Source organism: Rhipicephalus microplus, chromosome 9 (genome assembly GCF_043290135.1).
Source record: "Rhipicephalus microplus isolate Deutch F79 chromosome 9, USDA_Rmic, whole genome shotgun sequence".
Lineage (NCBI taxonomy): Eukaryota > Metazoa > Arthropoda > Arachnida > Ixodida > Ixodidae > Rhipicephalus > Rhipicephalus microplus.
In genome coordinates, this window is record NC_134708.1 from 132,633,303 (window position 1) to 132,705,391 (window position 72,089).

Genomic DNA, 72,089 nt, shown 5'->3' on the forward strand with positions numbered 1-72,089 from the left:
TTTTTTGTTCAAAACGCCGTAGATTTATGAAATAAACCAACGAAAGACGCCAGATGTTTCTAAAGCAAAACAAAAAAAATGGCAGAATATCTGCGGAGTGAACGATGGAGAGTGGGACGAAGCATTCGTCCGTTTATTCGTTCTTGCTTCCGTCCGTCCATGCGTCTGTCTGTGTGACCGTCCATGTGTCCATCCGCCCATCCGTGCGTGCGTCTGTTCGTGCTTCCGTCCCTGCGTTCGTCCATGCCCCTGCCCCTGCGTCCGTTCATGCGTCCATCCATGCGTCTGTCTGTGTGTCCGTTCGTTCATTTATTCAACACTCCAAGTACCACCATCTCGCATCTTTTCAGCATATATTCCTCATATAGAAGCACCGCCATCCAGCAGACATTCCAAGGACTAAACGATAGGTGGCACAGCACACTTTCTTACGGCTTGCGCTTCGGGTCTACTTCCCACCTTTAACCACCTCGAGTTCATAGTATATACTAGATCACTGTATTCATGGCACTGCGGCCCAACGCTCGCTAAACGTTTCTAAAACCAAGAAGGTTACACCCAGCGAGTATAACGTAGCAACCTTTTCCTGTCAGATAGTGCTCAATGTACATGCCAATGGCTGCTAATGAGGATCGCAGCGTGCGCGTTAACTAAAAGCCAAATGCTCCTGTCTCTCATTCTCCATTAGCAGCCATTGGCATGTACATTGAGCACTATTTTATTGTTCAAAACGCACAGAAGTAATCTCTCACCGGCACCACCTTGAAGGTCAAAATATTATACTTGTTACATACTACAACGGCTATGAAGGACGAACGGGTGCCGCTATAGGCAACGTTACTTGGCTATAGGGGCGTACGGCTCAAGTTTCGCCGCGCGCGTGCAGCGCCGTTTCCTCCCCTGGCGGCCTTTGCTCCAATTCATTGCCGCACATGGGGCGCGCTCGTCCGCAGATTCGCTTGCAGTACGCTCCATGCTGCTTCGCCGTGATGAAAACTAGCGCGCCTAAGATGAAAAGACCGGGCTCTAAATATTGTTGTGTAGTTGGGTGCCACGACAGTGTCGCAAACACGAAGGGAAAAGAGCCCATCATCAGGTTCTATTCGTTTCCCTGCAAGTGGTACGAGACAGACCACCGAGAAGCCTGGATTAGGGCTGTGCGGCGGAAAAAGTGAGTGACCGTTTCTCTGTCTTTCTCCTGTCATTCAGTAGCTGAACTGCACTAAATTACCTTGCTTTCTAATAGCTCTGATGGCTCCCCGTGGCTTCCGGAAAAAAACACACGAATATGCAGCAGGCACTTCGTGAACAATGCGAAGAGCGAGAGCCAGGCCAACCCAGCCTACCTGCCGACTCTGTTTCCGGATGTTTACAAAAAGCGGCGGGTAAGTGGTGAGAGACACGAAAGGTAAGATGAAGGGTAGAATCAGCCAGATTTCGCACTGACCTATACTCGCCCTGCTTTTACCGCAGGTGGGCAAAGCGGAGTCGATCAGCTGCTAGAAATTTGACGTCGTCTCATCCGCCCGAGGAATCCTCACCCGTGGACGTGCTGTCGAACGCGTCGGAGGCCGACTGCTCGCCAGACGCGAATGCGCAATCAAAAGCCTTGGAGCAGGGCTCGCTGCTCTTGACGGAGGTGGAAGTCGGCGATCAGCAGTTCACATTGACTTACGTCGCGGTTAGTTGTCTTACAACGTGCAGATCGCAGGCTATGTGACCGGTGGCATGTAGCTCACCATGTATAATTGTTTTTATTCGAACTACGCAGGAAACGCCGACAGATCCTGTGTGCCGCAAGGGTCCTTTGCAGCTCATGCTGTCTGCAACCGATGGAACCCATGGGCCCTCACAAGTCACTCACGTTGCTCAAGCAGACAAGGTAATGTTTTTGCACTTAAAGTAACATACTTTCAACTCCTTCGATGGGGTAACTAAAGAATAAATCTACAATGAAATTGTGCACCCATTAAAATTATAAATTTGTACGCACTTAACTTACCTTTCACCCCTCTAACCTCCGGAACGGAGCTGCATTCATCCCAAGCATTTGAATTTGTATCCGCAGTTGGTTCTGAAGTACTACTGCCCAACGAACCAGATTTGTCGTTGGAATTAGTATAAAATTTGGGCCTGCAAGTTCTACTTTTTAAAATACAGCCATGTTACCGAGGGCTGCACTGAGAGCAGTTGGTTAAATGCTGCAGATAATCCTCGTTGAGTGGGTTATAGTAACTTCTGTCATTGAGTACAGCTGCACAAACTATCCGTTGGCGAAGACGCTGTTGCCACATCTTGCTTGTAAAAGCAGGGTGCTCGAATGAGCTATTCCCGTAACTTTAGATTTGCATACAAGGTCAATATCCGCGCAGTGGGCAAGCTGAAGGATGTCAACTGTTCTTTGACATGTTCATTGACAACTGTGCTATAACCATTTCTGTCTTAAGTCACTACGTAATAACAAACATTACACATTGCCCATCCTTTTAGTGACATTCGACGAATACAAAGGCAAAGCTCATATTCTCACAGTCACTCAGTACCGGCGACCTTCCGAATGACTGGAAAATTGGTAAGGTCGTTCCAGTCTACAAAGCAGGCGACAGCAACTCCCCACTCAATTATCGTCCCATTTCATTAACAAGCATCCCATTCAAAATCATGGAACATGTCATATATTCTCATGTTATCAACTTCCTCGATTCCAATAGTTTCTTTCACACCTGTCAGCATGGCTTCCGCAAGGGACTTTCCTGTGAAACACAATTAGCACTATTTCTTCACGACATACATACAAATCTTGACACCAACTTTCAGACTGACGCCATTTTCCTTGACTACGCAAAAGCATTTGATACAGTTCCACACAACAAACTAATACAGAAGTTATCCGGGCTAAATCTTGACCCTAACGTGTTAAGATGGATTCAATCTTTTTTTAGGTAATCGTTCTCAATTCGTGCACGTAAATAATGAATCCTCTGAACCTCTCGAAGTAACGTCAGGAGTACCGCAAGGGTGCGTCCTTGGCCCCTTGCTATTTCTAATCTACATTAATGACCTACCACTAACTGTGTCTTGCAAAATCCGCATGTTCGCCGACGATTGCGTGATCTACCATACAATAACTAATGCTTCCGATCAACTAACCCTACAACACGATCTGAACAACATTCAAGAATGGTGTGACAATTCGCTTCTCAAACTTAACCCCAACAAGTGTAAGGTTGTCTCATTCACTTGCCGCAAAAATCCTTTCCTATTCCCATACCAAATCACTAACGCCCCTCTAGAAATAGTACAGTGTTTCAAATATCTAGGTGTCACACTGTCCGCCGATCTAACTTGGAATGCGCATATCACAAACATTATCTCATCTGCAAACAAAATATTGGGATTCGTGAAACGTCATCTTCGTTACGCACCTCAACACGTAAAACTTCTCGCATACACATCCCTCATCAGGCCAAAACTGGAATACGCCTCTGCAATATGGAATCTGCCTCAAATTTACCTAATCAATGACCTTGAATCAATTCAAAATCGCTCAGTCCGATTCATACATTCGTCATATTTTTATGACATCAGTGTTTCATCCTTAAAAGCCCAATCTGGATTGCAGCCGCTTGCCCTTCGACGCCGCATAGCCACTCTTTCCCTGTTTCATAAGCTGTTTCATTCGCCCCTCAACCATCCTCCATACGTCATCCCTCCGACGTACATTTCGCACCGCACCACCCACCCCCTCCAAGTCTCCCGTTACCGCACTAGGACTGCTACCTTTTCCGCATCCTTCTTTCCGCGTGCTGTGAAGGACTGGAACGACCTCCCAAACCACGTCGTCACAATCACCTGCCCATCAACTTTCGCTAAAAATGTAACAACTCATCTCTGTCAGTGAAACTTTATGGCAATGTATATACCCACACCTATGTAGCAATATTTTATACTTTGAATGTAGCAAAAGTTTTATATCCTGTATACGTCGTTTATCCTGTTTTTTTACGTCGCCCATTTTGTTATCGCCAAGTGTCTATCGATTCTGCCTTGCGGACCTTCGTTGCAGACCTTCTTTTTACTCCTTCTCTATGCTACTCAAATTTTTCGCGCCTTCAAGAACAAACATTACTTTTTTTTCTGCGTGTACCGTTTTAATGCATTATGCATCCAATTTTTCGGGCCTTCAATTACTAGCCGTTGATTTTCCTATGTGTAACATTTTAGTGCATATGCATCTCAGTGTGAGTGATACCCTGATTGGTGTAACCATTTTTTTTTTTTTGAAGCGCTAATTCCTGTTCTGTTGTGTGCAGTAGCTCATATGTATACTTTTTATTATCAGTCTTTCTTTTACCGGTGCATCTTTTTTTTTTGTAAATTGACACTATTTGCACTTTTGTATGTTTCAGTATTGCCTCGTCGTTTCTCTTTTTCTTGTTTGTAGCGTTCCCATGTTTTTCGAATACAATATCGTTTCTTTGTTTAGTTGTTAGCGTGCATATATTTTTTTTACTTGCATATTGTTGTTATCGCAATAGAATTGCGATACTTTGGTGTGTTGTGTCTATTACTGTAAAATTCTACAGCATGCATATCTACCGCCTGCTGCTGACGTTTGAATTGGGCTGACGGGCCTGTCAAGCTGCTTGTATGCAGCTTTTGTCGTCAGCCTTTCAATGTATTCACGATAAATAAATAAAGAATACCTCACCTAAAAAATAAAATAAATAAAAATACCAACCCCATATGTGGCAAATGTTTTTTATATCCTGTACATCCACCCCTTATGTAATACCCCCTTGTGGGGTCTTTAAGGAAATAAAATATGATGATGATGATGATGATGATGATGATGATGAAAGCTGATGAAGCTAAACACAAAAATGAAGCCTCGTAGCAGACATTTATTGGAAAGTTTTATTTTCTTTCTTGAATATTTATGAATGGTCGATTTTATTCTAGGTCACCCATCCTGAAAATACATGGGCAAGGAGGGGCAGCTTCCTCGGATACGAGTCCGTGAAATCATCTGAGCAAGCACTTCAGGACCTCTGCAGTGTTACAGTGACAGTCTTCAGCATGCTGCTCAACCTTCTGCCCGAGCAACGGTACCGGTCGTCAGATGTGACAAAAGAGGACAGATTGGTTCTCTTTTTGATGAAACTTAGGTGTAAGCTTAACGGCACTGGTTGCCATTTTCGGCATAAGTAAATCCACTGCCTCACGGATGTTCAGGGTTACACTAGATTGCCTGAGCGTAAAGCTGAGGAAGTGGGTGTTTGCTCCCCCGTGGTGTGCTATCAAGGACACTCTCCCAGAATGCTTTGTTCAGCATTACCCTAAGAGCACGTTCATCATTGACTGCACTGAAATCCGGACAGAAACGCCTATGGATCCAGAGACTCAACATTACCTCTACTCACACTACAAGGGATCGTACACTTTGAAGTTCCTTATAGCAATCCTTCCCAATGGCATGGTGTCGTTCATTTCAAAAGCTTATGGCGGGAGACATTCAGACTGTTTCATTACTCGAGATTCAGGATTTCTGTCGCTTATCGAACCGGGTGATTTGGTGCTCTGCGATAAGGGGTTTCCTGCGATAAAAACCACCATGGCAGACGAGGGCGCTGTCTTAGTGATGCCGCCTTTCAATGTCGGGGAGGGCAGCTTTCCAGGGAAGACATGGAGACTACCTTAACCATCGCCCAGGTTAGCATTCATGTGGAGAGAGCCATCCAGAGGTTAAAACTGCACAATGTATTGACAAACCGTGTGCCACTGACTTTAATTTCACAGATGGAGAAAGTCGTACAGGTTTGCAGTGCTCTGGTGAACATGCAGAGCCCAACTATAATGCTGTAAAGAATGCAGAGAATGTGTTTGCGAAACAGTTCAATGTACGCAACGGAACAACAGTATAAAGCATCTCGCAACATCAGCGTTGGCAAATGTGTTATGCCGTCGTTGATCACCAGTCTTTCAAATTTCAAATTCGGAAAAGTTTGGTTAGCAACCAGCCACTCAAGCTAAAAATATCTAAAGCATGACACACAATTTTTCAACATTCGTGAAATGTGTGGACAATATTTAGTTAACACTTTGGTATGAGCAGTGTGGAAAACAATCACAAATAAAAATAAAACTTTTTAGAGCGCACTTTTTCTGAAAATAAATGTCCTGTTCTTTAGTCTGTAAAACATTCCAGCAGTACCGACTGCTCCTTAGTGCAGAGTGACAGCCACCAGGCCCTAAAACATTACTGACATTTATTTGTAAAACATTCCAGCAGTACCGACTGCTCCTTAGTGCAGAGTGACAGCCACCAGGCCCTAAAACATTACTGACATTTATTTGTAGTTTCTCGACCACATACCAGCATCACTTGGTGGTATAAAAGATGTGTTTTTAAAACCCAATCAAATGAGAGACATGTCAATTTTCGCTCACAAGGCAAAAAGAAGACTTTTGTTAAAGTTGTATTAGAGAGTTCCTCAAGTAGATAAGTGAAATAAAAGAATTCTAGTTTTGGAACAACTTCTGAAAGGAAATTCATGTCTCTGTCTACAAAAAGAAACTTGTCATCCTGCACGGGGCTCCAAGCATAAAACACTGCTTGACTAAGGTTCATGATGTAAAGCTGGAGCTGTAGTTGAGTGTAGAAGCTGTGGGATTTCTTGAGGGTCAGCGTCCCAGCCTGACAATCGAAAAACTCCAAGATCATCTTTCCCTCCTTGTCGATGAAGGGTACCTTCTCACACCTGGCTGGACACTTGATTTTCACGAGCACCGTGTTTCCCTCGTACCGCATGAGCCCATCGGGGCTGCAAGCGAGCCATGGTTGCTTCGGCAGCACGACAAGTCCAGTCTGAAAAATGTGTCAAGTTGGGCTAATGATGCAAAATATTTATTTCAAACTGCTAAGCAGCTCTCTCTGAACACGAAGTTGCTAGACCCTGGACGATATTTATTTTCTGCCGAAGACAAAAGTTTGAAGCATTTAAAATTGTGTTACAACATGTTCACAAATAATAATACAGTCAGGGCTACAGTAGCCTTTACTTCACAGAACTCAATGTATCTGTATCATCAGACCGCAGAGGCAGCCTGATTACTCCTTGCCAAATTTCCACCTTATATTCATTTTATCGGAATGTGACGAACTTTGCCCAAGTCAGCAGATTACTAGATTGAGTGACAAGCCTTCCATCCTAAAATACAAATGGACGGTAGACGAAGAGAAGCAGTCATGATTTTATGTTACAAGATCCAATGACATTTATGCAGGTCATTACCAAAATGCCCATTTCATACAGATGTCACGACAGAGCCCTAGCTGCCGAGGAGGCGGGAGGAGGAATAAACTTTATTTTATTTTAGTTCAGGAGTAGTGGCAATGGGGGGTCTTCTCAAAAAATATTCTTTGCCGTGAATGTATCTTAATGTGAGCAGCTGCAGGGTGCTGTGTTTGTTTAGATCTAACGCGCACAGGCACAAGTTCTTTCAAGAAGGGTTCAAGTCTCGCTGGCATGCGGTCATAAAAGGGTCTTCAGGATTTGCGGCACACATACCTCAAGAATGGGAGTCTGAAGTTTCTGCTCCAGTGCCTTTCGTGCCTTTGGTTCGTTCCGGAGACCTACATACAATGGACAAAAATATTAACAATGTAACGCACAAAAAACGACACATAAAACATTATTCATGGTATGCGACTAATTAATTGCGGCGGATCAACTTCAAGGTTTAGATATTAGCAAACTTTTTACCATATGGAGTGGCTGGAGTTGAGAAAGGTTTTTGCAGGTCATCTGCTTCGCCAAGGCTTCGGGTAGCTCTCTCCTGGTGCGGATAGGATAGCAGCTTGAGCTTGTGAGGCAATACTTTCGCACTTCATGCCATCTGTACAGAGAAAAGAAAGATTGGTGAAACGAAAACAACCGATGTAAATAAATTGTACTGCACATGTCTGTCAATAGAGGTGCAAACGCAATGAAGTTCTGCATTTTAGAGGAACTTTTTTTTCACAGCCGAAACAGATGCCGTGATGAAATGGGTTGGTATGCAGTAATATTTCCTAATATAATCTTTGGTAGTCTCATCCTGGAAAGGTCAAGCAACCTTCATACTGCACTCTGTAATTCCTGTGATTGCATTCAACAAAAAGTGATACCTCTGTACACCACCAGAAGCAATTCTGTAATTGTCAAAGTGGCGACTCCAGTGCTGGTTGTTTCTAACCCTTTAGTTGAAAACTGCCAGAAAATCGTAAGCCGAAAGGTATACTTATGGTCAATATTATCTGATGAATTAATTGTGACTTGGGGAGGTTTGTAAACTTCAGTTTTATGTGGACCTCAACACCCTTTTCTAGAATCTAATAAAACTTTTCTCCATTGTAAACAGGTCTCCCAACTTGCCGAAAATTGCTCGACTGGCCACGGGTTGCCGTTGCGAGGTCGACGACTTCATCAGCCAAGCACACCTCTGTAGAATAAATGATCCTGGCCTCGCAGGACAGGCCATTCATGAAGTCTGTGTTTACTTGCTGCGTTGTTTGACTGTTGAGGTCGTACACAGTACGCGTATGGTGAAACAGTGTCCTGTCAGCACTCATATTTCTAAGAAGGGCCGCCAGATGCTCCCTTTCAATGTTGGCGGAGACCGTCGACACCAGACTTTTCACCACTATCTTGGCCTCTAGCTCTACCTCCGTCATCTTCATGGCCTTTAGAACACTGTTGAGTGAGCAAACTAAATCTTCATAGCATCCCATGACATCAGTGGGTGACTCTGGCCTTGCGTCCTTGGCACACGTGAGGGGCCAGCTAGAAGAAAGAATTCCGGTCAGGTTAAAAGTGGTCATTAAAGGCAAACTTACACTATTAGCTTCATCCTAGTTTTTTTTTTAATATACTTCGCACTGACCGAGCTTTATTACCTTTTAAGCGGCTATACAGGCATTAGAATTTCTGAATCACCTAGTTGAATAACTGGAACTTTTACTTAAATTGATTTATCCCTGCAACTTTTGGAGGAAGAACAAAGTTTTACACACTTTCTTTGTGTAGAGAGGCTCTAGAAACATTCAGATAGCTGTGTATGGAGAGTAAAAAGGGAGACTTCGAGACGGCATTTTTTCTAAGCCTCTTGCAACTGCATAGAAATTGCGATTTCGGTGTTACTTTCACGAAAAATGCAACGCTGCTAGCATGAAACTAATCAGCTTTCACTCGGTTTAAGAGTAGAGATAGGAGGAGGATAAGTTCACGAAACCAGGGTACGTCAAGAAAGCGGGTTCGGTTCCCGGCAGCGGCGGCTGCTTTTATGACGCAGGCGAAAAGCAACAACGCTCGTGTGTTTGAGCTTTCGGCACACGTTAAAGATCCTCAGGTGGTCAAAATTCATCCGGAACCCTGCACTACGGCGCGCCCCGTCGTCTGTGTAGCGTCGGCACGTTAAACCTCACAATCAATCAATCACGAATCCACGGTGAAAAGAGGAATCGAGCGAATGCATTCCTAATCAAAATACCTGGCAAAAGGTCCGCGATGGTCTTGTTCACGTCCCGCTTGGTTTTTTTCGACGGTTTTCCCCACTGCTGAGGTCTGCTTCTACAGGTATCGTCAGTTGCCTCATTCACGTAGGCGCACACAGCCGCAGCATGCTTCCAGCGGCCGGTTATTCCCGCCTTGCAAGAACACGTCCCGGAGGCTACGGACCGTGTATGAGCGCAGATCTGCATGCGGAAAGTCAATTTAGTATCACCACCTTTGTGTACTTAGCCTCTGAACGCGAATACATTCGACAAGAGCGGCAGAAAGAACACAAAAAAGAGAAAGAGCGTTTCCCTTCAGGCGCACATCCTAGACGACGTTGTCTTGCACTTGTGAAACGCACTTGGCGTTCAGCTGATGCTCGTCTGCTTGTATTATCTCCTCCACCGCGAACACATGTTTCACGAGTAGCTTTCCCTTCGTCAGGTTCGCCTCCCTAAAAAAATATCTCACAGTTTTCGAGAGGAAGGAAGCCGCAATAGAACGCCAACGTGTTACTCGCCATTGAAAACCAGCAGCGGCGGCACGGCAGCTCGGTAGGCCTGCGGCCAACTAGGGTGGTTCTCCGCCGCGCGCAGCGCTGCTAGTATCGCTCCGGCGCGCCACCTGGCCCAGCCATATACGCCCCTATAGGGAGCTTCACGTCGGCTGCTGACTCCGGTTTGCAAGTGCTAAGGACGTCCCTGATCGTTCTACGTCAGGGGCGTCCGTCAGTGCGAGTCATGGTGCCCGTCGCTTCTTCGACACCTTCGAAGGCGCTTGTCTTTGACGTTGTTGTCCCTACGGGGACTAGTGCCGAGACCATCGTTGATGCGACGGCCTCAATAGTCGGCCTCTCAGAGGTATACTGCGTGCAGCATCAGGGAGCTCGAAACTTCACCGTGAAGAGCATGGCCTACATGTCTCTAATCGTCAATGCTGGCTGCCTGGTGATTGGCGGCGAGCGTGTTCAAGTCGTTCCCGTTGGCCCACAAGTGAGCAACGTCGCCTGGCTGTTCCTGCCATCGTTCGTCTCAAACGAAGCTCTCGTCCAAGCGTTATCCCCATATGGCAAGGTGCTCACTGTCACCAGTGGTTTGATGAGCGGGCGACGCGGCGTACTCACTGGAACGCAGTATGTTCGAATGAAGATGAACGCCGCTACTCCTGTGCCGAACTACCTGCGCATCTCCGGTCACCATGCTACGTTTGACTACCGTAGTCTCCAGCGTGTATGTCGAAGATGCGGCTCAGGGGACCATCTACGAGCCCAGTGCACAACACCGTATTGTGGTCGCTGCGGTGTGCACGGTCCACGTTAGTGAAGGATGTGACCGCCCGTGTCGACGCTGTGGGGACGGCCACCCAACTGTGCTTTGCCCTGTCCGCCGCTCTTACTCAGACGCTGCCGATGGTGCCTTTCCACCACTGACACCGGCAACGGAACCAACTACCGACTCGGGGGACGCAGAGGGGGTCACCAACGCTGTGCTGGCCTCACCTCTATAAGTTCCTTCAAACGAAGCGCACAACGAAAGCGCGATTGTCGATGCGACGGTTGGCGCGTCGGCCTGTCCGCTGGTGCAGGAACCGTGCGCTTCGAAAGACGCAACGCATTGCCCTGAAAACGGCGTCGGCGTCTCTTCTCTGAAGCCACTTGATGTGCAGTGCACAAATGACCCCAGTTCTCAGGCTGCTGCTGTTGGAGTTGACCCTACGAGCCCTGTTATTTCAGAAAACAGTGGCAAAAATACCACAGACTCTTCTGTTGCGGCCGCTCCGACCATTTCGACATCGCGTCGTACACGTAAAAAATCGCCCACACAAAGGGTGCCAACACCGGCCTGCCGAGACGTGGACAGTGCTGCCAGCATCAAAGATGTGGATCCAAGCTTGCCGGCGGCTCAGTACCTACCTCCTCAGGACACGTCTTCGGAAGACGGCTTCAGCCTGGGACTGGATAGTAGCATCGGACTGTCTAGCCTTGCCGATTTTGACGTCGAAATGGGAGCTCCACGTGAAACAAAGCGAGGACACACTTCCAGCTTTTGCTCCGATGAACGCAGTGATGGCCGTGGTAAATCCCAACGGTTCAAAAAACCCCAACCCTCTTCTGGAGGGTGAAACAGTGCGTTGTATTTTGGTTGAGCAAGTGTCCCCTGGACCCTTTTTAGGACACCGTCTAGAACTATGCGTCCTGGTTAGTCTTTAATTTTTATTATGGCTACTACACTGCATATTATTTCATTGAACGTTCAGGGTTTTCGCAGTCCGGCAAAGCAGGCTGAAGTGATTAGTGTCGCTCGCGCTGCAAATTGTGATGTTTTGTGCCTCCAGGAAACAAATTTCTTCTCGCTATCCGACGTGCTTGCTTTTAAACCAAAGTTCAACCTAGATTGTTATTTCTCTTTCGCTACATCTTGTTTTACGGGAGTAGGTATTATTATTTTTTAGCGAGCTCTATTACGGCATCATCATGCTTTTTACGATGGCGTGGACAGGGTTTTGGCTTTAGACTGTAGCTACTTTTCTTTCAGATTAAGAATACTGTGTGTCCATGGGCCAGCGCAAGCTGGACAGTCTAATGACTTTTTTAGAGATCTGGATGTGTTTTTTCTTGACTGTCATGATGTCATTCTGATTGGCGACTTCAACTGCGTTCTAAATACGCGAACCGGTGTACAAAGTCCTGGCTGGGGCCGGTCTGCTTGGAATTCACGCGAGCTGCATCGCCTTGTCCACCACTTTTCATTACTTGACGCGCACAATGTAGTGCACGGAAATACCTTTGTTTGGACATGCCGACGTGAACGATACTCCAGCAGGCTCGACCGGGCTTATATCCCACGAGCATTAGAGGCATTTGTCTCCGATTTATGCGTTCCGTCCTTCTCACCTTCTCCTGTGTACGTATCTGATCATCGGCCTATTGTCTTGAAGCTCGAAGTTCCATTTTCTTTTTCGGAAAAGCCATGGCGTCTTGATGTTCGCGTCCTGCAGGACGCGCGCTCAAGATCAGATTTGTCACGCGCAATACGTGTGTTGCTCACGGCGTCTGGTCCTGAAGATTGGGATGCGCTTAAAACACAGTGGCGCCTGCGCTGCGCAATAGAGGGGCGTTCGCTTCGTCGACGCGTTTCTGAAGAGCTTGCTGATACTACGATGAAGCTACGCATTGCTTTGCGTGCCGAGACGCCTTCTCCTCTGATGCGAGCGTGGCAGCGTGAACTGCGTGAACGCTTTCAACGCTTGACTGCTGCTTCGTCCCTGGCGGCACCTGCATGGCGCTGTAGACACAACCCATGTGCACATCCCGAGGTGCTGCGCTACGCGAGACATTCGTTTTTTGGGCAATCAGAGCCATCTGTCTCTAAAACAGCACAAATACCACCTGCGCAGCGGCTTCCTACGCGTGATAGATCTGTTTTCTTGGCGCATTTTGAAGCGATGTCGTGTTCGGCCACGCGGACTAACTGTGATGAAACACCACCAATGCTTAGAAGTTTGCCCCGTATTCCTCAAGAAGCTTCGGATTGCCTGCACATCCCTCCGTCGGCTGAAGAGGTAAAGGCGGCACTGAAATCTATGAAACGTGGAACGGCCCCAGGGCCAGACGGTTTTCCTGTTGAGTTTTACTTGACGTTTTGGGATGAGACTGGTGCTACCTTTACCGCGGTAATCCGGCGATGCAACGAGGACGGTGTCTTTCCATCAAGTTTTCGAGATGGACGCATTGTGCTTATTCCAAAGGGTGATGCTTCCTCTCTTAATCCTGAAGATTGGAGACCTATCATGCTCCTCAACGTTGACTATAAGATATTCGCGGCGGTAGCCGTTCAACGTTTGAGGGTCTGTTGAACACCCTGGTAGGTCATCACCACACTTCATCAGTGCTTGGACGAGAAATATACAGCTTGTCATTTACCACACGGGATATCATAGCCTATACTCTGTCGCGATCTGCGCGTGGTATTCTTGTGTCTTTGGACCAAGAAAAAGCGTTTGACCGACTAGAGCACGCGTATATCCTTAACTTGCTCACAGCCTTCAGCTTTTCTCATTCGCTTGTGGAAATGATTAAAAATACGTACACTGGTCTGAAAAGCACACTAGTTCTGGATGGCTGGGAAAGTGCCGCCTTTCACATAACACGTGGGGTCCGACAGGGATGTCCATTGTCTCCTGTGCTATTTGTCCTCAGCCTTGAGTCGTATTTGCGTGCTCTTGACGTGGATTCACGTGTCCGGGGTCTTGCACTTCCTGGTAGTGGTGTCGTGAAAGTCACAGCTTTCGCTGTGAATATAACCTTGTACCTAGGTGAAGATAGCCTTTCACGCAGCCTGCGTGTATTTTCCCAGTAGGGCGACATTTCAGGTGCAGCGTTAAACATCTCCAAATCCCGGTATTTCTTCATTGGCTCTCCAAACTCCAGGCTTAGCGCCGGTTTTCCCATTCAGCCGGCCGCGTCCTTTCGTATTTTAGGTATTTTATACAACCACTACGGCATTTGCGAATCTGTTTGGTTAAACGCTCTTTAAGAAGTAAGACTGAAAATTCAGGATGCACGGGATTTCGACTTCCCGCTTCTTGAGCACAGGTTGAGCGCAGACTGTATTTTGCGGTTGCATTTGGTACCTTTCTCACGTCGTGCAACCATCTTTACGTATCGTGCGATCACTGCAGTCTCCTTTGTGTTCCTTTTTTGGTCAGGCGGCACTGAGTTGGTCTCTCGCGCGCCACTGGGACAGCAGCGTTCTCAGGGAGGATTTGCTTTCTCTTCAGTGTCCATACGCTGTCGGCTGCTGGCACAGCGCTTCGTTTTGCGCCTAGTGCAAGGGGAGGAATCTCCCGCACGAACGCTTGCATATTACTTTCTGGGTACTCACATTCGGCATTTGATGCCTAATGTGCAACTAAACAGGGGGTCACAGTCAATAGCACTTCCTGCGTTTTATGCAACAACTGTTGCATTTTTTCGCCATGTCAAGTCGAGCTGTCCTGGCATAGATGTTTTGAACAACCACATAGTTGAGACAACTGCTGCTTTGTTTCTTCCGTTGGTCCCGCCAGCCCGCCGTGATCGCTCTAGACGGGTGTTTTGGAGCACGTTAATGGCTTCTTTTCTGCCTGGACACCTCCGGGACTTCATGTGGCGCCTGGGTTGGGATGTGCTTCCCACTTTCGACCACCTCGAAAGGTGGAGAATGGTCCAGTCAGCAACATGTCCGAACTGCTCCCTTCGGGAAACAAATCAGCATTTTCTAAGCCATTGTGTCACTGCTCGCGTTTTTTGGAGATCCATACATGGCGGATTTCACTGCCTCAGAGTAAATCGCTTCGTTTCTTCTGGGCGTTGTTCGCGAGGCCGCTTCGCTTGTCTTCTCATTGTTGCCGGCTCTTTCTGCCTCTGGCGCGACCGCTGCGAGGCGGTTGCAGCGGGCCGCCGCCGCCGCGCGCTTTACCCGATCCTAGAACGATTGTACTCGGAGCTGCTGTCTGTTTTGTCGGATGAGCTTTTCTTCCTTGGTGAAGAGGTATTTTGTTGGCACTGATCTTGCCCTTTTGTGTCGGTCTATGACGAACGAGTGAAACTTGTCTTTCGGCCGGCCTGGTGTTGGTAGGCTGATCTGTCGATGCGCCGGCAGAAATGGCATGCCAACATGCAAATATGCAAAATATACATATTTATGTTTTATTTGTGATTCTTGTTTACCTTGAAGTATTTTTTGTGGTTGTGTTTGTGCGAACCATCGAATGTACATGTTCTTTCAACGTCATCTCATATCCATGTTCATGTAAATGACGTCTGTTTTGTCATCATCGTTAGAGTATGTCTAAGAAGGAAATGTTCTCTTGAGTGTTATTGACGTTTGTGACAATAAATTTTTTCTAAACACAAAAAAGACGCCAGCTGCTTAACGAAAAACGCCAGGTGTTTTCTAAAGCAATGGTTTTATAATCAAAACTATATTGATAGAGAGACAGTGGGATTTGGCCCCGCCGTGGTGGTCTAGTGGCTAAGGTACTCGGCTGCTGACCCGCAGGTCGCGGGTTCGAATCCCGGCTACGGCGGCTGCATTTCCGATGGAGGCGGAAATGTTGTAGGCCCGTGTGCTCAGATTTGGGTGCACGTTAAAGAACCCCAGGTGGTCAAAATTTCCGGAGCCCTCCACTACGGCGTCTCTCATAATCATATGGTGGTTTTGGGACGTTAAACCCCACAAATCAATCAATCAATCAATCAGACAGTGGGATTTGGCGTGTTGGTATAACATCATAAAGGGTGCTTACCAGCGCAAACGACAGGGCAGGAGGGGACAGGAGAGGAGACGAGACAGAGCCCTGACTGCCAACAATTTATTTCTTGTGAAGGTATTCTTTATTTCTTGTGAAGGTGAATTTATTTCTTGTGAAGGTGAAGGTATATAGTATTGATAGAGGTTTGTAGTTGCCGATACTCGTTGCCGTCGGTGTGTGCTCGTATGGATAAGGATGCCGAAAGGCGGGCGCGCAGGGCGGCGGCGGCGCTGGCTCGCAGACAGGACTCTGAAGTGCGAGCACGCCAGGCAGAAGCGAGCCGGGAAGCTGCGCGACGTCGCCGCCAAGATCCTGCTGTACGGGAACAAGAAGCCACATCAGCAAGGCAGCGTCGGCAAGATCCCACCGTACGTGAACAACAAGCTGCAGTGGCACGCAAACTTAAGCGTTGGCAAGATCCTTCCGTACGGGAACGAGAGGCCCCATCAGCAAGGCAGCGTCGGCAAGATCCCGCTGTACGTGAACAAGAAGCTGCAGTGGCACGCAAGCGTTGGCAAGATCCTTCCGTACGGGAACGAGAGGCCACATCAGCAAGGCAGCGTCGGCAAGATCCCGCCGTACGTGAACAAGAAGCTGCAGTGGCACGCAATCGTTGGCAAGATCCTTCCGTACGGGAACGAGATGCCATATCAGCAAGGCAGCGTCGGCAAGATCCCGCTGTACGTGAAAAAGAAGCTGCAGTGGCACGCAACCGTTGGCAAGATCCTTCCATACGGGAACGAGAGGCCACATCAGCAAGGCAGCGTCGGCAAGATCCCGCCGTACGTGAACAAGAAGCTGCAGTGGCACGCAAGCGTTGGCAAGATCCTTCCGTACGGGAACGAGAGGCCACATCAGCAAGGCAGCGTCGGCAAGATCCCGCCGTATGTGAACAAGAAGCTGCAGTGGCACGCAAGCGTTGGCAAGATCCTTCCGTACGGGAACGAGAGGCCACATCAGCAAGGCAGCGTCGGCAAGATCCCGCTGTACGTGAACAAGAAGCTGCAGTGGCACGCAAGCGTTGGCAAGATCCTTCCGTACGGGAACGAGAGGCCACATCAGCAAGGCAGTGTCGGCAAGATCCCGCCGTACGTGAAGAAGAAGCTGCAGCGGCACGTCAGCATCGGCAAGATCCTTCCGTACGGGAAGGAGAGGCCACATCAGCAAGGCAGCGTCGGCAAGATGCCGCCGTACGTGAACAAGAAGCTGCAGCAGCACGTCAGCGTCGGCAAGATCCTTCCGTACGGAAACAAGATGCTGAGTCAGCACGTCAACGTCGCGAAGCAGATCTTGAAAACGTTCGACAATGTGAAGCGGCGAGGAAGCGTGCATATCGCCAGGTGAACCCAGAGGTGAGAGAACGCGAGGCGTCTGCAAAGCAAGCCAAGAAAGAACACGAAGGTGCAGACGCCCGGTTCGATAGAGATTTTCTGAAAATCACCTTTGAGCATAGCTGTAACGTGTGCAATAGACTCTGGTTCTCCAACAACCTAATCACGATATCGTCGATCATAAACGAACAGTCTCGCAATAATGCCATCGCCACGTTGCAGCGCGCGTTTCCCGCCACAACCGCTGAGGATCACAAGGTTTGCTCGAACTGTGAAGATTCTCTGACGCGCGGCAAGGTACCTTTGATGACCGTTACAAACGTGCGAACGCACGAACAGACGCACGCACGGACGGGCAAATGGACGCACGGACAGTCACGCAGACGGACGCATGGATGGACGAATGCTTCACCCCTCTTCCCATCATTCCCTCCATGGATATGCTGCCATTTTTTATGCGTCCAATCGTTTAATCTGTGCATACTCATCATCACCACTCCAGCATACTCGAGATAATAAAGAAGAGTCTTTAGGGTCCTGGACAAAGTCTTACTATATATATATATATATATATATATATATATATATATATATATATATATATATATATATATATATATATGTGTGTATGTATATATATGCTTGTGTGTGTGTGTGTGTCTTATCGTCACACATTACGTTTGCTAAATATAAAATTTGCACGCAAAATTTTGACTATTTAAAACTCTCTGTGAATCACTGCGGTCATGCAAACACTGGAAGACAACAAAGAACAAACTCTCAAAATTATTTTAGCCGCAGCAGAAAATCATTTTCACTTACTCTGAATGACTCTTGTTTAATCGTTAAAATATACTAAGTCGTGAATTTCTGCGCTCATCTAAATCCCATCAAACTAGAATTTCATTCCTATTTAAATGAAAGACTCCCTGCTCTTTCTTTCACATGTTCTCGTAACCAGAAAATAAAACTATCGAAACACACATTCCCTGATCGGTATGTTCTATTCACTTTTGTCCGTTCAAAAACCCACAATACATCACTCGTAGGGACATTACAGAAGAGAGCCGAAACACCTCAGCATACAAATTGAAAAAAAGAGGAAGACAAACAATATTCAGGACAATTAACAAATATGGCTACATAAAGTCTTTATCCAGAAAGCAATGCACTTCAACAACCACCACCACGCTAGCTGATAAATCCAGCATCAGGCCTCCCCTATCAACACCAGCACAGAAATGCGTCACTTTCCGCAATATCCGAGGCACCATCGAAACCATTGCTTGTATAGCCTCAGAAAACTGGGGATTTGATTTGTACGCAGGTTACGAAGAGAATAACCCGCTTTTTACCTGCTCGCAGAAACCGGCCGCCGAAAAAAGGGATTATTGTCTAAAAAAATTGCTTGCTCTGGCTGTGGCGACAAGTGCGTAAGTAAAACCGAGAACCTCAAAGAGAGCCGGAAACGACATCCTTAATATCGCAGGAAATCGCAGCCCCCTAGCCGAGCATTTCAAATATCCAAATACGTGCACCACCAAGCCAACCTTTCTGAAACTGCTGCCCTGCTAATTGAAACAAATTACTGGAAAGAATTGGCATATACAAAGGGCCCCAAGCAACGCTAACCTCCCTCAAGACAGCCTGTCTCTTGCGTACAGGTTGGGCCTTCGCTCTTGTATGCGCAGTGCAAAAAGAAAAAAAAAAGAAAACGCGAAGGAACAGTCTCGCACAACCAAGCTTTTCAAGTATCTCCTTTTCTCTGTCCCTCAGCTTACCCACAAATCCACACATCTCAACAACTCCCCACCTTCAACTCATTCCTACTCGTCCAGCCCTCTTACTCCTGTGTTCTTGCCGACATGCACCACCGCCGCCCGAAGCACCCTTTCATGTGCACCGAACAAAAGCCCTCTTCATGCGTCTCCTTTCCTCAAACGTTGAAGACCCATACGGTTTCGGAATGTCTGCACAATGCCAACCCAAATTTCTAAAGATTAGACCGCGTCGTCGGCGTTCGCCGCAGCTGATCCAGCCGCCCAACTTTTAGGCACATGTTTCCAATTTCGAAGCAAGTTTCAGACGATGACACACGTGTTTTTAAAAATATGAGCCGCTTACTGCGGGCTCATTGTCTGAAATCGCCCACCTCGACCTGGACGGTGCAGCGGCTGCAGAAACGCAGGCGGAGTACGCATGTTCCGTGGCGTGCCTCGCTTCAAACACCAAAAAAACAATGAACAACCGCTTCAAGGGCATCCCATGCGTGTGCCTGTTATAGTACAGCTGCTGCGGCGCCAGGAAGATGAATCCTGTCGGCTGTCCCCTAATAGCTACAACAGAGTGATCGCGCATTTTTCTTAAACCTTGTTGACAGCGGAACGACGTAGCGCAGGTTAGTGCGGCAAGAAGAAAGCCGACCTCAAACATGGCTTGTTCGTCGAACCGACAGTGAACCCACGGAAAGTGCATAGCACGTACGAGCACACGACGATATTACTTGAACCCCATATTTGTTACTGCATTTCTGAGCAAGGCTTGCTTTTAGTACGCTTGTTCAAGGCATGAGTGTCAATTTTCCACTGTCAACACCACGATGGTGCGGTATCTTCAAAGTTACGAAAACCACCTCATCTATAATAGCACGTGCGCCCTCAGCATCGCATGACTCCACCTACCCAGTCAACCAGAATGCTTTCTTGCGCCGCGTCCGTGAGTGGGCGGGGCAAGAAGCCATGGCACAATGAGTCAATGGTTTTGGGGGCAAGGAAAGGAAAGGATTTCGGGCAAGTGCGAAAGGTATTTCGGGTGCCATGTTTTTCTTTTTCAATAAACAGCTCTCTCCCTCTGTCATTTATTTACCACTTACACTTATAGACGACAGAAGCTACAAAGCTTGGTGTGCACAGATCCCTATGTTTAGTTCTCTGGCTAGAACTTATTTTTGCGTCTGCTGAGGGGATCACCGTCGACAATCAGCAACCTCACCAAAGCTTCCTCGCTGAAGCACCAATCGAACACGATCCTCACACACTTTCTCAAGTCAGCTTTGTCCCCCTTTCTTTTATAGATTATGCTCATCCTGCTAAGTTTCCGTTCATCAGGAACTTCTCCATCGATAATTACTTTGCTCACTGCCTCTCTCAAAGCCTGCTTAGCCTTCGAACCTAATATCTTTATCAGCATAATTGGAATGCTATCTGGGCCTGTTGATGTACTACTGGGAGTCCCTTTCTCAGCCCTTTCCCCCTCTTGTTGTGAAAATGGAGCCAGTGCGCCACTTGATCTATCCTTGTCCATTAAGCTGCATAGAGCACTTCTTTGTTCAAATTTTCTGTCACCGTTGTTCTTATATAATCAATAGCTTCGTCCCTTTCTAGACTAACACCTTGAGCTGTAGTTATAAACCTCTGCTCTAGGCTTGTCTCATTCTTAGGGAGTTTAAATGGTTCCAAAATTTTGCAGCTGCTTTTCTATCTTTTTTTAAGTAATTCTGCCAGCCACTGAGCCCCGTTTCTTCTAATCTTTTTAATTGATTAGAAAAGATAATTCCCTTTTACAGCTTAGAAAGATGTCCCATTTTCTTTCAACATCATCTGTTGGTTCACCCCGCTGCTTAGCACGTCTGTGTTCTCTAGACGCTTCGTGACGTTTTGCTATGGCGCTCTCAACTTCCTCATCCCACCCACTCTTTGGTTTGTGTCTCCTTTTCCGGGGTGACTTGTCATGTGCCCCAGTGAGCTCTAACTGAAACAGTCTAATTAGATTCGTATACGTCCACATTGTTCTATTATCCTCAGCGATTACTTTCTCAATTCGTTTAGTAGCTATTTCTATTTGCCTTTCTGAATTAAAATTCCACTGTAGTTGCTCGTCTTGTCTCCTTCCTACTTTTATTACTCTTCAAAAACTGAGCGAGATACGTTTGCGATCCCTACCTAGACTTCTGAAGCCACATTAATCTATGTGCATTACCCTGAGCCTATCATACATCTTATGTGACATCAGTGCATAATCTATCGTCGACTGCAGCCTTCCTACCTACAATGTTATTTGCCCTTCTCACTTCTCAGTACTGTTGCGAATGATCAAATCATGCCTTTCACGCATATCCATAATCATTTTGCCTGTTGGGTCAACATACCCATCTATATCTTCCATGTGCACATTCATATCTCCTAGTATAATTATTTCACACTATCCTCCTAATTCCTCAGTGTCATTTGTTATATGCTCTACCATTGCTTGGTTTTCCTCTCTGGCCTTTGCTCCCGTCCACAAGTACACCAAACCAAGGAGTGTCATCTGCCCAGCTACTTTCCCTTTTAACCATAAATGTTCTGTGCATCCATGCTTGCCTCTTTGCTAACACATGCTTTTATGTATAAACGCCCCAGTACCACCTCCACTTTTACTGCCTTCTGTTCTATTGCAATATTACCATACGTAGTCTCGATTGCAAGGTGGATGCTTCATGTCCCGAAGATGTGTCTCCACAGCCCTTAATACCATCAGCGCTTCTTGCCTTAGATGCTCTTCTATCTCTTCCCACTTTAACCTTTTTCTACCACACTGCACGTTAATATAGCCAATGTCTGATTTAGCTCGGCCCTACATGTGCTTACATCGATTTATTCTCCCACGGACCCCAAGAGAATTTATATTAGAGTCCCTTTAGAATCGTCTTTGGCTACACTGTAGGCTTCAGGGCTCTAGGTATCCCTAAAAAACGCCGACACTAGTGCCCTCATCGCCGCGCTGGCTATAACTGGGTAGTACAAAGAAAGCCGTCTGATTGAGAACATGAATAGCCCGGCTTTCTCTTCCATTGGTGTTTGCTGAAAATCAGGGACCTGGCAAGCTTCTCCCGTCAATCCAACTTAGCTTTGGAGAAGCAGTAGGCTTGTCAAAGCTAACTGCTGGTACAATGCCGAAGTTGTTTCAGTGATTTCGCCGTATTGCAACTCGCAATTTCAGTGCAAGTGAGCGTCTCAAGACATTCAGTTCAAGGCAAGCACTTGGAAATGCGTCCTGCAACACCTAAATGCGTAAATTTGGGTATACACATGTTACCAAAGCGATCAAGTGCATACACGAGCAATGTATCTTACGATCAGAGGTACGAAGCTCGCTTTATCCGGCACGAATGACCCTGACAACTTTCACCTTTGAAGTTGCGTTCTGTGTTCATCTCTCGCTTCCGGTGCATGGAACTCCTTTATTACGCATCCAAGAATGTTCTGTTGGCGGTTGTCTTCTGATTTTATATACTGAAAATAGGAATGTACACCCGTGTCTACTTTCTCGGTGTACAACGAAAGGGGAAACCGAGGAGCTCCGGCAATTGCGGAAACAAACAAAAAGAAAAGCCTGATTGGGGTCATTATCAACATTTCGCATTTGCTAGATTGTGATGTCATTGTGCACGTTTTTAAAGTGCGCCACGCCAACAGCCTGAACCAAAAAGGACGATGAAGATGACGCTGTGTTGTGGCACATGTGGGCGTGAACATTTTAAGCCAATAAGGTGCATGGCCGATCCCCAATGAAGGGTTGCGCCAGGCTAAAAGGAACAAACAAACAAACAACAAGGTGCCTCCACGGAGATTTACGAGAGCGGCGGGAGAAGGACAGCGAAGCCAGGCAGACGTGGCTGAGTCGGGACCGAGTGAAAAAAATGGCCAGGGTGCGAGGGTAGCGGCCAGCAGAGCTCCTGCATTAAGGTCGCTGCGGGCTCCCACCTGGACCCAGAGCTTCTTCGCGACGCCTGACGTGGGCCAGGCTTGTTCTGGTCTTCTAGCGTTGGCCAAGAAACGTCTCCGGCTTCATGTGCGCGCTGCGACTGCCGAACACCTAAAGGTCAGTGACCTCGACCAGCCCGACGCTTCCTTCCGTACCAGTCCGTGCCAGTCAACGACGTGAGTCAACCTATTCGCCAGTCTTTCCCTCCTGCAAGAATGCGTCTTCACCGTTACTCCGTCGCATCACTGGCAAGCCCCGCATCACCGCTGTCACCATTTGAATGAGTGCGTTCATGACTTGGTAGCAGAGCCTCCACTGCAAGCACCGCGTCCATAGTGGGACGCAGTGGTTGTGATAAGGTTTATTTTCCACTGAACATTTATTTCCGTGCACTGTTCACGTCTTTTACCGTTCGTTGTTCCTGCTAACCTCTTTATAGTTATGCAGACTGTGTTTTTATCTGTTATTTGTCTTTTAGGGGTTTCAGAAATGTGAGGGATTTGGTGGAAGCAAATGGTCTCGTCGGCTCATTTCTCGATGATGGTTATGTAATCGGCGGTTTTTGCTTTACACGGACTTACACGAGCGGTTGCCCATTAAACAGCCTCGTAACATAGCTAAAACAAGAACTTAAAACTCTGAAAGTCTATGTGCGCAATGATGTGTGGTGGCACATATACCTCAGATAATCGGTGGCCGCGGCATCTGCGATATGTTTATCGCACGCGTCACCAGTCTACAGTTGCACGAGACGCACCGCGGTCAGATGCTCTGTTGAGCTTCATAATCGAAATTACCACGGGTCTCCATCAAGGCTACAGTCAATTTCCTCCTCCTCTACTAGCTTCTACACTACCTAAGGAGAGAAGATGTTTGAGGTTCGGAATGGGTCCCCTCGATGACTCGAGTGCACGGCGGCAGCGCAAAGGAAGAGCCTTAGTCCGGTGAAGAGATGTTTATTACAGCCTCAGGCATCTGCCCGAGTCCAAGCCCGAACCTCCACTCTCTGTTTCAAATCCAAGCATCCTGTTTTCAACCCTCGGTTGAACAGAGGGTCTCGACACAAGCCAATCACACGTGTGGGCTCGCATCGCCACAACCAATCGCGAAAACACTTTCATGACTGGCGTTGCATTGATAAATATCACGTTATTAAGTACGAGACGAAAAGGGATAGGTTCTCTGCGTGTCACACTCTCTCTCATACCAGGCCGACCTCCATCAGTAGCCATTCTCACGCTTGAGCTCCGTCAGCTCTCAAAACAAATGTTGCTTCGTAGAAGCCTCCTTAAGAGCGGTGAGTACACCGTTGGGCTCTGTCGCTTACCGGGAGTGCATGCTACAGCGAGGCGCCCCGACATCCCAACAACAGTCGGTAATTGCGTATAGTGGGGGAGGATATGCTCGTCTCCATGCCGCAACCATGGTCAGCCCAATGGTCGCGTCCCCGCGGCATTCTCAACACACATGCATGCCAACAATAGCTTCAGACTGCAGCGCCTGGCCTGCTTCTTGCCAGATGCGTCTCTCATAATCATATGGTGGTTTTGGTACGTTAAACCCCACAAATCTAATCTGCTTCTTGCCAGACGCTCTTCCAAGTAAGCCTTCCCCTTCTAGTCCCAAACAAGGCGACCTTGACGGCTCCGCTGGTGAACCGTGTGAACGAAGGAGTCTCCTTTAATTTCCCGTGCGCAGGTCTCCCGCACTCGCCTTCGCGGAACCGATCAGCTTCGTTAGTTGGCGGGTCGGGAACTGGCTCCGCGCTCTGCATCATCCACATTAATTCTGCAACACACAACACGCCGCCAATGGTTACCTCATACTAACTGCTACTCAAACCAATAACAGGAGACCTACATTATCACACTTTCTCATGCCACTGGCTGTGGAGAACGCAAGGAGTTCCCTTATCCAACACGTTCGCAGTGGACCGGGCCGTATCCAACGTTCTCGCCGTTCTGCTTTGCGACAGCTACGGAAATCGGTAAAACTAAAATCATTTACGTTCGTGGCAATTCACAATGCAACTAGCGTCGACTGGGGTCATTCTTTGTTGAGCGGGGATGTGTTGCGTCTGCTCTTCTTCTCGCCGTTGTTCTGGCGTGTGAATGAGTCAGCACGTCATGGTGGTTCATTGACGCGTCCTGATAGAGGAGAGAAATTTGTAGCTCTTTTTTGTGTTTATTGCGCAAACACATCTAATATTGAGCTCAATCGTGGTTAGACACTCACTAGATGCACCTGGTTGCGCACCTAACTCTGCAAGAGAATCGGACTAGCACTACCCAAAATCACGCCGATGGGTGCGCTTACGTGTCTGTAAAACTCGAAAGTCTGGCGTCTATTCGTTTCGCGGGTCACCACCAACATGGCGGCCCTTCTTCTTCATCTCGGCGGGAAGGCGAAGATGGCTCCCCTTCTTCCCAGCTTCCAACGTGGCACGCAAAAATCGCCGCCCTTGCACTTCACGGGGGTGAGGATGCCGCCAAATACAATAGTGCGTCCCGCGTGTTAACATCGCCTTTTCAAGGTCAGCAGCGAGCTCCGAGCTCTTCCGAACGTTTTTATGCACGGTCACCCCCTCCTTATTGTTTGCATTGTGGATCAGTTCACCACTTCGAGAATTTGGCCCAATGTTCAGCACGGAATCGCACTTGTCTCGCGTGCGGAATACACGGTGATTATCAGGCCGACTGCTGATCTGCTCCCCTGCACGATGCAGTCTCTTCACCTACGTCAAGTAGCGTACAAGCAAATATGGTCACCTTTTTAAATGTGGCTCGTTGCCACACAACGTATGCGCCTTCAACTGCAGCAACCGCAGGCAATGTTCTCCTGACTTCTCTCGTGACACTGGTACATCAATCCGTCTCGTTATTTGGCACCACTGATTTTTGTAGACATCTTCCATGTGCTAGGCTTTCTTTCTTCGCATATTGTTCTGCACACGCAATTTAAAGGAATAATTGACAATTTCAGATCTTTCACAGCACCAGTCAGGTATTTGCATTCTTAGTGCATCTGTCTCTTATACGTCACTGCTAATGGCAGCTGCCTCTTGGGCCGTGATGCTATACGTGCATTATCCATAAACATTCTTGATGCTTACATGACTTGTGCCCAAGTCGACGTGCAACCGGATTCTTCCGGCCAAACGCGCCCAGTGAATTTCGTCAACTGTTCACCCGTAAACTGGGTTCAGCGAACGCTTTGTGCATAAAGTGGTGCGTAGGCCTTATGTGTGTCCGGTTCATGCCAAGCATCAACGCCTTCCTCTTCTGCTCCGTGAGTAGGTTTCAGAAGAAACTGTCCCCGTCTTCAAGCCAATGGAATCATCGAGCCTGTCTCCACTTCCGACTGCACTTGTTGTAAAGAAAAGGAATGGTTCGCTCCGCTTGTGCGTGGACTTACGTGAATAAAACAAAGCAATCATCATCGACGGGTTTCCGCTCCCATACATTAAACAGCTTCTTCAACAGCTGCCCGGGATGATATGCCTTTCTAAGTTGGACCTTGCGTGCACTTGTCATCAAGTTGAACTTTCCGAGTACAGTACAGACCTAACCACATTTCGCGCGATGGACTGTTTTCGTTTTGGCTGCGTAGGCTTGCGTCTACCCCTACCGTGTTTCACGATGTCTAACATACTTAAAGTTTGGTAAGGTGCACTGTGCTACTTAGATGACATATTTGTGTGGGCCGAAAATCGAAAAGAACACAATACAAATTTACATTCTGTTCTTTATCACATCAGCGAATGTGGTATCAACCTAATAACCAGTGTATTTTTTGCTCTCAATAAATTGCAATTTTTAGGCTACAGGATGAGTTGCCGCGGGTTAACACCGTTCAGTCAAAACGTTCAGGCCAAGGGTGTAGCCATGAGGTAGCACACCAAGCACGTGTCCCCCCACCTGAAATTTTCTCAAGATGCCCCCCCCAAAAAAAAAATTTCTGGCTATGCGCCTGGTTCAGGGCCAGTGTTTCTCACCGCGGCTTATAGGGGCCACATCATTACAACTATTTCTTGGTCTTGTTGAATAGTATGCAAAGTTGGTGTCGTATTACGCAGATGCGTATCTTACTTCAGGAATGACAGCTTTTTGATGCCCTTGACAGCTTGTGCTTTTTGCTTTTTCAGCTGAAGCTGAACAGAGCTTCAATAAAGTTTGTTCAATCCTGCCCTCGAAGCCAATTCTCAGTATCTTCAATGAAGAGCTTCTTATCGCCATTACAACGAATGCGTCTGATGCTGAACTAGGAGCATTGTTTAAACAACAATAAGGCGTTCATCCGATCACCATTGCGTTTGCAATCTCGCACATTGTCCCCTGCCGAGCACAGACAGACAGGACAGACAGACAGACAGACAGACAGACAGACAGACAGGACAGACAGACAGACAGACAGACAGACAGACAGGCAGGCAGGCAGGCAGGCAGGCAGGCAGGCAGGCAGGCAGGCAGGCAGGCAGGCAGGCAGACAGAAGTGCCCACAATAGTGGAACAGCAGCTGAGGGGAAGAAAGTGTGAGGACTCTGTAGACGTCTCCCCAGGATTTGTTTTGGAGTGGGTAAAAGAGGGATTTGGAGGAGGTAAAACCGATTTTTCAAACGGAGGATCTGCGCGAGCTCTGCAAAAGTGTGCTGCCGCTCCTTCGAGAAGCCCGAATCAAGGCTGTCCGGAGCCCGGCAAATCAACCCACGGGGCCAATTTATCCGCAGCCTCATTTCCGGGGTTCCCAGAATGAGCCCGGTACCCACTGGAACCTCTACCATTCGTGGTAAATGTTTTGAGGAGGTATTAAACAACTGTCTCACAGAGGGGTGTACCCGGCCCTCGGCATAGTGGGGACAGAGCTATGTTTGAATTAGTGAAGACGTACTATGCATCGAATTGTGCAAGGGCTAAGGGGATGGTGGTCTCCTCTGCCTTCTCAGCTGTAGAGCCTAAGGGGAGGCGGTGAATCAGGGTATAAGCTAGAGTAGGGTCGTAGGACAACTTCTACAGCTTCCTGTGCTTTACGGAACGCTCCACTGTGAGGGGTAAAACGCCAACGCGTGGCTGGTGGTCCATGTGTCGTGAACTGGTGCCGAGATTTGTAAACGTACGTGACGCCCCTCGCATAAAAGCCCAAAGGCGGCGCTTGTGAGGTTTCGTCTGCTACTTACCGCCTCTGCGCTTGCCGAGCGCTTTGTTTTTCCGCAGAGCGATTCATGTCGTCGCTGGTCTGCCGGCGGCGCGTCAGGTAATCTGCAGGGCACAAAAAAAAAAGGTGCAGCTTGTTTCTTGCTGTGATTTCCACAAGTTCTCAGAAGATGCAATACACTATCACAGTGGTTGAATTTCGATTACAGGGCGATATACAATGAAAAGCCATGTGATTATGTATGGAAGCATGGGAACGAACGCTTAGTAGTAATAATATTAATAATAAAATGATGGGGTTTAGCATAAAAGAGCAGCAGTATGATTATGATCAACGCAGTGGAAGGCTGCACAAATTTCGACCATTCCTTGGGTTTAAATCAAAATGCGCGGGCCTCGAATATCCCCACTTTCATCATTAATGTGGCTGCCGCGGCCGGGATTCGATCCCGTGGCCTGCAGGTCAGCAGTAGAGTACCACAACCACTATACCGCTATGTCGAGTTATGAAAAGACTTGAAGAACAAATCTCGGGGAAGTCTCTCAAAAGGCGTGATCTCCAATGATGTTCTGGCTCTTGCTTGCTATATTCCTGCTAATATTAGTGTTAGCAACCTAAATTGTGGGGACTTTTTGATTATTGAAGCAGCATCGGTAGAACCTACATATTTCGAATATGCGATAACATTCACTTTTATAAAGAAGTACTGGGCTACACCATTAGTTAGCTGCATGAAAAAGGATCCGCATTAAGCTATACATTAGAGTAAACACGAAACAGAAAATCATTCGCCATATTTTTTGACAAAAGATGAACCAGACGAGATCTACGGCATATTAACGTAGGATGAAGAGCTTCGTGTAGTATCGAGTGATGTCACCTCCAGCGTTGAGTACAGCCTTCATGCTTGCAGGCAGAGACCTGTCATGAGCTTCCGTGAAGGATGAATCGCGCTTAAGCTGCTCCCACTGTTCCTTTACAGAAGTCCAGATGTCACTCACAGATTTTTCGCGGAGATTTAGGCGGGAGAAAGATGGTTCCATTCGGCCCCACACATTTTGAGTTACGTTCAAGTAAGTTTACTAGTGAGGGGGGGGGGCACATGAGTACGGTCATGGTCTTCAGTGACATTTCCACTACGGCAGCAACAGCACGCTCAGTGTATTCTATAGTGTAGAGCTGCACTTGCGAAGCCTTTCATCCTCAGGTAGCCTGGCCATACCTATGCAAGAGGTGGCGTCACCTAAAATTCGTTCAGCGAAGGATTACGCCCTCAGCTGTGGAATTCTGTGAAAGCGATTACAAATACCATCACTTGCCTAACCAATAGTGTGAATATTCACCAAGTGTTAGTCGTAAGCTTCGCACAAAGTTCGAGCTAGCAGGCTGCCTTTGATAACAGACAAGGAAATTGCTACCTGATGAAACGAAAATAGCTGGCCTGTTCTTCCAACCATTCAAACATAGCTTGGCGTTAGCGCGCGCCGAGCGCTAGTGCGGGGAAATAGCAGTCGACGCCGGGCACGAACCATCCTTGCAATTCTGTGCAAATGCTCCACGCTTGCGAATCTCTGCAGCAGTTAGCGCTCCGTGGACTACCGGCCGCGCACTCGCGTGTTCCCCCTAACAGTGGACCATACTGTACAGGCGGCGTCTACACAAATGGCATCCTGAGCTTGTCCGTAACTCTTGTTAAGGGCTTCTGCGCGAGCTACGCAGCGTGCGATGTGATGCTGAGGATGGACATTACTAAGCAAGGGTTTGAATCTTGAATGTGTAGTGGAATGGCTAAGCAGGTTGGGTGAATAGCGGGTATGTTTAAGCGAAGGGAGGCGAGAATATGGCGCCATGGAGTGGCGCTAGCGGAAAGTCTTAAATACTGTGCCTAAAGATGTGCCTGAACTAGCTCTGAAGATGTGTTGTGCATGCCCAGTTCAAAAGTTTGGCTGTGCTTGTGCTACGAGGAAGGTTCAGGGCTGCCTTAGTTGCGAGGCGGATCATGGCATTCACGCGTTCAGTTTCTCTGTGGTTCAGCTTAAGATATGAGGTGGCGTATAGAATGCGTCTAAGTGTGAAAACATGTAGTACTTTCATGTAGTCCGTTTCCTCTAAACCCTTGCGATAGAAGAAGCGTGGCGTAAAAACTGCAATACATATTGTGTGGAAGCCTTGAGTGTTTAGAAGGTGTGGTCATTTCGTCCGGAATCCTGCATGTCAAGGCCAAGGATTCGCAATGTGAGCGTGAGGAGGATTGCGGTTCCTCGTAATGTAATTACGATGGGCGAAATAGCGGTTGAATTTGGTCTCATAAAAAGGAGCTCGGATTTAGAGGGGGAGCATTCGAGCCCAATAGATGACGCGTGAGCTGAGATGGTGTCGGTTGCTAATTTAAGATTTTCTTCTATTTGCCCGTCAAAGCCACAAGTAGTCCACGTGATTATACCATCCACGTACAACGTATGCTTTAGGTGTCTGTGGGCGTGAGATTTAGTCGGTGGGCGAAGAAAATGAGAGCAATATTAAAGAGGAAGGGAGAGAGCACTGCATTTTGAGAAGTTCCGATCGCCGAGCGTATAAGGGGCCATGCTCAGGTTGTCAATGTGCAAGGACGCAGTGCGCCCAGAGAGAAAGGCAGAACCTAGGTATAAGTTCTGTGGACTACTTGTAGTGCCTGCAGTTGCCTTAAGATGGCATCAATCGTGCCGAATTCTTTAGATTGCTTTAGCAAGGTTCCCCGCTAGGATAGCTTTAGTAATTAAGGTGGACATTGAAATCGTCAAGTACGTTGTGCATAATTTGGAGCAGGGCATCTTGCACACAAAAATGCGCACGAAAATGCACCCGAAAATGCGCACGGAATGCTATTATACTGTGGGAACAAAGTTTATTTTCTTCCATGTAGATCGTCAGCCCAGCAAGGATTATGTGTTCGAAGACCTTGACAAGACAAATGGGACGAATATTTTCCATGGTGATGGGGTTGTGAAGTTTATGGATAAATATGATTTTCGCGTGTTTCAAGAAATTGAGGAGAATACTAGTTTCCAAACATTCGTTAGATCAGATATGGAAGCATTGTTGAATCTATAGTGGAAAAGCGGTGGCGCGAAACACCATGCAGGGCACAAGACGCGCGAACAAGTGAGCGCTGCACGTGAGCACGCAATAAAAAGAAGAGAAGAAAGGGTTCTACCAGGGGAGCGCGGCCATCAGTCTCTTCTCTGTCTCAACAAGCATAATCAAGATTTCGGATGGCAGCGTTAGTAATTTGATCTTCACCGGGTGCTGTATTACTTAAGGTTGCACGAAATTCTGATTCTGTAGTAAGGACTTCAAGCTGGGGTTGGTGTGTGCCAGTGTACTCGGCGTGTCTGGTAGGACGACCAGGTGTTGTATAGGTATGGTTTTTAGATTGCGTGGAGTCTAGTATGTGGCGCAATAGATGCCAAGCGCGAGTTGTGGAGAAATATTTGTGGAAATCCTCACAAATCTGAGCCCAGTTAGCTTTGCCAAGGGTTGCGTTGTGCTGTTCAATTAGCGTTTGAAGCTGCGCGAGTTTGATTTTTAGTTTCCGATTGTGCTTTTGCGTTTTCTACCTTTGCGTAACGTTATTATGAGCTTCCAGGAGATGAGCGCACTTACTGTATATAAATGAGAGTTCCGGGATTGTATCTAGCGTTGAGTATGCTGGTGAATGTCCTCCTATAACTGCATAACCCAGGAGTCAAAGTCGAAGGAGGCTTGTGTTGGCCGCGTTTGCCTGAACTTGGGGACCTGGTCCCACTTAACTCGCCAAATGGTAATGGTACGCTGAGGTTGTTGATAATTTACTGCAATGCAAATTAGGTGCTGGTCACTGCCAATGTGGTTTGCGTCCTTTACAATTGCAAGTCGGTGATATTTCTGCCAAGCGTGAGGTCTAGACTAGGAGCAGCTGTGACACCAGTCCGAGTAGGCCAGATGAAGCAAATAAAAGTAGTCTGATGAAGCATCAGCGCCTCATTGTATAGGCCCCTGTGGTTGGTGCGGCCAATAGCCCAGTTCACCTGAGCGCAATTAAAGTCACCCATGGTGAGTACGAGATTCATTGCTGCCAGTTGTGCGGCGGACTTGAGAGGAGGAGGAAGTAACTGAACTGACTGTCGTGGAAGAAAATAGCAGTTAAGAACAAAAAGGGGGGACCATGCAGGATTGAAGGGTACAATTTTAATAAAAGTGTGACTGATAGGGGGAAGCGATGTGATGCTGCACCCAAGGTAAGAAGTTACCGACGTATGTTATCACGCGAGGAAAACTTTTGGGTCTAATGGAATAACAGTATAGCGCTGCAGTTGCCTTTGAACACTCGCATCTTGAAAAGCGATAATTTCTAGGGGTAACGAAGAATTGATAATGATTTGCTGCTGAAGGTCATGCTTTCGCCGAAGGGCCCTACAGTTTCATTGGATAACTTGTAATAAATAACGGCCCGTCGGAGGAGCCATGTTGTCAGGTGGAAGGGCGAAGCAAGGGTTTTGGAAGTGGGGCTATGGGAGGAGAGGCTGCTCAGAGCCCAGATGTGAAATGAGCTAAACGCCCTTCCACTTCGAGTAATGCTCCAGAGGACATTATTCTCAATAGGGGTAATGGTAGTTTATATCATATTGTGACACTGTGTGGTGACTTGCGCCGTAATGCGTTCTGTGATTCTGGCTTCTAAGTTTTTGGCCAGATCCTGAAAATTTGCTTCCAAGTATATTGGTTCGGCTGGGCTCTCATCGGGCCTCCTTTTTTTTCTGAGGAAGCTGGTTAGATGGGGTGGGTTGAGCTGGCGGTAGAGAAGGCTGTCCTGAGTTGCTTCTCTCAGCAGAGCCTGCAGCTTCATGTCCAGAAAGTTCATGACGCCCGCTCCGACGGCCCCGGATACGCTGATGGGTGGGTGTAGCAGAGCGGGGGAAAGTCCTCTTTGGTTGGTAACATTGTCTTCTTAGGTGATTTCTGCGTCGTTTTGTGGCAGAACTTCTCGCCTTGCATGATCCAGTACCTGTGAGGTGCTGGTCTCACAGAGAATGCATCTTGGGATACAGGAGGGAACACCTTGCCCGTAATGCTTGTCTCCACATCGTCAGCACAGGCCACTCTGCGGGGCACACGTCGTATCTGTGGCCCAGATGGTAACGTTTGTGCATTCATCTGCGCCTCTCTTGTACTGCACCTGTACTGTACACTCGTGTAGCGCATGGTGTGAGGTACTGGTCCATGCGCAAAGGTAATCAATATGAAAAAAAGGTCCTATACCCATCTCGCATGCCATAATGATATCAGCGTATGGGTTACGGATCTGAAGGTCCAATTAGCACCTGCTCAAAAGTTTCATCCCAGTAGGCTTGCAAGATGACGCCGCACACTGCAGAGGGTGGCGGTGCTATGTAGGCGGCGACAGGGTAGCTGGTCTTTCGGAAAACCAATTCTTTTAGTTGGACGAAGTGTGGTGCAGCTGTCTTGTGACAGGTAACGACTGTGACGGTGATATTCGTAGGGTGTACCTAGAGGTGAAGCTCTCCAGGTTCCCTGCCAGCAACAGTGACCTGCAGATTTCGCATGAGTGGCTGCGCCATGGCTCCGTTCAAGGCGAGTCCTGCTCTTGGTCGGAAAACGACTCTTATGGTGCCGGGAGGTAGCAAAGGAAGTTGTTTACGTCGCAGCGAGACAGCCTGTGCCACGCGCACTTGCTCTTGTTAAGCGTTATAGCTCGGCTTGAAAGATGCAGGGACAGCGTCGGCTGGAGCGCCGAAAAGAAACGCTTTAGGCCTAGCGAAAACCGAGACTGAATGAGAGGGTAGAACCTGCGTCTGTGGGTTTCTACGCAGGAATTATAGAATGAAAATAGCTGAGTTCATGCGTTGATGGGTCGCTGTGTTCACCTTCCGTTTACACATCAATGGCTGCTGCGTTTGGATTTGCCGGGGACAGGGCTGGCCTTGGCGAGGCGGGAACCGGTGCGGTGGTACGGTTGCCGAGAAGCAGATTTTACAACGTTGCTGTGATCCAGAAGATATGTGAAGTGTGGGGCGTGACAATTGTGAGCATATAAATAAATAAACAAATATATATATATATATATATATATATATATATATATATATATATATATATATATATATATATGGCACAACGGGAGCGTTGTCAACAAGGATAAATATATTTCCCGACAGTTTCGGGAGGGGTCCTCCCTTCATCAGGGGATGAATAACACATCCCCTGATGAAGGAAGGACCCCTCACGAAACTGTTGGGATATATATTTATCCTTGTTGACAACGCTCCCGTTGTGCCATATCCCATGCCTTCACGAAGACTAACTGGCTCATTGAATTATTACTCCCACTATATATATAAATATATATATATATATATATATATATATATATATATATTGTTACGGGTAACTTATTTACTAAATTAAATACGATGCACTGTGCTCGGCGAACAAGATGGCGACAGTTCATAAACAACCAGCCACCAACGTCGTCTTCCTCTTTCTTCCAGACAGGCTGTGCCGGCTGTTGCGTATCAAAATATATATATATATATATATATATATATATATATATATATATATATATATATATATATATATATATATATATATACATATATATGTGTGTGTGAGATGATATCTGGTGTTTTTTGGCGCAAGGGCCATTTGATGGCCAAAGAGCACCAGTTCATGGGACAAGTTATGTGGACAATGATTGTGATTAGCGGCTGTATAAGGGCCGTAAAATTCCTCGCGGTAATGCGGGTAAAGACATACAATTAATAAAATCATGACCATGCCATGAAAGGTGTGTGTGGTGCGAATAGATGACAAAGGTTGATGATAATTAAAACGATGGTAGTGCCTCACTCGTTCATACCCTTGCGTCCAAGGGCCATGAGGTATATATATATATATATATATATATATATATATATATATAAAATGAGACTGACGCGCTGCCTACTGCGCCATCGATCGCCGCACTAGGGGTGTGGCGATGGCGTAGTGGTTAGAGCATCCGCCTCGCATGCAAGAGGTCCGTGTTTAAATCCCGGTGCCGCGCAGCTCCCAACCGGAGTTAAAAAAAAAATCTGCGTTTTGATGGAACTGCATTAAGAGGCCTGGGGTGCGGCCTCTTCGGTAACCACCGCCGGGAACGCACTCCCTCACCAGAGAAGGATTGGCCACCCTGGTGCAGTATCTGGCCACTACCTCCCACATGCATACGTCAAATAACTCACGGCCCTCAGTCCCCAGCAGCTGCGAAGCAACTGACCACGGCGGCGGTCAGATCTGCAACGCAGCAGAGGGTGCTAAGAATCTCTGAATCCGGACAGGCCGCCATTGGAACCTGAACTTGGCAACGTTTAACGCTAGAACTTTATCTAGTGAGGGAAGTCTAGCTGTACTATTCGAGGAGCTAGAGGGTGTTAAATGGGATATAATAGGGCTCAGTGAGGTTAGAAGGACAGAAGAGGCCTATACTGTGCTACAGAATGGGCACGTCCTCTGCTATCGGTGCTTGGCAGACAGAAGAGAACTGGGAGTCGGGCTCCTAATTCACAGAAACATAGCTGGCAACATAGAGGAATACTATAGCAATAATGAAAGGGTGGTAGATATTGTAATTAAACTGAATAAAAGATACAAGATGAAGGTAGTACAGGCTTACGCGCCTACATCCAGCCATGATGACGCTTCAATTGAAAGCTTCTATGAAGACGTGGAATCGGCAATGAGTAAGGTAAAAACACAGTATACTATAGTGATGGGCGACTTTAATGCAAAGGTAGGGAGAACGCAGGCTGGCGACCAGGCAGTAGGAGATTATGGCATCGGCACTAGAAACACCAGAGGAGAGCTACTAGTAGAATTTGCAGAACGCAATAATTTGCGGATTTTGAATACCTTCTACCGAAAATGAGAAAACCGCAAGTGGACATGGAGGAGCCCTAATGGCGAAAATAAGAACAAAATAGACTTTATAATGACTGCACACCCAGGAATCGTGCAGGATGTGGAAGTGGTTGGCAAGGTACGATGCAGTGACCATAGAATGGTACGGTCTCGAATTCGCCTAGACTTGAAGAAAGAACGACAGGAACTGATACGCAAGAAGCCAATCAATGAGCTAGCACTGAGAGGGAAAGTACAGGAATTCAGAGTGTCGCTGCAGAACAGGTATTTGGCTCTTAGTGAGGAAACCAACCTTAGCGTAGATACAATGAATGATAATCTGACGAGTATCATTACAGAATGTGCAGTGGAAGTTGGAGGCAGGGTAGTTAGACAGGACACTGGCAAGCTTTCCCAGGAAACGAAGAACCTAATTAAGAAGCGTCAAATCATGAAAGTGTTAAGTACAACAGACAAAATAGAACTGGCAGAGCTTTCGAAGTTGATTAATATACGTAAAGTATGCGATGTAAGAAGATATAACATGGAGAGAATTGAACACGCTCTGAAAAACGGAGGAAGCGTCAAAGCAGTGAAGAGGAAACTTGGGATAGGCAAAAATCGGATGTATGCACTAAGGGACAAAGAAGGCAAAATAACTACCAATAAGGATAGGATAGTTAAAATAGCGGAGGAGTTTTACAGAGATCTGTACAGTAGCCGAGACAACCACGACCTTAATACTATAAGAACTAGCAGTAACCCAGATGACACCCCACCAGTAATGATAGAAGAAGTCAGAAAAGCTTTGGAGAGCATGCAAAGGGGAAATGCTGCTGGTGAGGATCCGGTAACATCAGACCTGTTGAAAGATGGAGGACAGATTGTGTTAGAAAAACTAGCCACCCTGTTTACGAGGTGTCTCCTGACGGGAAGGGTACCAGAGTCTTGGAAGAACGCTAACATCATCTTAATACATAAGAAAGGAGATGACAAGGACTTGAAGAATTACAGGCCGATCAGCTTGCTCTCTGTAGTATACAAGCTATTTACAAAGGTAATTGCTAACAGAGTAAAGAAAACATTAGAATTCAATCAACCAAAGGAACAAGCAGGATTTCGAACAGGCTACTCAACAATTGACCACATTCATACTATCAATCAGGTAATAGAGAAATGCTCAGAGTATAAACAACCACTATACATAGCCTTCATAGATTACGGGAAGGCGTTTGATTCAGTAGAAATATCAGCCGTCATGCAGACACTGCGGAATCAGGGCGTAGATGAAGTATATATAAACATTCTGGAAGATATCTACAGGGGATCAACTGTTACCATAGTGCTTCATAAAGAAAGCAACAGAATGCCAATCAAGAAGGGTGTAAGGCAGGGGGACACAATCTCCGCAATGCTATTTACCGCGTGCTTACAGGAGGTTTTCAGAAGCCTAGAATGGGAACAGTTAGGGATAAGAGTTAATGAAGAATACCTTAGTAACTTGCGCTTCGCCGATGACATTGTATTGCTGAGTAACTCAGGGGACGAATCGCAACTCATGATTACGGAGTTAGACAAGGAGAGCAGAAAGGTGGGTCTTAAAATTAATCTGCAGAAAACGAAAGTAATGTACAACAACCTCGGAAAGGATCAGCGCTTCGAGATAAGTAATAGTGCACTTGAAGTTGTAAAAGACTATTTCTACTTAGGGCAGGTAATAACCACAGAGCCTAACCACGAGATAGAAGTAACAAGAAGAATAAGAACGGGGTGGAGCACATTCGGCAAGCACTCTCAAATTATGACAGGTAGATTGCCACTGTCCCTCAAGAGGAAGGTATATAACAGCTGTATCTTGCCGGTACTTAGCTACGGAGCAGATGCCTGGAGACTTACAAAGAGGGTTCAGCTTAAATTGAGGACGACGCAGCGAGCAATGGAAAGGAAAATGGTAGGTGTAACCTTAAGAGACAAGAAGAGAGCAGGGTGGATTAGGGTACAAACGGGGGTTAAGGATATCATAGTTGAAATAAGAAGAGGAAATGGACATGGGCTGGGCATGTAGCGCGTAGACAGGATAACCGCTGGTCAATAAGGGTAACTAACTGGATTCCAAGAGTAGGGAAGCGGGTTAGGGGGAGACAGAAGGTTAGGTGGGCAGATGAGATTAAGAAGTTTGCGGGTATAAATTGGCAGCAGCAAGCACAGGACCGGGTTAACTGGCGGAACATGGGAGAGGCCTTTGTCCTGCAGTGGACGTAGTCAGGCTGATGATGATGATGATGATGATGATATATAAAATGAGATCTAACACACAGTAATGCCAAGGAATGTACAGGGGAAGTTATTAGAACCAATCGAATGTAAATAAGAAGAAATAAAGTGGATAAAAAATAACCAGCCATGAGCGGCTGGTTATTTTAAACGAGGGTCCCGTACTGGCAGGCTTGGTGTCATTAGGTTGTATACGAGGGACTAATAATCAGCTGCCCGCTCATAATAAGTTCACGTGCTACGTGACGCCAAACATGCGCATAAAAGAGTGTTTTCACACTCGTCGCTTGGCTTATAGATGGCGCTGACTGTCACTCCTACTTCTAAATTCGCATATGAACCCAAAAAAGTGGATGGAGGGAAGGCCGCTGTGGTAGCTCAGTGGTTAGGGCATCGAACGCGTTATTCGAAGGTCGTAGGTTCGTTTCCTGTTCACGGCTGGTTATTTTTTACCCACTTCTTTCTTCTTATTTATATTCGATTGGTTCTAATAACTTCCCCTGTACATTCGTTGGCATTACTGTCTGTTAGATCTCAATATTATTGTGTTAAAACACGGAAAAACGAGCCCGTAGGTATACACGTCTTTCCCTTATATATATATATATGTAACGTAAGAAGGTAGAGATGGTTAGGAGTTAGTAGTAGAGGCAGAGGAGGAAGAAGTCAGAATGGAATAAACATGGGGTATGAGCCAGGCCACGTCGCCCATTCATCATAGCGTCACACGAGTCGACAGGATGAAGACCTGGCAGCCACTTCATCGACCGGCCATCATTATGGAAGACCTCAGCGAGACGCAGTGACCGAACGCGTACCACAGAAGTGCATTGCCACTGGACACCGTTGCCACCATCATGATGGAATCACCGACTGACCTTCCCATCCCCAAGTACACCGGAGCAGCGGACGATGGACTTGTACAGGACTGGTTCGACCTGTTCGAGCTGCACGCTACCGCTGCATCTTGGCCAGAACGGGAGATGATCATCAACTTCACTGACTACATCTCCGGTGAGGCATTTAAGTTTTACCTCACCCACGTCTTTGAAAATCACGAGTCATGGCAAAAGATCAAAGAAGAGGTGTTCACTCGTTTTAACGACTATGAACAAGACCTATTTATTGCCGACCATCTGGAGAAAACCGCACACTATCGTCAATTCCCTAAGCAGTCCTCAAGCATTCGAAAGCCCAACGCGAGTCGACAACTGCCTCAAGACGAAGTGGCACATGAGTTTAAGGCCATGCGTATATTGGGAAAAACCTAACCGTCAAGCGCGCATCCTTTCTGCGCGAAAGTCAGCATTTCCGAAGTCATCGCTTCAACATACGACACGAGACGTCGCTCACCCTACTGATGCCTTTCATGCTTCGTCTCGCATACATGGTCCACCACCTGGTTTTCTACGACGCAGCTCTTCAAAGGCTCCTAACGGTCACTATTCATGTCATAAGGACGCCTTGTTCATGGTAGACCAGCTGACACATGAGGAAAATGCCGACCAACGCCATGACGACTCAAAGAGTGAAAATCAGTCTACACACATTGGATCAGCTTATTTTCCATCTATCACAATTGGGCTACCTCCTGGTTTTCCGTCACTTGGCTCTTTCGTCGCTCACAACGCCCACCTTACATCTAGCACGCTCACAATGGTCGGGATAGAGCTGCGGAGCTCGGAGAATACTCAGCCAAGCCCTGAACCTACAATCCAGATTCAGGCGCAAGAACCACTCGCAGCGAACAGCGAAGAAGAAGCCCCTGATGATGTATCTATCAACTCTGAAGCATTACCTTCATTGCCCGAAATGCAGCCCAACAGCCTAGAGACTACTACCTGCCCACTCGACACCACATTCAATTGCCCAGAAAGTCAGTGTCATGGTGAAAAAGGGCTGCCACCTCAGGTCTTTTCGCAGCAACATCATCAATGCCAGCAAGTCCAAAACAACAGAGGTTTCAAGGGCTATACGAACAAGCACGACGACGAATGGAATCATCTTCGGAAGAACGCACGTGGTTTATGGAAAGCCGTTTACAAACGTGTCAACCAAGCCAACGACATATTCAAGATTTCTCGCTCAAAACAAAGAAAGCATCGAATCCAGGATATTTTCCCAAGGGACGTCGAGTAAGTTTTCTCCAGTTGAGATCAAGACTCAGGCAACACGACATACAACGTCGAGAAAGGCGCCAAACCATACCCTGTATTCCGCAAGGACGCAGAAATCACCGCACTAGCCTCGGTCAACAAGCACGCAGACGGGTGGCGACGCATGGGTTCCAATCAAGACAAATAGCACGACACCTGCGCAAATCATCCAGCCAATGCTTCAAGGCCATCACACCACGTTCATTCATCGCAAGAATACCGGCTGTGTTTCCATCTGATTTCACGCTCAAAGCATGCTTATGTTGTCCAGAGCGCAACAGCCAGCCTCGCCTTCCAGAGCTGTACTTGATACCCCGGATTGCTGTCCTATCCTGTGAAGCTATAGTGTGTTAACGGAAACTTCCTCGGACTTGGAATGATCTTCTCTTTTTGACAGTGTTCAGTTCTAAGCCCTGCATGTTCAGTTTTCATTTATGTTCGTCTGACGCGACTTCTTTCGGGGGGAGGGGGAATCTTGTAACGTAAGAAGGTAGCGATGGTTAGGAGTTAGTAGTAGAGGCAGAGGAGGAAGAAGTCAGAATGGAATAAACATGGGGTATGAGCCAGGCCACGTCGCCCATTCATCATAGGGTCATATATATATATATATATATATATATATATATATATATATATATATATATATATATATATATATATATATATATATATATATATATATATATATATATATATATATATATATATATATATATATATATATATATATATATATATATATATATATATATATATATATATATATATATATATATATATATATATATATATATATATATATATTGTTAAGGCGTTTATTAGCCGGCAACCAACCAGCGAGCATACACAATGGCGACAGTCACGGCCAAGCACGGACTCTCAGCGCGAGCGGCGTCCTTGTTGTGTAGCCCCACTAGGAGGTACTAAAGAGTTCGACACATTTCAGAGTTCGGAGGCTTCGCTACAATTACCCCCGGGTCGATCAGAGAGTCGCCTGGCGACCTAACAGCCTGTAACAATGAGTGGGTCATAATAAGCCTTCAGGCGCTCCGTTGACGATGTCACGCCCACGGCGGCGCATGTCCAAAGATTGTTCAACGGGTTCGATCAGATAGTTGACGGGAGAGGTGCGTTCGATGACACGGTAGGAGCCTTCGTATTTGGGAAGTAGTTTGGAAGAGAGGCCAGCTACAGAGGTTGGGATCGAGAGCCTTACAAGCGCACCAGGAAGGAACGTGGGCTCAGAAGTGGTGGAGCTATCACGAATACTCTTCTGCCGCTCTTGCTCATGTGTCGTAAAGTCTTGGCAAGCTCGCTACACTCTTCAGCAAGCCTGGCTGTCTCGGAAATAGGTACACACTCAGATGGATCCGGCGTGTACGGAAGTATCGTGTACATGATGTGTGACGGGTGCTTTCTGTACAGTAAGTAGAAAGGTGAAAAACCAGTCGTGCTCTGAGGGGCAGTGTTGTAGGCGTAAGTGACGAAGGGCAGTATATTATCCCAATTCTTGTGGTTGGCAGCGACGTACATCGAAAGCATGTCGCCGAGGGTGCGGTTAAAGCGTTCGGTGAGGCCATTCGTCTGCGATCCCCTTCGATGCCCTGGGAGCTACGATCACGTACCCTGCCATCTACCATGTCCCACGACGCCTCTCAGCAAACGCCTCCTTCCATGCCACCACCTTGTCCCGGTGTCCTTATAATCCACGATCCACCCATCTTCACTGGCGCTGATGGCACTGACGTGGAGGACTGGCTCGACATTTACGAGCGCGTGAGCATCCCCAACAAATGGGACGAAGACTGCAAGCTGACCAACTTAGTGTTCTACCTTGCGGGTGTTGCCAGTTTGTGGTAAAACAACCACGTGTCCGATTTTGCCACCTGGTCCAATTTTAAGACCACAATCATCAACGTTTTCGGCACCCTGCTGTTCGCAAGCTGCAAGCCGAGCAGCGCTTACGCGAACGTGCTCAGGAGGTGGGTGAGTCATTCACCAGCTATGTTGAAGATGTCCTGGGCTTATGCAACAAATTCAATCACATCATGTCCGAGTCTGACAAGATCCGAAACATCAAGAAAGGCATTGACGATGTTGCCTTCACGATGCTGCTTGCCGAAACCCCGGCACAGTGGCTGATTTCATCACACTGTGCCAGAGCTATGAGGAGCTCCGCCGGCAGCGTTCGATGACCCGTTGCTCCCCATCACGAGCTGCAACGCTTGCTGGCTTGGAGGCCAGTTGTGACCAAGTGGCGTTGATGGCAGACCTAAAGTCCTTCATCCGTGAGGAAATCGCGCGTCAGTTCGCTCTCCTGCCCTTTGCCCACCAACCGGCTGTTGAACAATCGGCTACTACCCAGCACCTCCACCAATTTGTTAAGGCGTTTATTGATTGATTGATTTGTGGGGTTTAACGTTCCAAAACCACCATATGATTATGAGAGACACCGTAGTGGAGGGATCCGGAAATTTCGACCACCTGGGGTTCTTTATAAGGCGTTTATTAGCCGGTAACCAGCGAGCATACACAATGGCGACAGTCACGGTCAAGCACGGTTTCTCAGCGTGAGCGGCATCCTTGTTGGGTAGCCCCACTAGGAGGTACTCAAGAGTTCGACCCAATTCGGAGTTCGGAGGCTTCGCTACAATATATATATATATATATATATATATATATATATATATATATATATATATATATATATATATATATATATATATATATATATATATATATAATGTGTGTGTGTGTGTGTGTGTGTGGCGTATGAAGCGATGGTTGGTAGAAGCTGAGGAGGAAGAAGTGAGAATGGAATAAACATGTTGTATGAGCCAGGCCACGTCTCCCAGTCATTATAGCGTCACACGACAACCTCATGAGCCCACCAGAGAAGATGATCAGCCTGCCGAAATACACCGGAGCTGAAGACGACGTCCCCGTTGACAAGTGGTTGCACATCTTCGAAACGAAGGTGAGCAACGTCAGCTAGTCCGATTGAGATCGCATCGACTGCATCAGCGAGTACCTGGAAGGTGAGGCATTCCGATGGTACCTCACCGAGATTTTCTACGCAGAAGATACGTGGGAAGGCATCAAAACAAGCATGATATAACGATTTTCTGCGCCTGTTAGTGACCCTTTCCGCCAATTCATACACTGCAGGCTCAAAAGAGAACAGCGCATCAGGCACTACTACGAAGAGAAGACACATCTTGGTCGCCTCGCAGACTTAAAGGATGCTCACATAGTATCACAGTGAGTGCCGACATTGTGCATCCGCTGGTTTGCCGAATCAGTTTCACTGGCACAATGAGTTCCCTCGTCCTGAAATGGTGTCTGCTCTAACTGACAACCATGGAAACGAAGAGGGGGGCCCAAAGCTTCATTAATACGTTTTGGTGCACTTGTGAACGGACACATGGTGAACGCAACTCTGGATACAGGAGCGACTATTACCCGTATCAAAGAAGTTGTGTTCAAAAAACTCAAGCTTCAGTTGCTCAAGCATCCTTGCATTAGTGTCCAACAAATCACCTTAACCACAAAAACTTTGGGCCTCGTACACATACAGTTGGAAATAAAGAAGATAAAGCGAGCAGTCCAAGCACACGTTCTACCAGGCATGAAGACTGAATTCTTTCTAGGCCTGACAACGCCTCCTTTTTCAACCTGTCACTGGATTTAAGCACGATGATTTTGCTTCAAGACAACAAAGCTTTGCAGAATTCCTTTCAAACACGAAAGTGTGTCTTAAGCGCCGATACAACCCCTCTCCAAGCCGTTGATGTCACGCACCTTCCACCATCGCAACAAGCTGCTTTGAGAGAGGTGCTTGACAATTACGAAGACATTTTCTCAAAGTCGCAGATGGACTTCGGATGTATCGCGGATGAACGACACTGAATTTCCCTCAGCAACAACGTCCCTGTCTACAGATCACCGTATCGATGCTCCCTGGCCGACAAAGAGGAAATTGTCAGGCAAGTGGACTTACTTTTCAAGCAAGGTGTAGTGCGTCCATCTTTTTCCAAATACGCGGCTCCCATCATTCTTGCAGAGAAAAAAGTGAAGGACGCACACGTTTATGCATTGATTATTTAAAGCTTAACTCTGTCACTGTGCCTGACTACCAACCTATTCCGCGTATAGACGATGTTCTAGACTACCTGGGAAAATCAAAATATTTTTCGACATTGGATATCACATCAGGCTATTGGCATGTCAAAATGAACCCAGAGGACATCCCGAAAACAGCTTTCGTCACGCAGAATGGCCATTATGAGTGGCTTGTTATACCTTTCGGTTTGAGAAATGCTCCTGCTACATTCGAAAGAGCTGTGAAATCAGTTATCAGAAAACATAATTTAAAGAATGTCGTTAAATATTTTGATGATATCGTAGTCTTCTCCGACACATTTACTGAGCACCTACAGCACTTCCAAGCTCTATTGCATGCCCTAAAAATTGAGAATATAAACTTAAATTGAAGAAATGCCATTTTGCCCAAGATTCTATTAAATATCTGGGTCACAGAGTGTCCCACGGAACAGTGTCGCCTATACGAAGAAACATAGAAGCTGTTTTGTGATTCCCAAGACCGAAATCCCCGGAAAAAGCTTCAGCGTTTTTTAGGCACCACCAACGTTTACCGCCAGTTTATACCGCACTTCAGTGACATAGTTTTCCCACTTACGAAGCTGTTGAAGAAGGACACACCATGGGAATGGTATTCCTCCTGTGAACAAGCTTTTGAGAACATGAAATACTGTCTTACCAAAGAACCCATTTTACGAATTTTTTCTTGCGAGAAACGATGCATTCTTTATTGCCACGCATCTAACGTAGGTGTAGGTGCAGTTCTGAAGCAACGAGATGATGATGGTAAAGAACACCCCGTTGCCTATCACTCGCGGTAGCTACTCACGCACGAATTAAATTATTCCATTACAGAGCTCGAATGCCTCGCTATAATTGACGCTGTTGACAAGTGGCAATGCTATCTACATGGAGAACCATTCACTGTTGTCACCGATCATGCTGCTTTACATTGGCTCAGAAACATAAAAAACCTACATGGCCGGCTTTTTCGATGGTCTTTGAAGCTGTCGATGTATGACGTTAACATTCGACATCAAAAAGGCAGCGAAACCATCGAGGCGGACGCATTTTCGCGAAGCCCTATGTCTCAACTCCTGTTATTACCAGAACTTCAAACTTACCTGGATGACCGCTCTCGCTGCAAGTACACAACGGAAAACGCGGTCACTATCGTGACACGTAAAGGAATTCGCAAAGTGTACGTTCCTCTCAAGCTTCGACTGGGCCTTCTGCAGAAAGCACACTGTCAGTTCGGACACGTCGGAGTAAAGAAAACTCTGGGCTTGTTGTCATCATCCTACTATTGGCTGGAAATCATCACAGACGTTTATCCTACGTCTGCCACTGTGACATATGTCAGCATTGCAAGAAGCCGAAAACCAAGAGATTCGGATCTCTCGAGTCACTACCACCTGCAGAACAACCCTTTAATCTTTTAGCAATGGACACTATAGGTGGCTTTTCAGGATATGGGTCGACAAAGAAGTTTATTCACTTGGCGATTGACCACGATACGCGGTATGTCTGGGCGTTTCCCCACAAGAACGAAACTTGTGACGCATACTTTTCGTGCATCACCGCCATCTTTGCAGCAGGAAAACCCTAGTCCTTATCTGATCGTCGATCAGCTTTCACAGCTAGAAAATTCAAGCAGTTTCTAAAACGCAATGTTGTCCACCAATTGTTCACTTCCTCCCAACACCCCCAATGTAATGGCATGAACGAACGTACAAACCAGACTATTGTAACCCGGCTAAAGTGCAAAATCAATGGGCAGCCACAGAAGTCTTGGGTCAAACATCTTTCGGATGTTGAAAGATGTTTGACCCAAGACAACAGAACTCCACATAAAGTAACACGATATCCACCATCGTAACTCATGTATGGAATTCCTTCATACGACACAATTTTAGACGCACCAATGGAGAGTGTACAAGCAGCAAGGAAAAGTGCAATCAAGAACACGCGTGCCTATCACGAGAAGAACAAGATAATCTATGACAAAAAATTCCTACCACAAGATCTCCAACCTGGTGAATTGGTCCTCTACGAAGCACTTTGGCGCTCGAACAAAGGAAAGCTCAGTTCAGTCATGGAAGGACTTCACACCATTCCTCGCAGAGTCTCTCCTGTGAACTATGAGATCGATCGATGCGTAGCTCCGTTGAGCAGAACTACTGACATTGTGCACGTCAACAAACTGCGTCGCTACTATTTTCCCAATAAATTGACGCTCTCTTGGGGGAGGGGAAAACGTGTGACGCTTCACAGGTGAATGTGGGGAAGGAAGATGAGGAAGAAAAAGGGTCAGAATAAACTGGTGTTCTGACTGACGCCATGTCTCATCCGTTACACTCATACGCCATGTTTATTCTACTGCCACTTCTTTTTCATCGGCTTCTACCCATCCCTGCCTTCTTACGTCACAGGATTCCCCCTCCCCCCGAAAGAAGTTGCGTCAGACGAAAAGAAATTATAAACTGAACAGGCACGACTTAAAAGTGAACACAGTCAAAAAAGGGAAGATCGTTCCATGTCCCAGGAAGTTTCCGTAAACACACTTTAGCTTCACAGGAGAGTGCAGCAGTCCGGCAAGTGCTGGAGTTCTGGTGGGCGAGGCTGACTGTTGCGTACTGGAAAACACAAGTGCACCTTGAACGTTGAAACTGCAGATGATGAAACTGATTGTATACTTAAAAAGAATGAACGTAGTGCGAAGGCTTTGGAGAACCAGCAGCAGGATTTGTGTAGGCGTCGTGCTCTTTACCTTGATTGGTACACTTGCAGTGCCACCCGTCTGTGTGTTTGTTGACCAAGACTGATGCGGTGATTTCTGCGTCCTTCCGTAACACAGGGTGTGGTTTTGCGCCTTCTTTGTCGCTTTGTGTCCTATTGTCTGAACAGCTTTGATTGTAGACTGAACCTTGATCTTTTCTGGAGAAAACTTGTGCAATGTTCCTTTTTGCGAAAATGTCTTGAATTAAAAACTTGTTTGTCTTAAGCAAGACATTTTTAATTTGTCGTCGCTTCATTTGACTCACTTGTAGACGCCTTTGTTTAATCCTCGAGTGTTCTTCCAAAGATTTTGCCTTTCGTAGTCGTCCTTGCTGGTGTAGCCCATGGAGACTCTGTTGTCCTTGGGCTTGCTTCTGCTGGCTTGGTTCTGCTTGCAACTGGGAAATCGCGCTATTACGTCTACAAGGATGAACACGGAGGCTATCAACGATGGAAGGAATGTTGCAGCGATATGACAGAGTAATCCGGCAATATCTGGAGTTGGGTCACGCGGAAGTGGTGCCTAAAGATACTCCTCGGTATCGAGATCACACCATATATTATATGCCACATCGGGAAGTAATAAGAGAGGAATCGTTATATACCAAACTGCGTGCAGTGTTCGACGCATCGTCACACACCAAAGGTGCACCATTCTTTAATGACTGCTTGGATAAAGGAGTGAACCTCAATCCAGAATTGCTGCAAGTCCTTCTTCGCTTTCGGTGGTACCCTCTCGCCATCAATTCCGACATCAAAAAGGCATTCTATTGTCATTCACCATCACTGCGAAGCTTTTGTTTCAACGCCTTTGGGTTTTAGGCCATTCCTGGGATAAAAAATTGCCCGCGGAGATCAAGACGCAGTGGGCAGCCTGGTGTGCAGATGTAATACAGCTCGGCCACATAAAGATTCCGCGTTGCATGAGAGACGGACTGCATGGAGCACTTAATGAGGCTGAACTGCATATATTCGTCGACGCCCGCGTGAAGGCTTATGGAGCATGTGCCTATTGTAGAGCATTTAATAAAGGTGGAAACTCCGCTACCCCTCTGATAGTAGCGAAGTCAAGAATGACACCTATTAAGACATTAACGCTTTTAAAGCTCGAGCTTATGGCCACCGTAGTGGGAGCCAGATTGCTGAAATACATTTGCTCCTCGTGGGATTTCAAGCATTTCCATTGCGTCATGTAGACTGACTCCAGGATCACACTGAGCTGGATCCACGGAAACCATACCAAGTGGAGTCAGTTTGTAAAGCACAGAGTGACTGAAATAACGCAACTTACGGAAACAGCGTTGTGGCGCTACTGCCCTGGCGAAGACAACCCGGTGGATGTACAGACTAGAGGTATACCGATAAGGACTCTACGTGCATGTCGCTATTGGTGGCATGGACCTGAATGGTTGTCCCAACAAACATCAAGCTGGCCTCCAGAACCTAATCAGTACAAACCGATAAACGAAGAGGCAGAGATTGAGACGCAGCATGTATTTCTTCAAGTGTCCTCCAAACACTTTCACCCGGTGATCGATATAAGGAAGTATAAAGACCTGCAGAAACTCCTGCGCGTCACCACCTGGCTCTTTCGCTTTGTGAATCGATGCCGTGGACTTCCAACTTTGCTCAGTGAAACAATTTTGGCACGGGAGCTAAGCAAGTCTGAAATGTTTTGGTCCCGATATGTTCAGCTGGAAGTATTGGCGAAGGACATCGAACAACTGCAGCTTGCACACACTCTCCCCAAACAGTCTATCCTTGTTGAGTAAAAGCTCAAGACGGGAAGTTTTTCAGAAAACCAGTGCATAAATTGTACAGACTGGAATTGAGCGACGCTACTGGGGGGCAGGAGTATGTTAGAAAAGAAAAGGAATAAACGTGTGCAGGCTAGTACTGCAAGAGAGAAGAAGAAGTTAAAAACAAGAAACGGCGTTCGGTCTGGTTTCTTCGCCGATCGGTAGTTTTCCTTTAAATTGTGGTGCCCGTTTTCGCGACTATGATGAAGACCTGGCCGTCGCTCATCAGCCACACATCATTCACGAAGCCACCGGCAATACGCCTCAACTGAATATCGACCACTGAAGACGTGATCTCAGGTGCAAGCACTTACCGGTATCATGGCAGAACCATCGACCGACCTTCCCATCCCCAAGTACACCAGAGCAGCGGACGATGGACCTGTACAGGACTGGTTCGACCTGTTCGAGCTCTACGCTACCACTGCATCTTGGTCGGAACGGGAAATGGTAACGAACTGCAGCGGCTACGTCACCGGTGAGGCATTTAAATTTTACCTCACCCACATATTCGAGAACGACGAGTCTTGGCAAAAGAGAAAAGAAGAAATTATCCTCTGGTTTCAAGACTATAATGAAGATTCGATTTGCCCACGCACTCTCAGTGCATTCAAACTCAGTCATCGTAGTCATAAGCAGCCTTCACGCATTCGAGCACAGAGCATGAATTTACAATTCCCGTCAGGTGAAGTTAGCCACATGCTCACGGAAAGCAACGCGGTCATTTTCCCAACTTTCCACCTGGTTCCTCATCCGCGGAAATATCACCAATGCTTAACTCTCCGCTGCATAAAAGAATTGAATCCACTATTGATGACCGACATGCATTTAATACTTCATGCCGCATGCGTGCTTTGCAAACTGACTTGGCATTCAGCTCAGCAGTTCCACAAAGACAGAAGCATTCACAATCAGCATCTTGTGAAGGAAAGTCTTCTGCAGAAGCGTCTAGTGTTCATCAATCACAAGATCGAAGTGATGTGAATGCAGTATACAACCTCACTGCCAACATTGAAAACAAAAGCCCAGGTGCGACTTCTGATGACACAAGTACTCTTCAGGCAAACACCAACAATGAACGGTTTATGATTACAGAAGATTCAAGTGCACGAAACCGCCCACATTTTTTTGTGCCGGAAACATCTGCATAGGTTCACGTCGTAGAAGTCTGCGGAGGACTTGCTAAGAATCCTGACACAGCACGATCAATGTCACACCACAAGCAAGTCAGCGAAACTAAGAAACGACAACGTCAACGTGTACTTCACCACTGTCAACGACGAAATAAAACTTCATCGAAACCACTTTAAGCTCAAAGAACATTGCAAAAAGGCCTATCATCGTGGATACATTCTCCATCAGAGATTAAAAATGCACTTTCGATCAAAACATCTGCGACATCACTATAGAAAAACCTCCAAAAGCCACAAAAGCACCCCTTATACTCGGCAGGAACACAGGCAGTGCCCAATCAAGCTCGATCAACGCGCACATTGGTTGCAAAACGCTCACATTTAGTAAGCGTTTACCATACCAGATGGGGGACTTGAGCGCTGTGGTCATACGAAAGGAAGGTATTGCCTGGAGCAGATGTGGGCACGTCTTGCTTCTCGAACACGTCGCGCGCGTCCCCCTGCCGAGCGCAGGTGTTGAACTGGAGAGCGCACAGGTCTTGCGTGTGTATTTGCTTTTGAAAACTGGCAAGTTTCTTTGTGTTTTCGGCACTTCACTTTGTGGACAGATCATCAAGTACCCGTTGCTCTTTTACTTTCGGGATCCGAAGGCCGCTGCCCTCTTCCCGTTTTTAGGTGGTGTTCAAAACTTGTGTATTACAATTTCAGCGTGCAGTATTGCAAGGGGGCCAGTAATGTAATTGTTGGTGCTTCGTCGCACCTTCCTATCCAGCTACCGGGCCCCACCGCGGTGGTCTAGTGGCTAAGGTACTCTGCTGCTGACACGCAGGTCGCGGGTTCGAATCCCGGCTGCAGCTGCTGCATTTTCGATGGAGGCGGAAATGTTGTAGGCCCGTGTGCTCAGATTTGGGTGCACGTTAAAGAACCCCAGGTGGCTGAAGTTTCCGGAGCCGTCCACTACAGTGTCTCTCAAAATAATATAGTGGTTTTGGGACGTTGAACCCCATATACCAATGCCAAACCTATCCAGCTACAGGTTACTGAAGAGCATGGTGAAGAATTGTTCTCTTGGTTACTTCTTGTATTACTGAAGTGGAGCTTCAAGCTGCCACGGCTGCAGATTCGACATTATCTCAATTCTTACATATATACATGAGAAATTGCCTCCCTAAAGTGCCATTTCAGCTGAATTTTTATCCTATTTTAGTGTTAGATATCAATTGTCTAGTGTCGAGAACGTGCTTTTCCGCGATGAACGGGTGAATCATCCAGATTCTTTTCGATACAAGCGTAATCGGCGTGCCCACCAGTCACTTCTTGGCATTGTTCGCGCTAAACAGAACGTTCGAGACAGGTACTGGTGGCCCGCCTTAGATAAGTAGGTCGAACATGCTGTGTACAACTGCCACATAGGTCAAACCACAGATAATTCAGCCAAACCTTCATTCACTCCATCGCAGCCTTTTCCGTGGCCTTATCTGCTTTGGCAAAAGCTCGGTATATGGACATCATTGGTCCTTTCCACAATGTTCAACACAATGCTCCATTCATTATTTCTCTAATTAACTATCACTTCAAGTGACCTAAAATTTGTTACACGCACAATGTAACTTTTGAAGTTATTATCGAGTTTCCGTCTTCCACTTTTCAGCAGAGAAGCTTTTACTGATGCCATAGTCATGTACAATGGCCTGCAGTTTCAGTGTGTTCACTTCGAGACTATTCTTTAACGTCACATTCAGGATTTGAATTCATCTGTCTTCTACTTGCAATCGAATGGAATAATTGAGTGATTGAATCGCGTTCTGTAGGAACTCATTCAGAATGCACAGTTGGAACAGCGTTCCCTCAGGCAAGTCTTCGCTGAATGCTTGACTTCTACAGCGTTTAACCGCGTGCAGCGCACCACAGGTATGTCTCCTGCTCAACTTCTTCATAGTAGGCAACCTCGTGTTGCTCACGACATAGTTTCCTTACATCGCAACACTTCAATTCCCCCGACTCAGCAACTTCGTACTAGAGTTTTTTCCCGCCAAAAAGCAATGACGCAGTATGTGGACAATCGTAGAGCAGCCAAACCTTTGAAGTTCGTGTCGGCGACACAGTTAAGGTTCGTGTCCCATAAAAACGTTCCAAGTATCGGGGTCAGTACAGACTTAGAACAAGTTATTCCAACTTCTTTTCCCCTAACTGATGGCAACATTCGGAGTGCCTCGTGTATCGTTATTTTTCATACGGATTCGGCTTCAACGCCTCAAGCTTCTGCCTGTCACTCTTCCACTCCTTCGCATTACTCAACAGAATACTATTGTATGTGGCCTCCCTACTGAGATACTTCCTTCTCAACTGGGGAAGACCTTTCAGTAGGCCTAGCGCTATGTGGAACGATTCACAGTGGTCTTCACCAGCGGCTCAGCCTGTTGAACAAGATTTGGCTTCAGAAATTCATGCTGCAACTAACACTGCGGTTGCAAGTGAGTCATCAGATCCAATTTATTCCTCTACGCTCTCAGCTGTGCCTGAGCAGCACGTATGAGCAGCACGTGCCTGAGCAGCACGGTAGGCTCATATTTGCAATTAAAACTTTCTGCTCCACGAGGGAGACTTCGGAGCGCAATCTGTTTTGGCGCTCTAAACGTTCGCGTAAAAAGCTGTCCAGGTTTAAGGAATTTGTGTCCTAAATTCTGTTCTTTACTAGCATGTCAGAGTCAGAGTACTTTATGCTTGCGTGTTGTTCTGTGTATGCTGTGTATTTACTGTATAACGATCAAACTCTACAGCTTAGTACGCTGACCGGGTATAAATTCGTTACTGTCTTTTTTGTGTAAGGATGTTAGAGCTCCACATGGTATTTTTTTTCAAAGGGGGTGGGGGTGATGTGGTGTTTTGTTAGTTTCGGTTCGATTGTCATGGGGCGTCTCGCACGGCAGTGGTATGTATCATGTCTATATATGCACGGCCGGGCTAGGCTGCGCCTGCGCGCTCACTTCTTACGGCCCTTCGCATCGGGTGTAGTACATGCCTCTTGCCGCTGCTATGAGGGGGGTGCTGCGACCCTGACCTCCCAAGCAAGATATAGCAAAAGAAAAGATCTACGATAATTCTCGGGGTAGTTCTCTGCTGTTCGAGGCCAGAACGGGAGTATTACGGACCAAGATGTACCGAGCCAAACACGGAGGCACAGACACGTTTTAGAGTGCGTGTGGAGACGAGGAAAAAAAGAGTTGAACTCTTGATAATGTTCGGTAAAGTGCTCCACGCTATAAATCAAGATAATATCGCCGAGTTATTCAAAGCATTAGGGTATAGGGACAGTGAAGGCAAATATACTTTTGACGTGTATAAATAACCGGGAAGAGGCTAACTGATTGGTGGCTACAATCAAGGCGCGAGTGATATTGAATCCTTCTTCACATAGTGATAGTACCTAACTTTATGGCTAGGTGGCCTGAGCCACCACTCAATCTAAAGGGCACAGCCGAATCAATCCATCCGTACATTCATCCTGGAAAGGGGTCATGGTTCCTGGTCTGGCATTTGGCAATGTGATCTTGGGCATGAGATCAAAGGTTCAAGCAAGACTAGAAATTAAGCGACGCGGAATGGGTAAGCTTGCTTTAGGAGCTCATGGGAATACACCAAATCAGGGAGTACAAGCTGATATGGAATGGATATCTTGAGAGGATAGAGAAACCAGCCGAAGAGAGAGAGAGAAGTTAACGATAGGGGAAGAGATAAAAAGGACACCAGTTTCTTCCTCCCGTCACAGGGGCACGGCTCACGCCTTTAGGAATCGGGGGAAGGGGGAAGTAATAAGAAGATGATAGGAAGACGAGAGGACAGTAGGAAAAAGTGAATGACGTGACAAGAGAACGTCTTGCCAGCACAGTCAGTAGTGCAGTAGAAATTTTGAGAAGCGATTGAGAAAAATGGCGGAGAAGCGTTGGGCTAGAAATATTTTCAGCTATTTGCACATGAGAAATGTCAAAACAAAATGGAGGAAGCGAACCAGAAAAGAGACGGGTAAACACTTAGAAAACAGCAGGGGTTCAAACCAATAAGGGCTCTTGGTTAAGAAGAACGTGAAGGAAACGAAGACCGACATATGGAGAATATGCATGATTAAGAAGCCAGCAACAGTGATCTATCGAACTTTGCAAGCAAGAAATTGCCAAGAAAAGGAGCTATCATTATTCTCGAAGTATATCTCTACTGTTTGAGGCCAAGACGGGAGTATTGCGAACCAAAACTTCTCGGGTTAAATACGAAGGAGTAAACACGGTAGGCAGTGTGTGTAGAGAGGATGAGGAAACTGCCGAACACTTGATAATGTTCTGTAAAGGGCTTCACAGCATGGTTCAGAATGATTGCGAAGAGGTTTTCAAAGCGCTGGGGTTTGGAACAGGGAGCGCAAATAAGACTTTAGGCATGTAGAAATAATTAAGAGGAGGTTATTGAATTAAAGGATATAATCAACACACGAGTGAAATTAAATCCTTCACTGCAAATTACCAGTCTTTACCTTCAATATTGAAAGAAAACGAATAGATATAGTTATTGTTCACAAAATATTACGGCAAGGCATCGTTAGCCACCACGTGATCTAAAGGATACAGCCATATCAATCCATCCATCCATCCATCCTCCACCGCTCCGCGCAGCGTGCGCAACGCCGGCACATGACTTCGGGCACGCTTCTCCACTGACTGCGCGTTGAAAAACAAGTTGCCTAATTGTTAAAAACGCACAAATTTTTTATCGCATTGCTCATACTTGATGATGCTGGGCTTAGACCTATATACCCCTGAATAGTGCACTTTGCTGGCAGTGTCACAAGCCCCGAATTGCGGGCATGATCGTTGCCTTTTTGGGACAGAAAACGCCACATCACACACTCCCTAACAACTTCGTCTGGGTACACTGAATGCTTTCTTCCGTCACATTGTATTAGATGCAAAAGAAGCACAGCCTTTTAGAATCGAAGCTCCTCGTAGTCTAACCTTGGGAGTAGTCACGCGTAACCGAGTAAGGAGAGACGAGAAAGAAAAGGCAAAAGAAATGAATGGCCGTTTCTCGTCTCATTTCCTAGATGGTGTTACTCTGCCGCTACTCTCTCAAGTGCCGCAACTCTCCGACTGGGTGCTGCGCGCGCTACTTTCCGATTGGCGCCTGTGCGTGCTTTGCCAACGAGTGCCTCTCTCAGTCTCCTGGACAGTCGCCGTGCATGGCGGATCGTTTGTGGTTAGCGTCTCGTCGGTGCTACCCGCGCGCCGTCTGCATAGTGCGCGAACGAGTGCCTCTCTCAGTCTCCTGAATAGTCGCCGTACGTGGCGAATCGTTCGTGGAGCATGGACGGAGTGGAGCGGCGGGTGCGTTGAAGACGCCTGCGCTAGGAATCCTTGGCTAGCGTCTCGTCGGTGTTACCCGCGCACCGTCTGCATAGTGCGCGAACGAGTGCCTCTCTCAGTCTCCTGAATAGTCGCTGTACGTGGTGCATCGTTCGTGGAGCATGGACGGAGCAGAGCGGCGGGTGTGTTGAAGACGCTTGCACTCGTTTTTCTTGGCTCGCATCTCGTCCGTATTACCCGCGCGCCAACTGCATTCTCGAACGCGATCGGACAGATAGGCGCATGCACAGACGAACAGACACGCGCACGGATGAATGAACGGACACTTTGTTTCGCTCATCATCATTCACTCCGTGGATAGGCTGTGATTTTCGGCTCTTTTTTTCTGAGCATCTGTTGCGATATTTTATTACGTGCATGCTGCTTGCTTTCGGAATAGTAATCGCATGTTTTTTCCTCTACTTTCACCAATAGCTGCACCTTCTCGCATTTTGAACCATGGTACGACACTTTGGAGCGCAATCGCGCTATCATAGCCTTGTATCGGCCTATGCGATGAGTGTCGCTGTTCATTGTTTGCGTGCAAACAGTTACTACTTCTTGTTCAATGAAAGCGACTTGCTAAGTCAGAACATCCAGATCCGTTTCGTTGGTCTGCGCTTTTCGCTTCCTTGATGTTCGACATAGGGGGGAAGCTCGTGAAGCAGGACCTTTGTGAGGCTTCTTAGTAGTAGTAGTAGTAGGAAACTTTATTATGTACATAATCCAGACAGGCTTGAACTCCAGTGCCCCGAGGAATATACAGGGTGATGAGCGAAGTCAGTCCGGCAGGGTGGTGCCCCTATTCCAGGGCCCCACTGGCGCGAGCCATCCGTTCAGCTCTGTGGATCAGTCGCAGCTGATCCACTAGGGCTGGGCCATATAGCAGCGCCTCCCATTCCTCCCACGTGCTAGTGGTGTCGTGTTCTTCGTCGTGCGCTGCACACTCCCACGTGATGTGAAAGAGTGTTGGGGTGGCTCCACACCACGGGCATATATCTCTGTACGCCGTGGGGTAGATCAGGTGAAGAATGTGCAGGTTTATGTAAGTGTTAGTCTGTATTCTTCTTAGCGCTGTTGCCTCCACAGCGCTGAGCTTGCTATGAGGACGTGGATACAGCTGCCTATTTTCGCTGTAGTACTTTAAAATCGTTGCGAAACAAGGGTCCAGGAGTGTAGGGTCATTACTTGCATTGTCATGAGTGGCTCGGTGATTTGCGAAGCCTCGAGCCACCTTGTCCGCGCGCAGGTTCTCTGTCACGCCCTCGTGCCCCGGTGCCCAAGTCACAGCCTGTACGTATTTCACGGTGGGGTCCCATCCTGTCCCAACCAATATACGGAGCGCCTGTGCACCAATTTTGCCCTTCAGATAGTTTCTGCAAGCTTTTTGCTTATCTGAAATGATTGTTAACGAAGCGTTTCGCGTCCATCCCTCTTTTATTGCGAGTGCTATGGCAACCTCTTCTGCTTGTGTTGCCGACTCCTGATCTATTGAAGCGCAGGCTGTAATTTTCCATCTATGGTCGGTGACTACACACACATATCTCTTTGCATTGCTCTGATAAGGTGCGGCGTCAGTGAATCTGGCTGCGTTAAAAAATCTTGTCATTTTGTCAATGTAGTCAGCCCTTGCATTTCTTCTTCCAGCATGCAGAGCAGGATCCATGTTGCTTGGTATTGGCAATACTATGTACCATTCTCTAAGTTCGCTTGGTACTTCTTTAGTTTCTTGGTGTGTTTGTATAAAAGCCCTAGTTTTGGTAGCACTGCTCTGCCCGTTGGGGTCTGGAGAAGGCGATTTTCTTGCGCTAGTAAATGGGCCTCGGATAATTTTTTAATTGTGTTATGAAGACTAAGCATCAGTAGCTTGTCGTTTGAAGTATTCCGCGGTAATCTCAGGGCTGTCTTGTAGGCCATTCTGATTATTTGGTTTGCTTTTTTCTTCTCTTCCCTGTCCATTATTTAATATGGAAGCGAGTATGTGATGCGACTGATGACGAGGCTTTTGATCAATTTTAGGGTATCTTGTTCTCTCATGTCTTTGTGATTGTTTGTTATTCGCGAGATCATGCGTGAGATCTGCTGTACTGATGTTTTGAGTTGATTTATTGTGTGCAGATATCTCTGACTAGCTTGAAGCCACAATCCTAGTATTAACGGTATTTTTCTCCGGAATGACATTTTGGTCGAGCTTGACTTCCAGCTTTATATTCGGGTCGATCCTCCGTGCGTTTCTCTGCGTGAAGCGAATGAGCTCTGACTTTTCGGCTGAGCACTGAAGACCCCGTATCCTTGCGTACTCTTCTATAGTGCTAGCTGCATGTTGTAACGTATCTTCTTTCTCTGCTAGGCTGCCTGTGGTTGTCCATACCCTAATATCGTCTGCATATATCGCAAGTTGTAGACCAGCAATATCTTTGAGTTTTCCTGCAAGGCCTGTCATGGCGACATTGAAAAGTGTCGGTGAAATGACCACTCTTTGGGGTGTTCCTTTGTTTGGAGGTTTAATGAAGTCAGATTCATAATCTCCCAGCTTGATTGTTGCAGTCCTGTGACTAAAAAAACTTTTGACGTAGTCGAACATTCGTTCTCCACAGTTAGCTTCCTCCAGACCTTCTACTATTGCTTTGTGACTGATGTTATCAAAGACTCCCTTCATGTCGACTGCCATAACGACGTTTTCCCCAACCTTAGAAATGTCCATTATTACTTATTCTTTTAAAAGTAGTAGAACATCTTGCGTAGAAAGGTGTGGGCGAAAGCCAAACATAGTTTTGGGCATGAGGTTGTTGTTCTCGAGATGGTTGAGGAGCCTGGTTTTCACCAGTTTTTCAAAGATTTTTCGTAAGCAGGACGTGAGCGAGATTGGTCTCATGTTCTCAATGGCAAGTTTTTTTCCTGGTTCAGGCACCGTGACCGCAATCGCATGTTTCCATTCTGGTGGGACAGTTCCAGCGAGCCAATGTTTGTTTATGTATTCAGTGAGAGCTTCAATGGCTTCGTCAGTAAAGTTCCTGATCATACCATTGGTGATTTTATCTGCAACCGCGGCTGTGTTCTTCTTGTTACTAAATATGGCTGCTTTTGTCTCAGCATCCGTAAAAGGCTTGTCTAAATCAGGTTGCAGTGATCATTCATACCTTTTTTGATATGAAGGCGTCGCTCCGTCTTCCCCAAAGCATTTTTTATGCATGGCTTGTATGAGGTCCTCTTTTGTAGCAGGGTATAAGTGCAGCAGTCTTTCAACGGTTTTACTGTTTTCACTTTTTGTCTTCGCGGGGTCTATCATGGCTTTCAGTATGTTCCATGGTTTGGCCGTACTCAGCGTTCATTGAGTGAATCACAAAAATTGGCCCAATTAGTTGCAGCTAGTTTATTGGCGTATTCCAATGTGCGCTGAGTGATATCTTTGATTATTTCTTTCAACTCACGGTTACGCTTCTGTCTTCTCCATCTTTTCGTAAGGCTTCTTCTTGCTTTCCAAAGATGTAGTAGGTGTGAGTCAACCTCAGGGGCATTGCTTGATCACGTTATTTTTTTACTGTACCTTTCTTTTTGACGCCTTATTTCGTCACACCAATCACTCAAGTTTGTTATATCTGAGGCAGTCAACCTTTGTTCCAGTGATTTTCTGAACGCATGCGAATTAGTTATTTTGGCAGCACCAATCTTTTTACGTATCTGATCTGTGTGCATAATGGTGCAAAATTTGTAATGATGACTGCCTAGATTTTCTAGAGTGTTGTGCTATTCCACCTCTTGACAACTTTTGCACAAAGTTAGATACGGTGTTGTGTCTCTGGAGTTACTGTTTCCTAGTCTTGTTGGCATTGCTGGATTCTTCAGGAGTGTCATACCTGTAATTTCTATTTGCTGGGCTATGTTTTTGCCTTTGGCATCCTGAGTGAGGTATCCCAAGCTTGGGTCTTTTGCATTGAAGTCCCCCACCACTATGAGCGTGTTCTGCTTCGTTAGTTTTGCTGCATCTTCAAATAGTTTGTCGATAGTTGCCTTTCTTTGTCGAGGTGGGCTATAAATGTTCAGGATGAGAATACTTTTATTTTTCTTCCCTTTATATAGGACTTCCGTGATCATATGTGGGATTTCGATTCCATCTATTGGTTTATGCTGTATTGCGGTTATGGATTTGTGGACTAATGTCGCCACTGTCCATTCGTTGTTATTATTCACAGCTTCACCATGAGTGTCATAGCTCTGCATGCTCGGCCTTATTCCCACCTCTTGGAGAGCTATCAAAGCAGGTGGCCTCGGCAGCATGGCCACCAGCTGTGAAAGCTGTTTCTTTTTTCGTCGGAATCCCCAGTAATTCCACTGCCATATGTCGCATTCTTCCGTAGTTTTTCTTAGTCGTTTATGCATTGTCAGTAGCTTCTTGTGTCATAGTAAGTAGGCCTGGCTTGTTGTATGCCTTATCTGCTTTTTCCCTTATGTGGCTTCCGTTGGTATGTTTTCTCAACGCCTTCGTGTGTTCTATCTGTGGCGCTTGAATTTTACTTTCCAACACGTCAAGTTTTCTGTCTACCTGCCCCATGACCTGTTCGCCAATGCAGGGAACTATTTCTTTTACTGCTTCTTTCAGAATAGCTATCGTCACCACAGTGTCACCGTTCAATATTGATACGCTTTGTTGCTGTCCTGCCGAGGAAGATTGAGTGAGTTTCTCTTGTGGTTGTTGCTGCTGCTGCTTTTGTTGGCTTCTAAGTTGCCTATTTTCTTTTTCTAAATCCCTCATTCTTACACGCATTAACTCTAGCTCTCGCTCGAGTAACGCGAGATGTGTGTGTGCTGATTGCGCTTGGTTTGGAGGAGGTTGGGCGGCTGCGGCTGCTGCTGCTGCTGCTGCTGCTGCTGCTGCTGCTGCTGCTGCTGCTGCTGCTGCTGCTGCTGCTGCTGCTGCTGCTGCTGCTGCTGCTGCTGCTGCTGCTGCTGCTGCTGCTGCTGCTGCTGCTGCTGCTGCTGCTGCTGCTGCTGCTGCTGCTGCTGCTGCTGCTGCTGCTGCTGCTGCTGCTGCTGCTGCTGCTGCTGCTGCTGCTGCTGCTGCTGCTGCTGCTGCTGCTGCTGCTGCTGCTGCTGCTGCTGCTGCTGCTGCTGCTGCTGCTGCTGCTGCTGCTGCTGCTGCTGCTGCTGCTGCTGCTGCTGCTGCTGCTGCTGCTGCTGCTGCTGCTGCTGCTGCTGCTGCTGCTGCTGCTGCTGCTGCTGCTGCTGCTGCTGCTGCTGCTGCTGCTGCTGCTGCTGCTGCTGCTGCTGCTGCTGCTGCTGCTGCTGCTGCTGCTGCTGCTGCTGCTGCTGCTGCTGCTGCTGCTGCTGCTGCTGCTGCTGCTGCTGCTGCTGCTGCTGCTGCTGCTGCTGAGGTGGTGGCAGTGGCGGTGGCGGTGGTGGTGGCGGTGGCGGTGGCGGTGGAGTGTATGGTCTTGTCGCATGGTTTGGCCAAATTAGCAGGGTACCGCACAATTGGCTGTGCCACTGGAGATACTACCACCCTTACAACCCCAGTTCTCAGAGACCATACTGTTATAGAACACGATACTAAAATTAGGCACATCGATAGCATTCTAATTGAACTCACACCACACCGCAAAGCACACGTTAGCTTCTTCGTGCTTAACATATTGACGCGCATATGTGCCAGTGGCGGTGACAACGAAGAAGCGCGAGTGTTCTTGGCCGAGAGCAGAGACGAAGAAGACGTTGCAGTCTTTGTCCTGTGATCGATAAAACGTATTTCTTCGAGGTGCTTTGTGTGCTCGTCGATCCCGCGTCATCACACTGGTGGAGGTTCTGGGTAGTCTTCATGCTTCGCACCTCTTCGCGGACCCGACATTCGAGCCCGGAGTCGCTACCACGCATCGACACACCAGTCCACCATTTCAGTCGCCACCTGGTAGGCCCGGCCGCTGAGCTCAATCCTTGCAAGAAACTGCCAGCAATCACTTGCCTCCTTCAACCACCATGGCCAATGCAGCTCCAGTGCACATGACACTGCAGAATCCCATGATTCCTGATTGTTTTCATGGTGAGACCTATGAAGACGCCCAAGACTAGCTGAACCAGTTCGAACGCTGTGCGAAGTAAAGCCTGTGGGCCAACCCAGAAGACAACCTTGCGAATGTGTATTCTACCTGAAAGACAACGCCCACACGTGGTACATCAACAGGGAAAGAACTTGGCTACGTGGGACGACTTCCGCAACCAGCTAATTGACACCTTTACCAGTCTCGACAGAAAAGAAAATACGCAACGCCTTTTGAACATTTGATTTCAAAAACCAAATGAAAGCGTCGCTATGTCCACCGAGGACATGACCCATCTTTTCGGCAGGGCAGATCCCGAGATGCCGGAAGACAGAAAGCTGCGATATTTAATGCGAGGCGTGAACGAGCAACTGTTTGCTGGGATTGTGAGAAATCCACCAACCACAGTAGCTGGTTTCACGAAGGAAGCCACAGCTATTAAACGGACCCTACAGCAACGATACCACCAGCAGAACTCGGTCAACTTTCGAGCGAGTAGTCCTGTTACGGCTGCGGTGAGCCTCTCCGACAACGGCAGGCCTCTGCGGGAAGTTATCCGGGATATTTTTACGGAGGAGCTTCGGCAGCTTAATTTAATTCCAGCAACCGAACCGACACTGGCACTGTCTTTTGTCGCCGATGTTTTCCGGGATGAGGTCCGTCAGGCTCTCTGTTCATCCGGCTATGGTGATGTGCGACGGCATCTTACTTATGCTGATGCAGTCCGACGCCCCGTTGTCGTGCCTTCTGCACAGCAAACTCCGATGACTGGACCACCGCCAACCCTGCAAACACAGCCACTCTCAGTGCCGACCACTTTCCCAACCTCACCGATTCCCCCGACAAGACGAATGCCGAACAGCCAACATGCCCCACAACGTGGCCCAGTAGTGAGTCTCCGCTTACCTACCAGGGCCGGAAAATCGATTTGTGGCGTACCGCTGACCGTCGACTGGTATGCTTTCATTGTAGCGAAGCTGGGCACGTCTACAGAGTTTCCCGTTATCGCGACGCTCAGTACTCGAGAATTCCTCGCTACCCTGATTACGCTGCGCACGATGACTGCGCTCCTGTGAACACACCACCGAAGAATCCAGTAATGCCCAGATCACGTTCTCCATCTCCTGCGCGGGCCAGTTCACCTAATCGTCACAGTTTTGCCGACGTCACCAGAGGCAGGTCCCCTAGCCCGCGACGGTGAAACTAGACGCAGCGACCTCAGAAGGTGGGGTTGCCAATAATCGAAATTCCGAACAGCCCCCATTGCTGACAAATGACGGCTCGAAGCCACCGATACCGAAGAAGACGACAGCAACGACTAATTCGACGAATGAGACAACTGCCAACGTAACCGACGTTATCAGCGCTGACTTCGTCGTTCACATTGACGGCCACCAAGTGACAGCTCTTGTGGACACTGGCTCCCACTTTTCTATAATAAGCCTACAGCTAGCTGAAAGACTAAGGAAGGTGAAGATGCCATGGCACGGACCCAATATAAGAACTGCAGGAGGTCAGTTGATGACACCGGTCGGAAAGTGCACGGCCCGAATTTTCATCGCTGGTTCCCCCTTTGTCACCACCCTCAATTTTCAAGGGTGCTGTAAACAGCTCATATTGGGAATGGATTTCGTGCACGAATATGGGGCTGTGATTGACGTCCGCGAAAGAAGCGTAACGTTCGCTATAAGCTCGCACACTGCTACTGATGAGGAACACCAACCACCTCGTTTCCGTATTGCCGATGATGACGTAATACTGCCGCCCCGAAGTTGCTCCCTCGTATCTGTGCACTGCGACATCTTACAAAACAGTACTGGCATTGCTGAACACATCAAGGAGTTCACATTCACTAATGGCATTTCTGTTGCCATGGCTGCCATCACTGTTATTGACGGATGCGCTGAACTCTTAATGACAAATTTCAGTGGAGAACACCGACACATAGTTAAAGGCACGGCTATTGCTTATTTCGATGAACTCTCTGAAACAGAAGATAGTCATTAAGTGGAGGAAGCAGCAGCGTCTACTATCACTACACCGGCACCTGTCGACGTTGCTCCAACGTTATCTCCCATTGAGCGAGACCGCCTTCTTACGGTGATCAACAAGTTCTACGACTGCTTCTCATCCACATCAAGAGTTGGTGAAATGCACTGACGAAACACCGCATCATCGCGCATTCTGACGCCAGACCCATCCGGCAAAATCCTTATCGAGTCGCCCCAAAGGAGCGTGAGGCAATTCAAAACAGGCGAAAACATTGCTAGAAGATGGTGTTGTTCTGCCATCCAACAGTCCTTGGGCATCACCAGTAGCACTCGTCAAAAAAAAAGGACGGCAGCTTGCGTTTCTGCGTCGACTACCGGAAGCTAAATCAGATCACAAAAAAAGACGTCTATCCTCTGCCGTGTATTGATGATTCATTGGATAGACTACAAAACGCACGCTACTTTAGTCCATGGACATGAAAAGCGGCTACTGGCAAATTGAATTGAATGAGAGAGATCGTGAGAAGACCACCTTTGTCACGCACGATGGACTTTATGAATTCCAGGTACTTCCTTTCGGTTTGTATTCAGCGCCAGCAAAATTCCAGCGTCTGATGGACACGGTTCTCTCGGGACTCAAGTGGCAAACCTGCTTGGTGTACCTCGACAACGTAATTGTCTTTCCGGCGGCTTTTGAGGAACACTTACGAAGGCTTGAAGCAGTTTTTGAAGTGATACGCTTGGCTGGTCTTACTATGAAACCTGAAAAGTGCCACTTTGGCTTCCACAAACTTCAATTCCTCGGTCACGTCGTGAGCGGTCAAGGTATCCGACCCGACCCGGATAAAATTGCCGCCATGGCAAATTTCCCGACGCCATCACACAAAAAATCAGTGCAACGTTTTATGGGACTCTGTGCCTATTACTGGCGGTTTATTGCCACTTTTTTATGCATCGCATGGCCATTGACACAGCTTACTCGACAAGATATCCCCTTCACATCGGGCAAAGACCAGCAGCAGGTATTTCACGAGCTTCGCCAGCGCATGCAAACAGTGCCCGTGCTCGCCCACTTCGATGAAGATGCGCCAACAATACTACATACAGACGCTAGTAATGTGGGTCTTGAAGCAGTGCTCCTACGGTCGAACAAGACGATGACGTCAAACATAACAACCTTCGGCATAGAACCGTCACATACAACGTGGGCGACAAAGTGTGGGTCTGCACACCTATTCGTCAGCGTGGGCTCTCCGAGAAGCTGTTGCGAAGGTACCTCGGACCCTGCAAAGTTCTGCGACGCATCAGTGACGTCAACTACGAGGTTGTTCCGGACGGCGTTCAGTGTTCCAAGCGCCGCAGACATTCACCAGACATTGTCCACGTGCCTTACTTACTTTCAGCCTTACGCCTTACTTTCAGTGACTAACTGTGCAGTTTTGGTTTTGTCTTGCTTCTTGAACGCTTACCATGGGGGCGATGTTTTTTTAAAGGGGGAATAATGGTGCGCGTATATGCCAGTGGCGGCGACAACGAAGCAGCGCGAGTGTCCTTAGCCGAGAGCAGAGACGAAGAAGACGTTGCAGTCTTTGTCCTGTGATCGATAAAGCGTATTTTTTCAAGGTGCTTTGTGTGCTCGTTGATCCCACGTAGTCACAATATACAGTAAAACTAAACACAAAAAACACAGGTTTGGTACCCTTTTTAAGAACGCTCTCAACATCGCCGGTTCCAATTCCATTAAAATAGGAGGCGATTTTAATGCTCCATATACAGCTTGGGGATATTTTTATGCTCACTCAAAAGGTCGCGATCTCTGGCACGACACCCAAAACGAAGGCTTAACTCTCATCATGGATCCAAGCGCGCCTACCCGTGCCAGCACCAGTTCTAGCAAGGACACTACACCAGATCTCACATTCCTCAAACATGCACCCACCACAACATGGCGTAGCACACTTGAGGCTTTAGGTAGCGACCACTACATCATCGATATCCACATCAAAGGGGGCCCTCCCAAATAGGCAGGAATTACACATAAGCTAGTCGACTGGGCCAAGTTCCGCAAGTCACGAGAAAATAATGTCTCACCCATCGATGATTTCGAACATTGGACCAACACTTTAAGACAGGACATTGATCATGCTACACAAACAGTGCCCACAGAGGCGCACCTTGAGGAGATTGATAACCGACTTTTACATATGTGGGATGCGAGACAATCACTCCAAAAGAGATGAAAACCCCAGAAATTAAACAGGAACCTTCGGAAGCGTATAGCGCTCTTCAACAGAGAGATCGAAACATATGCTAAATAATTAAGCCAGCAACAGTGGCATGACATTTGCAACTCTATGTACAAGCAAATAGGTTTCAGAAAAATACGGCTCCTTCTCCGTCATCTATTAGACCCCAAGGACAACAAAGCAGTCCACCGTCAACATATCAATCTCATCAATGATTACACACGTACAGAGGAGGAACTCTTGCGAGAAATAGCACACACACACATCTCCCGAGCACCTCCTCAACTACACCCAGATTATACCGGTCAGGCAAATGCAACTCTTGACGAGGAATTTTCGCAAGCATAGATTCGCGCTGTACTACACCGCCTTAATACCAAATCCGCTCCTGCTTTTAACTCTATTACGAACAAGACACTACGTACCTAGACAATGAATCTATTAGGCAACTTACGGACTACATTAACGCATGCTGGACCACAGGACGTTTACCCCCACAATGGAAGGTTGCCAAGATTATTCTTATACCCAAACCGCGAAAGCCACTGAACATTCACAACCTTAGACCCATCTCTCCAACTTGCTGCGTAGGGAAACTCATGGAGCACGCCTTCTTAGCTCGACTAACAAATTACCTTGAAGACAATGACGTTCTTCCGTGCACTATGTAAGGTTTCCGAAGGCACCTTTCATGCCAGGACACTATGCTTCAATTGAAGCACCAAATCATAGACACCACGACCCGTTCAACCGAAGCTATACTAAGTTTATATCTTAAGAAAGCATTCGATAACGTTACACCCAGTCCAATACTCCAACAGGTTAACTCCTTAAATCTCGGAACTCGAGCGTACTCCTATATTCGCGACTTCCTAACAAACCGACAAGCTGTAGTCAAAGTGGGCGCCCTCACATCATCTGAGATACCCATAGGAAGTGCAGGAACTCCACAGGGATCCGTGATATCTCCTATCTTATTCAAATTAGCTCTCCTCGGTTTACCCTCAAAACTGTCCATGATTCCCGGGCTTCATCACACCACATATGCTGACGATATTACCCTCTGGATATGTGATGGCAGCGATGGTTCTATAGACGAACAGCTATAAGAAGCGGTAAACGTAGTAGAACAATACCTACGCGGAACAGGACTTTCGCGTTCACCGGAGAAGTCCGAACTCCTCTTATACCGTCCCAAACTCAGAGGCAGACCACCCGAACAGTACAGTCCCACACGCTCATACACAGACATTACCCTGAAGACAGGTGATGGACGCGTCGTACCGACAGTCGATAAAATACGCGTTTTAGGGCTTTTGGCTGAAAGCAAAAGCACAAATGGCGAGACAATCCGCAAATTAGAAGCCAAAGTTGCGCAAACGATGCGACTCATTAAAAGAATAAGTAATAAACATCAAGCATGAAGGAACGTGGTATTCTCCGGCTTATCCACTCCTTCGTGCTCAGCCACATTACTTATGTCGCTGCCTACCATCGATGGTTCGCGGCGGAAAGAGGTAAACTCAACGCACTCATCAGACGAGTTTACAAACAGGCGCTAGGGCTTCGGCACAGTACCAGCATGGAACTCCTTCCTAAACTAGACCTTCATAACACGGTTGAAGAAATAATTAAACCGCAATAGATCTCGCAGTACGAGCGCTTGAGCAATACGAAAGCAGGTCGCCGAATTCTCGACAGTCTCGGCATTTCTTACCACGCACAGCATGGGATGAAATGCGACATACCACGTGAAATCCGCACTAAACTCATAATACCACCATTGCCAAAGAACATGCACCGTGATCCCAACAAAGGTAGAAGAATCAGTAGAGCCAAAATTATGCTCCGAACTTATGGAAGCAATAAGGATGCGGTCTTCGTCGATGCAGCGCGCTATTGAAACTATCGCCGTTTTGTTTCTGCGGTTGTATACCATACGCACAAATGCATAACCAGCGCTTCAATCAATAAAAATCACGTGGATACTGCAGAGAAGGTCGCTATCGCGCTCACCATAGATCACACCGATGCCCAGTGTATCATCAGTGATTCACAAACAGCAGTTCGAAATTTGGCAAATGTTAGGATTTCTCTAGTGGCGCTGATACTCCTTACAAAAGGCAAAACCCACTCTGACACCCAAATTGCATGCATTCTCTGCTTCCCGCCCACACACCCATTGACCACACGGAGGTCGCACGACGTGGCTCGAGGTCTCATATTCCGGGTAACGTCAGTGGTTGACACCACCCATACGGACTCTCTTGTGGAGGAGTAGGAGTGGGGGGATACACTTACCAAATGCAACGACATTATCCAACGATATAAGCTTCGACGATGGGAATACTCCCCGCCTCACCCCAAGCTCAACCGGGCCCAGTCCGTTTAATGGCGGCAATTACAAACAGGCACCTACACTGATCCCGTAATTATGAAACACGTTTACCCCGACTTGTATATGACCAATTCGTGCAAGTATTGTAGTAATAGGGCCACATTAGCGCATATTCTCTGGGAGTGTCCAGCTCTAATTGGCAAACCGAGAAACGCAGCCTCCAATGAGAACCTACGGGAGCGTTGGCGGATAGATAATCAACTCTGGGCGATCCAGCAGGCCAAAGAAGCTGCTGAGAGACATGGTCTCTCAACCAGCTTCTAGGTGGGAACGCAGCCCGGTAACCTTCAGGAAGTGAATAAAGTTGTTCACTCACTCAACACTCGCAAAACACCGAATGAAATGCAGCCGTGATGATTAAATCCCAGAATAAAGCAAGGCACGAAAAATAAAAGGAAATTCCCAACAACCTGCTTGTAGCAGTAAGCCACAAAAATTATACAGATTTTTCAGAAAAACAGCTGCTTATTTTCCGAAAAGTGTTAATGTTGTCGATTTTTATTTCTAAACATGTTTTTCTATGTTTTTCTACGTACTAGAAAGATAGTGCAGAAGACATATGCACTACAGTTTTAGTTCCGCGACAGGCGGCTTGCGAGCGTAAGCAGCTGCGTACTTCGTATCCTTCATGGACGTGGCTTGCGGCAAAAAAAGAATGCAATAGGGCTTGGGGTCTCCGGAATCAATATTTCGAAGTTGCGTTAACACCTTGACAATGCGCACCACCACTCTCTCCGCGTGCCGTCCGAAGCGGTTATTCAGCAGCAATGGTCCTCGCTTTTATTCAACTTCATTTCTCCCATATACGCAGTTTGTTAACCATTACATATAAAACACACGTGTTTCAAGCAGCTGTTGTCATGCTGAAGACCACAGATTTTAGCCCTGAAAACTACTCCAATGGTATTTGGAAAAATAAAAAATATAGAAAATAGCTAGAAAAGGAAGAGCGCGCTCGTCATTCTCTGGACAAACTCTCTCCATTGCGACGTCGTTGTCCAACGAGAACAGGGGCCAAAGATATTTGGTGCTCTATGATTGCAGAAGAAGTTCAACATTGTTTAACATTCGCTCTGATCGTTGCCAGTGCTTTATGTCTCCTGAATTTTGCCTCTCATTAGCCGATTCTTCCACATTTTTACTGAGTCTCAGCTTGTATTATCTACGAGCACATACATACCTACAATAGGCGGCAATCCTCCTGGTAAGATTAGGTTTCCTTTAGTAGACGATCCTCCCTCTATCACCCATTTCTTTAATAATCTCCCTCCCCCTCTCCGTCGAGAACCACCATTCTACGATTTCACATCGACAAACACCCCTGTGCCGTGGGCGTATCGCAGAAGATGCAATGTCAGGGTCGCTGCGCCCCTACCGCCGATGGGTGGCGAAACATACTCAGAAACTCTCCCTTTGTATTCACAATGGATGCGAAGGTCATAAGGAAAGAAGCGCGTGCAGGTGCAGTGTAAATAAAAGAGTTCGTGACGAGCATTGGAGCGAGGTGGGCGTTCTCTTCGACGCTCTGTGCCCATTCGTGTGGTGGCTCTCCGGCGTGCCCGCTGGCAGCACCGGTGCCGGGGCCGCTAAGACACGATATAACAAAACAGGGACTGGCAGAACGTCTGACTGGCTGCTTTCCGACTATTCCTGTGGCTCCACCTGATGCAGTCATCTACCCACGCTCGCCTGAACCACCGCCTGGGCACCACTTTTCCTGGACAACCAGTGAGACCACTGCATTGGGCGAGGAGCCTGTACTCGCACACGAGCTAAACGCTGCTCTGGCAATGACCAAGTGGCACAGCACCCAAGGCCTAATAACATCCCAACACTTACCCAATACTACGCAACCTTGGCACGTCGGGACAGGAACGGCTGCTGAGGGCATTCAATGGGGTATAGAGACAGCGGTGGTAGTTTCTGCTCGGAAACCTGGTAAACCAGGCGTGGTCATCACGTCCTACAGACCCGTCTCGCTTACCCCTGCCGCCTGCAAGCTCATTGAGCAATGGCGTACCAACTTTTTCGTGAGTTGGAGATGGGGGGGGGGAAGGCAAGCTGACCTCACTCATTAGCCGGGATATATATTATATATATCAGCCAGGATACATAGTTAACTCGGTCCTGTGCTTGCTACCGCCAATTTATACCTGCAAAATTCATAATCTTATCTGCCCACCTAAACTTCTGTCTCCCCCTAACCCGCTTGCCTTTTCTGGGAATCCAGTTAGTTAGCCTTAATGAACAGCGGTTATCCTGTCTACGCGCTACAAGGCCGGCCCATGTCCATTTCTTCATCTAGATTTCAACTATGATATCCTTAATTCCCGTTTTTTCCCTAATCCACTGTGCTCTCTTCTTGTCTCTTAAGGTTACACCTACCATTTTTCTTTCCATTGCTCGCAGCGTCGTCCTCAATTTAAGCTTTTTTGTAAGCCTCCAGGTTTCGGCTCCGTTAGCTATGTACCGGCAAGATACAACTGTTATATACCTTCCTCTTGATGGATAGTGGCAATCTACCTGCCATAGTTTGAGAGTGCTTGCCATATGTGCTCCACTCCATTTTTATTCTTCTAGTTACTTCAAACTCGTGGTTCGACTACGCGGTTATTACCTGCCCTAAGTAGACATAGTCTTTTACAACTTGAAGTGCACTATTACTTATCTCGAAGCGCTACTCTTTTCCGAGGTTGCTGTACATTACTTTCGTTTTCTGTAAATTAATTTTAAGACCAACCTTTCTGCTCTTCTTTCTAACTTTTAAATAATTAGTTGCAATTCATCCCCTGAGTTACTCAGCAATGCAATGTCATCGGCAAAGCACAGGTTACTAAGGTACTCTCCATTAACACTTATTCTTAACTGTTTGCGGCGGCTGCATTTCCGATGGAGGCGGAAATGTTGTAGGCCCATGTGCTCAGATTTGGGTGCACGTTAAAGAACCCCGGGTGGCCTAAATTTCCGGAGCCCTCCACAACGGCGTCTCTCATAATCATATAGTGGTTTTGGGACGTTAAACCCCACATATCAATCAATCAATTATTCCTAACTGTTCCCATTCTAGGCCTCTGAAAACCTCCTGTAAGCTCGCAGGAAATAGCCTTGGGGAGATTGTATCTCCCTGCCTTACACCCTTCTTGATCGGTATTCTGTTGCTTTTTTTATGAAGCACTATGGTAGCTGTTGATCCCCTGTAGATGTCTTCCTGGATGTTTATATATACTTAATCGACGCCCTGATTCCGCAGTGTCTGCATGACGGCTGGTATTTCGACTGAATCAAACGCCTTCTCGTAATCAATGAAGGTTATGTATAGTGGTTGGCTGTATTCTGAGCATTTATCTATTACCTGATTGATAGTATGAATGTGGTCAACTGTTGAGTAGCCTGTTTGAACTCCTGCTTGTCCCTTTGGTTGATCGAATTCTAATGTTTTCTTAACTCTGTTAGCAATTACCTTTGTAAATAGCTTGTATACTACGGAGAGCAAGCTGATCGGCCTGTAATTCTTCAAGTCCTTGTCATCTCCTTTCTTATGTATTAAGATGGTGTTAGCATTTTTCCAGACTCTGGTACTCTTCCCGTCAGGAGACACCTCGTAAACAGGGTGGCTAGTTTTTCTAACACAATCTGTCCTCCATCTTTCAGCAGATCTGATGTTACCTGATCTTCACCAGCAGCTTTGCCTCTTTGCATGCTCTCCAAGGCTTTTCCGACTTCTTCTATCGTAACTGGTGGGGTGTAATCTGGGTTACTCCTAGTTCTTATAGTATTAGGGTCGTGGTTGTCCCGGCTACTGAACAGATCTCTGTAAAAC

General features: G+C 47.1%; 1 protein-coding gene across 1 annotated transcript; it reads left to right on the forward strand.

Moving 5' to 3' along the window:
• The first annotated feature begins 1,556 nt into the window (after positions 1–1,556).
• Positions 1,557–29,829, forward strand: LOC142772354 (uncharacterized). Its single transcript, XM_075874547.1, has 5 exons — positions 1,557–1,681; positions 1,772–1,882; positions 4,963–5,108; positions 8,404–8,530; positions 29,635–29,829. Exons 2-5 carry the CDS (start codon positions 1,817–1,819, stop codon positions 29,827–29,829), a joined length of 534 nt encoding a protein of 177 aa, XP_075730662.1. The 5' UTR covers positions 1,557–1,681; positions 1,772–1,816.
• The last annotated feature ends 42,260 nt before the right edge of the window (positions 29,830–72,089 follow it).

Excerpts from the sequence above, each read along its gene's own strand:
- LOC142772354 (XM_075874547.1), top strand. The coding sequence starts at position 1,817 with ATGCTGTCTGCAACCGATGGAACCCATGGGCCCTCACAAGTCACTCAC. Across the intron at positions 5,109-8,403 it reads AACCTTCTGCCCGAGCAACG|GTCTCCCAACTTGCCGAAAA; the intron begins GTACCGGTCGTC and ends CATTGTAAACAG. Across the intron at positions 8,531-29,634 it reads CAGGACAGGCCATTCATGAA|CAGTTAGCGCTCCGTGGACT; the intron begins GTCTGTGTTTAC and ends GAATCTCTGCAG.